This window comes from Sceloporus undulatus, chromosome 4, assembly GCF_019175285.1.
Source record: "Sceloporus undulatus isolate JIND9_A2432 ecotype Alabama chromosome 4, SceUnd_v1.1, whole genome shotgun sequence".
Classification (NCBI taxonomy): Eukaryota; Metazoa; Chordata; class Lepidosauria; order Squamata; family Phrynosomatidae; genus Sceloporus; species Sceloporus undulatus.
In genome coordinates, this window is record NC_056525.1 from 8,571,794 (window position 1) to 8,630,015 (window position 58,222).

General features: G+C 42.0%; 1 protein-coding gene across 6 annotated transcripts; it reads right to left on the reverse strand.

The window, feature by feature from the left end:
- Positions 1 to 25,913: 25,913 nt before the first annotated feature.
- Positions 25,914 to 50,638, reverse strand: NPBWR2 (neuropeptides B and W receptor 2). Of its 6 annotated transcripts, none has more exons than XR_006103269.1 (3): positions 50,301 to 50,638; positions 49,874 to 49,959; positions 25,914 to 26,007 (listed from the first exon to the last, which is right to left on the reverse strand). XR_006103269.1 is itself a non-coding variant. In XM_042461270.1 (3 exons), the coding sequence occupies exon 3, from the start codon at positions 49,485 to 49,487 to the stop codon at positions 48,489 to 48,491; it is 999 nt and encodes a 332-aa protein (XP_042317204.1). In that variant the 5' UTR covers positions 49,488 to 49,522; positions 49,874 to 49,959; positions 50,301 to 50,638; the 3' UTR covers positions 48,152 to 48,488. The 6 variants fall into 6 exon arrangements, 5 of the variants coding, with proteins under 5 accessions (XP_042317204.1, XP_042317203.1, XP_042317202.1 ...); XM_042461270.1 differs by lacking the exon at positions 25,914 to 26,007 and adding an exon at positions 48,152 to 49,522; XM_042461269.1 differs by lacking the exon at positions 25,914 to 26,007 and adding an exon at positions 48,152 to 49,599.
- Positions 50,639 to 58,222: the final 7,584 nt, after the last annotated feature.

The following is a 58,222-nucleotide window of genomic DNA, read 5'->3' on the forward strand; positions in this document are numbered from 1 at the left end:
GCCTGGTGGCCAAGGGGAGCCTCCACACAGCTGTGCCAGAGCAGCCGAAACTGTGGCCGTTCCCAGGTGTATTGGAAATGGCGCAGGAATGTGTGTCGGGGGCTATCGCTTCAATTCAATCTCCCTTATCACTTTACAACCCAAAACATCCTCCGGCAAAACTTACAACTCCCGTGATTCTAAGGCAAACCGCATGCGCACAAGGGCTCTTAGGGTTAGGGTTACGAGCCTTAAAAGCGCCGACAGCTGGCCGCAGCTTCCACAGTGCATTGCATGGATGCTGCAATTAAAGCCTGACTGCATACCGCGATGTTCCCGGACCCTCGACCCATTATGCGACGCCGTGACCCGGAGCTTTTAATTTTTAAACGGGCAACTCATATTGCGGCGTAGCCAATTCTTGACGTATGGTTGTGCCGCAGCTTCAGACTGGCGCTGCGACCGTACGCCCGCAACTCAAAAAGAATTCGGAAAAAAGCAGCCCTTTGTAATTGCCGCTCTTCCGATTGGGGCGGTCATGGCGGCATTCAGGTTAAGGCCGTCTAGATAGGCTCACTCATGAGTCATGAATAACCCTTTTTGCCCGTCTGTATACCTCTATGATTCTATGGCTTCTCGATCTGTCACGTTGGGCAGCCACCAGCTGCTGTTACAAGGATTGGTGAATTGCTGATTAAGAACGATACATTAAGCACCAGCCACAGTATCTAAGAGATTATGCCCTTCAGATTTTTAAAAATAAAACAAACTTGTTTTTTTTTAAAAATAAACCGCATTGTATTCTTAACCATGGCCCTAATCCTATGGTATCCTAGGTAGTTGTCATTTTGTGAGGTATTTCACCTTTTATCTCAAAAGAAGCTCTGGTGCCACAACAACACTACAATTCCCAGGATTCCACAGACTGGGGGGCCATTTGACCATTAAAAGCGTGTCCAACTGTTCATTGATTCTGCTGTGTCAGCAGAAGCCTGAGCAGAAAAAGCTCTCATGAGGATCTTAAAACATTGGGCACGTTATATCACGGTTGTTGTCTAAGGAACATTCTACATGTAGAACCTAATTGCATGTTGGACAGCTACCTTTAAGGCATATTCGGCTCCTTCCTATGCGATTCCTGGGATTTGTCCTTTTACCATAGGGACTTTGCCTTCTTTGCTTAAAGAGTGCTGGTTGCTTCACAAACTACAAACCCCAGGACTATTTAGCATGAGCCATGCCCAGTTAAAATGGTGTAGATTGCCTTACTTTCAAACTTTGATGAAAACATAGGAATCCTTTATGAACCCAAAACGGACTTTGTTTTTATCCATAACTTTTCCCAGGAGGGTTTTCAACAATTGAGAATCAAATTAATTCAACAATTAATGTTTGCAGAGAAGGCATTCTGCTCCAACAGATATTTGATCCAAGCCAAAGTTGATGTCTTATTACACCCTCCCCTACTTTAACTTCATGAAACAAACCCCACATGCGGCATGACTCACAGATTTCACTATGTTAAGAGTTGTGTGTTTAATTTCATATTTATATTAAGGCACGGCATCTCTTTGTGTTTAAATTGACTCATCTGATCTGACCAATTTGGATTGGCTCTACTTTCACGGTCCAAATTTTCTTTGCTTTAGTAAAATGTAGAGTTTATTCTGAGAGATAATAATCTTCCCGAAGATTAAACACAAATGAAATGAAAGGCCTTTGCGCTGAAGCGTTCAGTTTAAGCTGCTGACCGATTTTCTGATGTTGCTTCTATCAAATATTATAGACAGGGACTAGCATTCTTTCCAACTCCCTGTCTTCAAACATTGCTCAGTCAAAGGAGCCAAAGTCCAAAGGCATTGCAAATATTATGTTCGGTGAAGATCCAGGACAGTGTGTACTGCAAATCTCCACAATTGGTGGAACATATAACTTGATTGTGTGTGTAGTCATTGCGTTCAATGGAACCAAGTGCAACGCATGCCAAAAGCAAAGATGGGCATCCCAATGGATATCAAATACATGCCCATCCTGTGCCTGCATGACTCACCCGATCTGCATTCACATTTGCATGTGCCATGTCTTGGATGTGACAAATAATCTTGTCCAACCACTTCACGAGGCAATTCATGCATTCATAAGACAACAGCATGATCTGGCTGGAGACATTATCTGATGAACCCAACGGAGGGCAAAAAGAGGAATGTGGGGGCTGACATTTTTATCCTATAAACCACGTCAGCAAGTGCTCTGGGAAGTCATGTGCGTTAGAGTGAAGAGTCAAAGAAATGGCTAAGTCCAGGTCTAGTCTATCATTCTGTTACTGTAACAAGAGGAAGGGAGAAGCAATGAAAGTTCTTGTTTAGCTGTTCCAAAAAGTCATTGTAACAGCCAAGTACAAAAAACCGTGAATGTCCTGCCTCTGAATTGGGATATGCAAGCATATTACATGCTCCACTGGCGCACTTGAACCTGACCTAGTAATTAACAAGATAATCATAGCACCCTTGTAATTAGCACTACATTTCGTGGACCGACAGGTGAATATGAGTAAGCTAAGAGAAAGTCAATGTAATATCTAGACCTGCTATCAAACCCGAAATACAGTGAGCCCTGTTATCGTGGGTTTGAGGTTTTGGTTTCCAGGAACTCCCCACCTCCCACTGATAACTAATTAAATCCCCTTGTAGAGGGGTAGATTCTCTACATGCAGCACAATTTTATAATCCCACGGCGCATAATTTACCAAAATGGTATACTTTATCTTTTTCGCTCTTCAATTTGTAGTCCCTTATCTAGGATTTTACATCTCTCACAACCACAAAAAGTACACTATTATTTATAAATGACAAAATCCAAGGATCTTGCTTTTGGATCTATATATTAAAACCAACCTATTGCAACGCCATGGATGCTTGATAATCCTATCGCTAAAAAAAACTTTCCCCAGACAGGCTAGGCTCCGAGACCGAGAGGCGCTGTCAATGGCTCTCTCTTCTACAGAGTCTAGCTGGGCTGGGGGAGGGGAGCGTGGGAAAGCCTCTCCAAGGTGGAGAGCATTCTCTGCCTCCACGAAGCTTTCATTCATTTATATTAATGCTTTTTGAATTTATTAATTTGTTTTTTAGTTGTTAGTGTCCTCCATTTACAAAATATGTCCTTACCATTCGGTGGGGGGGGCTTTATCCTACATTGTCCTACCTTTTCCCCATTTTCCCGATTGGAGGGGTAGAACCAGTTATGGCAACCCTACATGTAGAGCCCTTCCAACAGCTGTTGCAGTTCACAAAACCTCTGATGCTTCTTCTACCTGTTGTGGTTGTAAGAAGGAAGGGAAAGGTGACCATTGGTGTGGAAATCTTTCTCTTCTGAATACAAGGTCCACAGGTTTTCTATTTCTCTTCTCTCTTTTTTCCTTCAGTGACAGGATTTGTATTTGGTTCATGTAGGGTTGGGTTCGATCTTTCAGGGTTCATGGACCTTCTTTCTCCAGTCTGCAGATATGAGGCCAGGGAATTCCAGGCGTGACGAGAAACTATCTTGTTGAAATAGGTCTGTGTATTTTCGTCCTGTGTTATGTTGTGTTGGTTTTTTTTAATGTGAATGCATTACTTAGCAACTGTGGCTGATCCTCAGTGTGTAGTGCTTAACAGGTGTTGATCCTTGTAGCTTCACCCTTTTGCCCTGGACAGCCCAAGTTCTTTTTACATGCTGGCTTTCAAACCCCAGGGACCATGGTAGCACTAGGCACATACATTTCTATACCACTTATCAATGCACTTAAGCATTCCCTAAGTAGTTTAAATGGTAATGAATTGACCCCCAACACACACTGCGGTATATTTTAGTGACCTCAGAAGGATGCAAGCTTGAGTCAAGTTTTAGCCCTTGGATGTTATCGAATTCACAACCTTGTGATTGTGAGTGAGTGGCAGCATTACCGGCATTAACCCACTGTGCCCACCAGGGCATCCTAACCTGCAAGATGTAGGTGAGGCAGATTGCTTTTTAAACCATCTATTTGCAGCAAGTAAGTCAAAATAATAACATATCTTTCTGATCTTTCTGAGTCTGTGTCCTGGCTTATAGACATCTGGATAAACCTACAAAGGCCTTCTCCATGGTGAACCGCACTTTCTAGAATATGGTAGAATTCTTTTGGTGCGTGTCATCTTTCGTAAGTGGACTGTGCCTAGGAATTAGATTTGGGACAGTTCCCATAACATGCATGTACAGGGAGGACTGCTGGTTTCTCTACTATGTAGACAGCTGGCAAAAGGACCAATGCAAAGAGGATGCCCACCACTATAATCAATTCTGATGTGCATCGCATATGTCCCATGAGCAGTTAATGTGCTTTGGGCACCATGCACACTGGACACTCTTACTGATGCCCCCTGTTATGTATCTGTACAATTCAGTAAAGTGGTTCTTCGTGCATCTACTAGGTATAGTTCATTACAATGTATATGTAAAGTTACATAATGCCAAAGGCGTTTATATGATTCTGTGAATGCCTGCCGCATTCATATTTTGGAAGGCCAAAATGTTGGGGATCCCCTTGTCGTGGATTCATGTCTCATTCTAGCCTTCTTGACTGACTCTCTGCCAAGTTTGAAAACATTTTGCTCCAGGACTATAATGGTCATTCTTTTAAAATGCTTTAATTACTGTTCCCTTCATATTTTGAATGTTAATATTGTAATTTGTAATTTTTTATTTTGCTGTTTTACCTCAGTTTTTGAGATACTATAATATATAAAAAGCCGTATATTAAACTGATTAAACACAATAATAAGAAGAAAAGACTGTGAAGTTTAGAAAACTGATTAATAAAACTCACCATAAAAGACCATAATAAAAAGCTGATTTTTGAAAGCACAGACAGAATTCAGAACTTACCAATAACAGGCTGAAGGAAAATAAAGATTAATGGTTGTGGTTCATTCTCTTTGCAGAGAGACAAGATTCTCCTGGATTATGTCTTAATTCTGGTGCACAAAAATTCCTTGAGCCACAAAATGCTCCTGAGCAGAACCACAAATGGTATTTTTTATGGGAAACCGCTGAAATGCCCCTTTGGTCTTTTGTACTTTCTGTAACACTGATTATTTCGTAAAAAGAATTTAAAATTTGAGACATGTTACAAATTAATTTCGTGTCATTTCAACAATGCTTTTTGGCCAGTACACAAAAAACCCTTAATAAATAAAAATATAATAATCAATAATAAAATTTATTTAATCCCGCCCTTCCAGATCAGGGAGGCTACAAAAGTTAAAAACAACAACCACCCGGATCAACAGTTACTACATAGCAGTTAAAAGCCTATTAATAAACAAGCAAAAAAAGCCCCATAGCCCAACCTCTTGCAACGGTAAGCGGAGGGAGAGGCCCACCGGATTTTTTATTCGGGGAATTGCCTGTTGCGAAAGGAAGGTTTTAGATCCTTCCTGAACTTGGGCCACAGGTTGGTAGCGAGTGAGCTCGGGGGCAAGGGCGGGTTTTGGGTTGTTCCAAAGGGCTGGTGCCGCGTTGGAAAATTGCCCTCCGTGTTGTGGAGGCTACCTCGCCTCCAGGACTTCAGTAAAGCTGCTGCCCAGCCGGTTCTGAGGTGCGAGGCGGACTGTACGGGGAGAGGCGGTCCTTTAGGTACCTTGGCCCAAGCATTTAGGGCTTTTTATAGGTAAATTCCAACGCCTATATTGAGCTCGGCAGCGGTATGGGCAGCCAATTGGAGATCTTCAGCACCGGGTTATATGGCTTTAGTCCTGGGCACACCAGTGACCAGCCGGGGGCTGCCTATTTGCACCCATTTGCAAGCTTCCGGAGTTGGCTTATAAGGTTGCCCCATGTCGAGTAATGCAACGAAATTCCAGTCCTCGAAGTTACCGAGCATGTAAAACAGTTTCTAGGCCCTCTGGGCCAGGTATGGGCGCAGCTGGGAATCAGCCGAAGCTGATAAAGGTGCTCTGACCGTCGCATTACCTGAGCAGTCAGATGGAAGTGACGAGTCAAGAAGCACCCCATACTGCGCAACGGAGTCCTTTACAGGGAGCGTGCCCCCGTTCGGAACAGGTGGACACCACCGCCATTCCTGGACGGGAGCACCCTCTCACTTAGTACCTCTCATTTTCTCTGGATTCCATTTGAGTCGGTTTCCCTCATCCAGACCTTACTGCCTCATAGACAGGTTAGAGAGGAGGACGAGACGCCACCCAGTCACTTGTATCAGTAGGAGACATAGAGTAAACTGCTTGGGTTCATCAGCGTTAATGATAACCCCGCGCCCCCATGTCTCCGGAGAATCTCTCCCAGCGGTTTCCTGTAAATGTTAAATAGCATGGGAGACAGAATGGCTCCTTGGGGACCCCCAGAGTTTTAAGGGGCCCTCTCATCCCGAGACCGTCTCCCAGCTGCACATCTGGGACCTCCCGGAGCCGGTCGGAACGGAAACACGGAGTGCAGCTGCCCACGATTCCCACCCTGCCAGGGTCCGTCCCAGAAGGATACCATGGTCTATTGGTATCGAAAGCGCTGCATATTGTCCAAGAGCACCAACAGGGGACACGTTCCCCGTCGATGCTGGCCGTCTCAAACCCCGTACCCGCCCGGCAAGTGCCAGTTTGAAATGGGTCAGATAATCCGGTTCGTCCAAGACCGCGAAGTGGATCGCAACCGCCTCTCGATCACTTACCCCAAAAATGGAAGCAGCGAAAACAGGCCGATAATTATTATGAAACCATGGGGTCGAGGGAGGGCTTTTTTAGGCTCGGTTTTACAATGCCAATTTAAGATCCGATGGAAATAGCCCATTCCCTCAAAGAATGTGTTAAATCCGGCCATAACAATAGTGTTACCGCCGGTTCCCCCCTGGGGCCGCTAACCACGAGGACCGGATAACGAGCAGGTTGTTTTCTGAACAATTCCGAGGATCTTGTCCACATCTCTGGGTGGTACTCCCCAACTCAAACTGATCCATGTTTTAAAATAGTCCACTGATGTCTGGGACACTTTACCTAGGTTCTGCTTGTTAATGTCAGCGTTCAGACCCTTCGCTTATACAGAGGTTTTATCCGCAAAAAGTCGTTTTAAAACCAGGTCAAAGCAGCCTCTTAGAAGGTAAAGGATCTGAGTTAGGGCGGGAGGGAGTGAGTTAGCTCCCTGACCACCTGAACAACTCTGCCGGACGCAACTCCGCGGACGCAATACGAGCACCATAGAAACGAGTTCTTTTTTGTTGCTCGTATTGCCTCTCCGTAGTCCTTTAACAGTTGGTTAGGAGAGTCTTGTCATGTAACGAAGGTGTTTCGCCAACGGTATTAGCCGTCGGCAGCAGAACCCGCTTCCTCGCCCGGAGATTTCCCGTATACCAGGGCTTTACATTGGAAAGCAGGCCTGATGAAGGGCGCTTGGGATCGGATCCTGTGTATAGCCTACAAGACCGGTATTCAAATCTCGGTTTTGAGGGCTTCAACCAGGTCGCAGTTTAATTTTCAAAACCGCGAGCCTCTAGGCTTCTTGGAACCCTCTCAGGTTCCATCAGCCTTCGAGGGTGGACCATCCCTAACAGGTTCCACCCACCCCTGGGGGGATCTGGGGGTAGATGGTAGAAGAAAGCCTTGATTTTCACTCTACCAGGAATGATCGTCCCATGACAGGTGGGAAACTAACTCTTTCCCCCACGACTTTCGCCTCAGAACAGAAGACCAAATCGAGAGTATTACCCGCGCAATGCGTCGGACCCTGTCTCCGCTGGGACAGGCCCATGGCGCCATGGTATCCATTGAATCCCGAGCCGCACCGGGTTGCGAACATTAGCTGGCCGTGCGGAGATGTTGAAGTCGCCCAGGACAAGAGCCTGGGCGTCTCCAACTCAGTTTCAGCGCCCAGCTATCGGTCAGCTCGTTAGGGATTTCCGCTAGTGACTGGGTGGCGATACACTAACCGAGTCCCAGCCTGTCCCTAGCCTTTAGGGTCAGGTAAATACACTCGATATAGGAGTTGTTCGGATGTGGTTCCTGGTGAGGGACGCGGGGTGTTTCCTATGTACCAAGGCGACACCCCCCCCCCGCCCACCTAACCTGCGCTTGCCTCACCGAGAACCATTAAGGCAGGCCTGCCTGAGCCCACACAGCATCCCTTCAGGCCCAGCAAGTCTCGGTAATTGCAAGCAGAGGTCACACTTAGAGTCCTCCAGTAGATCCTGGAGGATTGGGGTCTTGTTGTTGACAGGACATTGCTTGCACAGGAGCAGCGACGGCGTTTTTGTGGCAGGTTGGAGTGACCCTCAGGTCCTTCCAGGTTGGGAGGGGGACAGGAAGGCGAGATGATATGATGCATCGATCACGCCTTCCCCTGGACCGGCAGTCCTTCTCCCAACCGCCCTAAACGCATTTGGGTGTTTATAAATACTCCCCTGGAAGTTGTAAAATAAGATAAACCTCCTTACTTACCATAACCAGTTGAAATCTAATTGACGGTTATAAAGAAGGTATGACGCTCTTACGATGCAAATTACAAAACTTTTATCCTACTAATAATAATTAATAATACTAATAATAATAATTTATTTAATATACCGCCTTTCCAATAAGTAAAGCGTTACAAAATTACAAAAAACTACATAAACACCTCAATGCTTAAACAAAAACAAATAAATAAAATACCTTAAACCATTACATAAATACACAAAATAAAATCCTCCCTCATCCCTAACTGAAATACACCCATCATTAAACGTTAAACAAATTTACACAACAAAGCAATATAATAAATCAAATTACATACATAACATTGTACCAAGATAAAAAAGAACAGAGAAAAATATGAATTTAATTACAAAATCTCAATCTAAAGATAACAACATATAACCAATTAACACTAATCATATCTACACTATGGAGATAAAAAAAATAAATACATTAAAAATTTACATAACACACAGGGGAAAATAATCAAACCTATACAAGTAAAATTCCATCCCTCAACTAAAATATAATCATTAGGGCATTTAAACAAAATAGAGGCATTCCCTTTCTGCAGTCTGGATTGGAAGAAGAGGCCTGTGGCCTCAGCTTCTCTTGCCTCAGTCTTCTGCTTGCAGTTTATTCCGCACAGCAGAAGGGCGGGGTGGTGTGGTAAGTGTAGCGTCCAAGGACCCTGCTGGCCTCAGCTTTCTGCTGGAGGCAATTGCCACACTTTGATCTTAGCACTGTAAGGAGACACAAAATCTAATTCCTACTTTCCCTGATATAGGAATTAATAGAATCATGAGGAATTCTAGAAATCATAGAATAATAGATTGGAAGAGACCACAAGGGCATCCAGTCCATCCCCTGCAATGCAGGAATTCAAAAATCCAAATCTTCCCTGACAGCTGGCCATCCAAGCCTCTGTTTAAAGACCCTCCACGGAAGGAGACTCCATTACCACTCTGAGGGCGTGGTAACACCGCTTCCCCACTGTCAGGATAGTGCCTCTTCTTAACTGTTCACTCATTAAAATGTAAGGTGGACTGGAATATTTTTCTGCAGCTTTGCAGTTCAATTGGCGTGGGGTCCACTTGTCCTAATCTCTGGAGCAACAGAAAACATCCTCACTATGACACCTTTCAAATACCTAAAAAAGGAACTATCAATCACTCTTAACCACCCTCTTCTCCAGTTGCTAAACCTTCACAGTCCTCATTCCTCACTAGGGCATTGTTTCCAGAACCTTCCCCTTTTAGTCGCCCTCCTTTGGACACGTCTCCCGTTTCTCCACAATCCTTTGATTGTGGTGCCCAGAACTGACACAGTATTCCAGGTGCGGGCGCTGACCAAAGCAGCATAGATGGCACTATTACTTCTCTTGATCCAGAGATACTACTTCACTTGCTGCAACCTAGAATCATCATGTCCTCTTTAAACAGTGCATACACTGTTTGACTCATGTTTAACTTGTGGTCTACCTAGGTACTCCTCAGATCTCTTCACACATAGACTGTTACTGTTGTGTTTGTTGTTTTTCTTATTCTTTATCTATTTACTGCACCTCAAGTCCGATCTTTGATTCATGGGTATCCCTGCTGGGATGAGATCCATCTCCAAGATTCCCTTTCTCCATCTGTCTACTTGCTCCTGTAAACTCTTCCTTACTAATCCAAGCATCCAGCATGTGGCTTCCTCTTTTTTATTCCCTTCACATCCTCAGCATTATTGTTTTTCTAGATGTTTCTATCTCTTCCCATGATGTGTCCTGAGTTCTGAATGTATCGACACGAAGCCTCGGTTTTGTCCATTTGGCGTCCAGGAGCTTCTGGTGATTGCTCTAAGATCTCCCCCCCCCCCTTTTTTTTTTTTTTTTTTTTTTTTGGTTTCTGGCCATCCACAGGATCCCACACTCTTTCTCCCAGCACCAGATCTCAAAAATACATTTATTTTATTCCTCTCCACTTTCTTCATATCAGCTCTCGCAATCCTTACAGGTACAGGGAATTCAGATGGCTTGTATTTGTATTCGATTTTAAACTTTTGTGCCTGGAGTGTTATATCTTTGCATTGTCCGAATCTTTTCTAGTTCTTTCAAAATGTCTCCCCCTTCTCCTTTTCTTCTGATTTCCTGGCTTGCAGTACCATCTTCTATCGGTATTTGATCCCAGGTATTGGAATTCTTTTACTACTTTATTTCTCATTGTTCTAGGTTGAATTTGTCAAGATTTCCCATTGTCATATTTTTTGTTTTCTTATGTTCAACAATAGACCTGCCTCTTGCATTTTCTCCTGGTATCCTTCTTAGTAGTTGTCCAGGTCTGGGAGGCTTTCTCGCTAGAGTAGTATGGTGTCCCACTGCATCTCTTAGATTTGCTGATTATATTTTCCTCCCTATTTTCCCCCCTCCTTCTTTATTTTGTCACAGCTTGCTTTTCTTTACACCAACTTGACTCTGCATCTAAGTGCACTAGTAGGACTATACAATTTTAAAAATAAGATCCTGAAAGGACTGCCCCTACAACCTCTCTTTTAAGGGACCTCCAAAATGAGCGGCCATTGCCCCTCCAATCAGTCTATTCAACTGTCAAACAGTACTACCAAAGTGATGAAGAGATGTTTTGCTAATGTCCTCTTCCTCCTAGATTTTGAATCTGGGAGTTGTAAAACTCCCAAATACAAAGACATATTAATAAGTCAAGATTATGATTTCAGCATCCTGTTGTTCACTTATTCTGTTAACTACCATGCGAAAATGGTTACTATATAGGCGTTTGCACGAGTGTCGGGTTAGCCCAGAATCCAGCCCTCAGTACCTTTTTGTGACCCTGATATTCAAATTACCTACTTTCAAAAAAGGGATATTTTACGGCAAGCAGCAGTAAAGGGGGCTCTTCCAGACGGAAACTAGCCACAACATATGGCATCATGTGAGACTTTACATGGGGGGACGCCAAAAGTTGCTTGCCCAGAATCTTCAAGAATCATTTACTACTGTTCAGTAGCAGTAATGGTATAGAGAATAAAACTGTATACCTTACAGCTTGTTTGTCTTATCCACAGCTAAAGTAAGTTTCCTTTGGAGATTGGGCATCCTTTGTCTGGGGACATTCATGGCTCTTTACTTCTCACTCCAGGAAAGAAATCGGGGTTAGGCCCTCAACTCTAAATCCTCGACCCTTAGGAGCCATTTCTGGGTATAAAATAACTGGGTGCCACACAGGCCACTCGCAATTTGGCCTAGTATCTCGAGATCTAACCGAAATTTTCCATCTGATTTCAACTCCGCCACCCAGTAAATGGCCCCCACCCCATGTGACCTTGGTGCGCTTATTCGAGCCAGTTCATTCTGGTTTCCCCGCAATTGGAGGCTACGCTTCAGGATTGGTTATAAGATTACATTTTAAGAACAACTCTGCAACTTGCTACAACTTTACCCTTTTTATGCCTCCTCCGTGTGTGTGAGTGACCGAGTGTGTTTGTTGGGATTGTCAATTTCCCTTTTAAATAACACTACATTATTTGGAAATTGCCCCTGGAGTTCTCCTCGGGTTTGTGGAAACCATTAGACACAGGCAAGGTCCTCCACTTTCTGAAACAAGATTGTGTGCCACCGACTCTCCTCTACTGTTGGGCTCTTGTATTATTGTTCTAATTTCCCGTCCCATTTTACTGGGCTATTGCTAGGAAACAAACCAGTGGATTTCCTAGAATCCCCAGAGAGTTGGAAAAGACATCACTGCGCCATCCCGTTCCACTCCATGTGCCCTGCAGCACGACACAAACAAAGCACTCCTGACCAAATGGCCATCCTTGCCACAGACTCCACCACACGCCGAGCAAGTAGTCGTATTTTCAACTGTTAATAGTCTTATTGTTCAGGAAGTTTTTCCTAAAGGCTGAATGGAGATTCAAACTCTGGTCTCCAGGGTTGTAGCCCGCTGCTTAGACCACCACACAATTCTGGGTTTCTAAATAAATACATACTCAAATTTATACATACATATATGCATAAATAAATACCAATAAATGTCTACCAATAGTGTAAGTGACCTGCTGGGATATAACATCCAACAACAGATGGAAGCCTGCATGATTCTCAGCCCTAGGCTGAAACCAGAAAATGCACATCTGTTGCCACAATGCTTTTTGAAGGTCCATTTGAAAGGGAAAAGACATTAGACTGAATTCTGATCCATTTGGCTGCAGGTGGAGGAGCCAGAAGTACAGAGAGCAGCATAACTGAGTTCCACTGATAAGAGGCAAAATGAAATTAACTAGTGGTGTAATTTGCATATGCACAAAAGAGCCAAAATGCAGAACCCCATGTAACCTCTCTCATTACATGGAAAGCTAACCTCATTAATTAGTGGCTGCTGATCTTTCCTGTAGTTAATTAGAAAAAATACACACATATATACAGAACCTGCATACCGTTCAATCCCTATTGGTCTGCATTTCCATTATTTGTATCCAAGTTTGTTCAAAGAAAGTTGAGAAATATCATAAATAGCAGAACGCTGGACTGTTCTTGCTTTCTCTTCATCAATATTCATGTAGCAATGATTAGTAGTAAGAACATTTTTCCCCTCCTACTGTGCCCGGGGCTGATCATTAAATACTGGATATATTCTAGACTTCAAAGTCTGAAATATGCCAGAAGAAGCATGCTTGAGGAAGTTATTACATTTTTACAACCATGGTTTCTCCATTATCAAGCAATCATCCAAGTTGGCTGATGCAGATCCCCTGGTGGCATGTGTGAAAAACCAAAGTTCACTGGTAGAACATATGCTTCACATTTTAGAGATGCCAAGCTCCAATCTCAATATCTGCAGTAAACAGATTTCAAATGTCACATCTTGGGAAGGTTCTCTATCCAAGACTGCAGAGACCCAGAGATGGTCAATGTACACTGCACATGACTGGACCTCTGACACATTATCTGTGAACAAAGAAACAGGTCAGAAGATCACACCATGTTCACATTTCTGCTTTTTGTGACATATGGGTGTTTACACCCTCGAGAGCAGTGTTTTGCAAAGTCTGGACCTCCAGGTGTTTTGGACTCCAGCTCCCAGAAGCCACAGCCATTTTAGCCAGTAGTCTAGGATTCTGTGAACTGAAGTTCAAAACATCTGGAAGACCAGAGTTTAGGAATCGCTGCTCTAGAGCAGGGGTCGGCAACCCACTGAGAGGCCCGCTGCCGTCGTCGGGGGCCTCCAGGAGGGCCACGGCGGCAGCAGGGGGCCTCTGGGAAGCCCAATGCCCTCGCCAAAGCCCTCCAGGAGGGCCCCAGCAGCGGCAGGGGACCTCTGGGAGGTCGGTTACCGTCGCTGGCGCCCACCAAGAGGGTCCCGGTGGTGGCAGGGGGTCTCTGGGAGGCCCGGTGGTGGCAGGGGGTCTCTTGGAGGGCCCCAGCGATGGCAAAAGGGCCGGCAAAGAGGAGGAGCACTGGCAGCCCCCACTGGCTTTTTTGCCGGGCTCTGATGGGGCCTGGGGCCCCATCAGGGGCCGGCAAAGAGGAGGAGGCCTGGCCCACAGAGGGTGGAAGCTCCGCCCCCAGCACACAGCCCCACCCCGGAGGGTGGAAGCTCCACCCCCGGCTTTGCCCCCCCCAGTTGCCTGAGGGACAGCGACCCGGCCCCTGGCTCGAAAAGGTTGCCTACCCCTGCTCTAGAGTAAAGATGGACAAATTGATACCCACATAGAAAATAAATATTTCTCCATAGAAATAATATTATCTACACAATTAATGCTGTTTCCTGTGCAGAAAATTTTGTTTTGAATACACATCAACCACCTGCAAATTTTACACGGAATGAATCCACAATTACAGCATTTTTTGCAAGGAGATAATATTACTTTCTGCACAGCAAATGCTGTTTTTTTTTTAAATTTTCCAATTTGCAAAGTTTCTCTTCAGTCCAGGATGTGTCAACCATATTCCAACTGTTTTCAAACATTATTTCCATCCATAGACACAAAGTGTCAATTTTAATACTGTACTGAACAACATTTTCTTCCCTTTCATAGAATTACAGAGTTGTAAAAGACCAGAGGGACCATCCAGTCCAACCCCATTGCCTTTTGGGGCAATATGGTGGGCCAGTTAAGGATCATCTGAGGAATTGATGTTTCCAGGTTTAAACCTGAAATCTAGGAAAGGCTCCTAGTAATATCGTGAAGATTTAGGCATTTAGTATAAAGAAAATGGAGGGAGGAATTATTCACTTTCCATCACCATACACAGTTCCTCACTAGGATTGCCAAATCTCAGGACCTGGCCTGAGACCAGCCACAGCTGCTCACTGCTTTTCATTCAAACATAGAAATGCAAAACATATTATCCTGCTTGGAAAGTATGAAAGAAAAATTAGCACAAGGGACTGGTTGCAGAGCAAGGAGGAATGAGGGGATTGTTCCTTCTTGCTTACTTAGGCCCCATTCATACTGGCCTAAAAGACATGGAGGGAACTGGGATGATCCAGATGCCCCTCCCCCGAATCGCTCCGTTAGCAAGTGCCCACTACAAATTGAAATCGAATGCATTTTGACAGAAATCGAATGCATTCTGTGTCTGCTGGCGAGGTGGCCGCTGCCAATCAAGATATCGTCATGGTGACGTTTGCAGGGCATCAGGGGAAGTGTCCTCCCTTTTTAAAGAGCCAGGCACAGGGGTTTCAGCGGCTGAAGCAGGGAGAGAGATGCCTCTCTCTCTCTCTCTCTCTTTTTTTATAAACCTGTGGGCTTTTGGGTCAGATCTGCCCCTGTCCCAGGCAGAGGATGGGATTGGCATGCTTTTTTTTTCTTTTAAAAGCAACATTAGCTTTCCCTTTGCTTCCCTTGCTGTATCTGCTCAAGAAGACAAATCATTTGCATATTTGCTCAAAAAAATTGTTAAAAATGTAACATTGATTGTTTGCAACATTTGTAGCTTCTCCCTCTGCAGAAAGCAAGGAGATCCAAGGATATCCAAGTGCAAGCCTGGCTCTATCTGCCTCTGGAATATAAACCATGCGCATGTTCGCTCAAAAAAAATTGTTTGAATTTGAAAAGGGGGGGGGGGTTGCCTGACATGAGCTCCGTTCGTGACCTGATTTTTTCCTCCTGCAAGGGAAGGAATGCCTAGCGACAGAGGGCTTTGGGCAGGGGATGCAGGGAAAAGAGGCTCCTAAAGAATGCCTTCCCTTGCTCCCTTCTTCCCAGGGCTCTTTCCTCCTCCCCCTCCCCTCCGATGAGGGGAGGAAATGCCTTGCCCTTTGCCCACCCTCTGACCTAAATCCCTCCCTCAATTTGCCTCGATCGTGATCGAGGCCAAAGTTCTCATTCCCAGGATCCGGGGTTTTTAAAAAGAAACGGTATTTGTGCCGATTTCAAAAGACCCGCGCTAGGGGCCATTTAACACGGAACGGGTGTGCAAGCTCCGGATTCGCTTGTGTGAGATTCGGGGTGAGTAGAAACTTCACGTGATTGAATCGGTTTCAGAACCGATTTTTTTTGTAATGTGAATGGGCCCTTAGGGAGATGGGACAAGGACCATTTTATTTAGCCTGCTTGTTTGTACCCAGGAGGCAGATACATATAGACCATAGTGGAGGCTGAGTCCTGGTACTACTGTGGCTGAGCAGAAAAGAGGAAGCTAACTAATAAGCAGATTAAAGGAAATACATGATCTTCCTTTTGTCTGTTGCAGGAAAAAAATCAATAAATCCTTGTGAGCTGCTGCTCACCTAGCTGAGCTGGAGATTTCCACACAGCCCTTTCATCTTGCCCAGAGCTGAGCCCATCAAAACTGGGGCATTTGTATCCTTATCTCCTGCCTGGACATAATCCCAAGGAACTGGAGACTCAGGGCCAGGACCTGAGATTTAGCAGTTTTAGGAGTTTATCGCTCATTTTTAAAAACCAGCTCCAGCCTCTTGGGCTGGAGCCAGGATGCGGGATGGAGGCAGGGATTATCGCAGACTAAATTGCCACTGAACTGCTGACTGCCATCAGCCCGGGTCCAAGCTGGGTCCCAGACGTGCTCCGACAGCATGTTTTAGAAGTTGGAAGCTTTCCAATTTCTAAAAAGTGCTGGCGGAGTGTGACCCAACTTGACCCCGGGCTGATGGCGGCTGGTGGTTCAGCGGCGTTTTAGTGAGCGATAATCCCTGGCTCCATCCCACATCCCAGCTCCAATCTGGGAGGCTGGAGCAGGTTTAAAAAGGTGAGCAATAAATTCCACTGTAAGAGATTTTGTGTGGTGAAGGAAAGAGAATAAACCCCACCCTCCACTTTCTGTATCCCACTTCATCCCTCTCATAGAACCTCATCTTCTATTTTCCTATCAGTCAACCACATTTAGAATCCTGTTGGTAAATCCCAACTAGAATAGGCCCATTGAATCAATTGCTGAATGGCAAGTCAACATATAGGCAAACCCAAGTGATTCTAGTATACTGAAAGAAAAAAACTGGTAGCATGAGCTTTCCTAAACTTGAGTCTGCTTCCTCAGATACATGAGGAAGATGCATCTGAGGAAGTAGACTCAAGTCTATGAAAGCTCATGCTAACAGCTTCTTTCTTTCAGTTAGTCTGAAAGATGCAACAAGAGCCCTTTGCATACTAGCTGTCAAGAAAAAAAGCAACATGGGATATACAGTAAGTGAAATAAAACATGTATGTGTGAGTCAGGGTGACTCAGCAGAAGCCAATTGGGAACCACACAGGTGTAAATGGTAATACAATTAACAAGTCCTGAACTGCCAAGGACAGAGATGCGTAGTGAATAATTGGACACACCTGACAATTGTTAAGTGGTCAAGGCTAAGATGATGAAATCATTAATTGTAGGATGAACTAAGAGAACCAATGAGAATGGTGTACACGCCTACTGGGTGGAAACAGACAACAGTGGGTGGTAACTTGCAATGACTATAATAATGACTAAGAATCCCAATGTATTTTGTGGGTTGTAGTAGTGGATTGTAGAGTGGATAGAGTGAGGAGTAGTGTATTATTGTGTTGGATAGTTTTGGAGCTGTATATAGTAGAATAAAGTAGATCTTTTATATAAGGCTACTGAGTTGTCTGGTGTCTTGGGTGAAGCTACAAGAACCAGCTGGATCCTGAAGAGGGGTGAAGACTTCTGTGGAAGCAAGAGTGAGAAGGCTTGGAGAATTTGTCAGGGTCTTCAGCCTATTCTCTGTAACTCTGCTAAGCTATAACCACTGGCCAAAACTGGTCAGTGCGGTGCACAACCAAGTGGTGAGTTCGAGCCAGAGGTGAAGAGCTACAACTCCCATCATCCCTGACAAGGGTTATGGGCCCAGATACTGCAGCACCCAGCATCCACAGAAGCTGAAAAGTTCCAGAGAGTGGAAGAAAGTTTTGTGGAAGACAGATCAGAGCAAGCTGTTTTCGCTGCACTGATAAGCTCCGTGAGTAACTCCTCCTGTGTTTTGATTAAGCCCAAAAGGGGTCAGCTGTGCATACTCAGAAGGACTGTGTCAATTGAGTCACTGCACAAGTTAAGATGGAGATTTTGAAGTTTAGTAAATTGAACAGATCCAACTACCCCACCTGGAAGATTTATGCCCAGTCCCTACTTGTAGAGGAAAGTTTGTGGGACACTGTTGAAGTCGGGTTGCCAGCCGGTGCTAATGCAGCCACGAAAGAGAAAGATAACAAAGCTAAAGCCTGTCTTTATTTAATGTTGGATGAAGACTTAATTAATAACGTTAGAGATAAGGAAACCGCGAGAGATGTGTGGGAAACACTTCAAAGGCTACACACTCCTTCAACTGCCTTTGCAAAGATGCTATGGTCTAAGAGAATTTATAGGCAGAAGATGGCAAAAGGGCAGTGTGTTGTAGAGCATTTGAAAACAATGCAAAACTTGTTTGTGCAGGCTGAGCTAAGAGGTGTGGAAATAAGTAAAGAACAGCAGTGCTACATATTAATTGAATCCCTAGACCCTTCCTGGGGCAACATCACGAATGCTTTGCAAAACTTACCGGCAGAAGAATTAACGAGAGATTTAGTTGTGGCCAGAATTCTGGAAGAGAACCAGAGGAGACTGTCTGAGAGGAATGACACAGCAACTTCCAAAAGTGTGCCAAGTGAGCAAGCCAAGCCTGATGTGCGTGGGCTGGACCAGGCAGCTTCTTCGAGGGAGCAAAGGAAATGTTTCTACTGCAAGAAGATTGGACATCTGCAGAGAAACTGTAAACAATTGGCTGCTGAAAGAAGCAAGCAAGAGAGCAGATGGCATGGCCAGGGGCAGAAGCAATTCAAGCCGCCATTTTTGAAGGACAATAGAAATAATAATAAGGTGTTTGCGACCATGATAAAGGAAAGGCAGAAAGCAAACTCCAAATGGCTTGTAGATTCTGGTGCTTCGACCTCCATGTGTAACAACATTAATTTAATTAGTGATAAGAAGCAACCAAATGTAAATTCGGTGGTTCTAGCTGACGGGAATGAGCTCACAACTGTAAATCAAATGGGAACAGTTTACATTCCAGGGCTGAAGGAAAACTTTAATGATGTTTTGCATGTGAAAGAATTAGAAAACAATTTGTTATCAGTGAGCAGGTTAACAGACAGAGACTACATAGTAACATTTGAAAAGAACTTGTGTAAAATAACTTTGAATGGGGAACTGCATGGAATAGGCTTGAAAAAGGATAAGCTTTATTTCTTAGAGGAAAATGTTGATAAGTATAAGGTACTATAGATAATGTTCCGTTGCACAAAGACTGCATACATGAGCTCCATAGAAAATTTGGCCATGCAAGTTTTAAGTGCTTAAAGAATTTAATAAGCATGTGTCCAGATTTAAAAGTAGCAGAATGTAAAAACCATTTAGACTTTACTGTATGTAACCAAGTGAAGGTCAGAGCTTATCCAGTTGCTAAGAAGTCCAAAAGGATTGCTCAAAGACCTTTTCAATTTGTCCATGCTGATGTAGCCCAAGCAAATTGTTTGTCACTAGGGGGAAGCAAATATTTCCTAGTGATTGTTGATAGGTTTTCAAGGTTTGCATATGTAAGAATACAGTACTGAAAAATAAGTCTGACGCTGGGCAAAGTTTAAAAGCATGGGTAAGGATGATTGAAAGAAAATTTGATAGCAGAGTTGAGACAATTGTTACAGATAGAGGTGGAGAATTTTTAAACAATCAGCTGTACAATTGGTTCCAGAAAGTGGGGATAAGACATGAAACCACAAACCCTGCTTGTCCAAGTGAGGATGGTTTAGCAGAAAGGAAAATCCAGGACATAAAAAGGATTTCTGCTTGTTTGATGGCAGATGCAGGAGTTAAAGACAGCTTCTGGGGTGAAGCAACTCTGACTGCCATACACATAAGTAATAGGTTGTATCATTCAGAGATTGAAGACATTCCCTACAGGGTTTTGTATGGGAGAGTGCCAAATTTCAAATATTTAAGAGTGTTTGGTCAATATGCACATGTGTACATACCTGCATGTTTCAGGAGAAAAGGAGAACCAAAAAGCAAAAGGCTAATGTTCCTAGGTTATTCAGGAAACAGTTATAAGTTTCTTTTGGGAGGAAAAGAAATACAGTACTCCAGGTCTGCAAATTTTGAGAGACATGCTGGCTGGGACAAGCTGCACGCCAACAAAGAAGTGTTTGTGAGGTTAGGTAGCTCAAGTGAGCAGGAAGGACAGACTGAACCAACTTCAGGAAACGGAGGGGTTTCAGTCAAGCCAGAAGCCTCTACTAGCAGTAGTGGTAGTACCTCAGATGGAGAGACACAATCAAGACCAGTAACAACTAGGATGACAGAAGACAAGAGGTTTAGTAGAAAGACAGCATCTTCTAGTGCAGACAGTGATGAAGAAAGAGGCAGAACGACAGAATTCATACCCAGGCGTAGTCACAGAGTTAGAAAGTCACCAGATAGGTTTGTTGTGACGCAGGCAAGAGCTTGTACAGTGGTAGAAGAGCCTGAGAGTTTTGAACAGTTAGAAACTTTTTCTAGAGAGGAACAGGAAAGATGGTGTGAAGCAATGGAAAGTGAGTTTAGTTGCTTGGTGAACAAAAATGTGTTTGAAATTGTTAATAGACCCAAAGATAGGCAAGTGATAGGTTGCAAATGGGTGTATAAAAGAAAGGAAATGCCTGATGGAAACATTAAATACAAAGCAAGATTAGTAGCTAAGGGATTTGCTCAACAGCAATATGAGAACTTTGACAAGACTCCAACAGCAAAGCCAGAAAGTTTAAGAATGGTGTTAGCTGTAGTAGCAAGAAGGAATTTAATAGTAGAGCATTTTGATTTTGAAACGGCTTATCTAAATGCAAACTTAGATGAAGAAATTTTCATGGAACAGCCACAAGGGTTTGAGGAGAATGGAAGTCAGAAAGTCTATAGATTAAAGAAGGCATTGTATGGTTTAAAACAAAGTGCTAGAGCTTGGAATTTTTGTATAAATGATGAGCTAGAGAAGCTAGGATACAAGAGAAGCGTGGCAGATGCTTGTGTTTATACGAAAGGAGACATAGTACTAGTGATTTATGTAGATGACTTGTGCGTGGCAGCAAAGTCAGAACAGGAAATAGAGTCAGTCAAAAGAGAACTATCAGAAAAGTTTGTGTTGAAGGACTTAGGTTTGTTGAAATCTTATTTAGGCATCAATGTTGAGTGGACACAAGAAGGACATTGTTTGTTAAGCCAGAGAAGAAAGATTGAGAATTTGATAGAAAAGTGTGGACTACAGAATGCCAAGATAGTTAAAGCTCCAATGACAACTGATTTCATTTCTGAACCAACAACCAAAGATTTTCAGGACAAGACATTTTTCAGGAGCATAATAGGATCACTACAGTTCATTTCTTTTTTTTTTTTTTTTTTTAAATATAATATTTATTTCATTTTTTGAATATAATACAACTGATTAAATTATTACAGTTATACTTCTTTAGTTCATTTCCGTACATCCTCAATGTTTCTCCCTCTTTACTTCCGACAGTTTCAAAAACAAAACAAAACAAAACAAAACACCAAAGGACATTACAGTATACTTTTAACCACGGAGAAAGAGAGGAGATTTTATGCCTTTCCAGTCATGGTTCTTTTTATATATATTTACCCCTTCATCTGTTCCACACCACCTTATCCCTTTACTGTGTTATCTAATAAAGGTTCTTATTGAATCCGATCCACACCAACTTCAGTTGGGGCTATAGGGATTTTTTGTGTTTTTTTTCCCCTTCTTCCTTTACTTTCCTTTTTCCCTTTTCCCCTCCCTCTTTTTCCCCCCCCAAATACACAAATTCTAATCTTTTATTTATTTATTTTGCTCTTTGTTCCATTTTTCTGTTAATTTTCCCCATTTTTTTTCAAACTCTTGTTCTGTTCTTCCTGCGATATACATAGTCATTCTATCCATTTCCTTAAATTCATATACTTTATTTTTCCATTCTGCTATATTGGGTATAGTTTTCCCTTTCCAGTGCCTCGCAAATACCATGCGTGCTGCCGTAATCTGATAAAGTAATGTACTGGTCAGATTTTTATTTAATTTTGTGTTACATGTTTCTGTCATATTTAATAAAAATAGTTCAGGACTTAGGGGTATTATTATTTCGTTCACTTCCTGTATTTCCTTATGTATTTGCTTCCAGAAATTTTGTGTTTCCTTACATTTCCACCATACATGATACATTGTTCCCACTTTTTCTCTGCATTTCCAACAGTGTCCATCTACATTCTTTTTCATTTTTGCTAGTCTGGAGGGGGTTAGATACCACCTATAAAATATTTTAAAATAGTTTTCTTTTAAAGTATTTCCTTTTGTAAATTTTTGGGTTGTCCTCCATGAGTTCTGCCATGTATCTAGTGGTATGGTTTTTCCTAAATTTTCCATCCATTTTACCATTGTTTCTTTTACCGTTTCTTCCTTTTGATCAATTTCTAAAAGCCTATTGTAGATCTTCTTGATTGATCCTTTCTCTTTCCCCATTATAATTTTATCGAATTCTGTTTTTTCCTGTCTCTATACCTTTGTTCTTTATATCCTTATTAGTTTCTATTTTTAACTGTTCGTATTGTAACCAGTTGATTTTTCCCCCCTCACGTACTAGAGCCTCTATATTTTTCAATTCCGTCTTCCCTTTTATATTAGTTATACAGTCTTCGTATTTTACCCATTTGTGGTTTTCCGGGAACTCTTCTTTATGAAAGGCTTCTTGTGTTGACGTCCACGATGGGAGTTTAGTGTAAAAAAAATCCTTATACTTTTTCCAGGTTTTAAGTATTACCTTCCTGGTGTTGTGGATGTTAAACCTTCTGTCTGTTTGCTCGTATAAAAGAAGTGCATGCCAACCTGTTTTCATATCAGTTGCCTCTAATTCTAATTGTTTTTTATTTTCTAGTGTTATCCACTCTTTAGCCCATAGGAGGGCGCAAGCATTAAAGTATAGTTCTAGATTAGGTAAACCTAGTCCTCCCATTTCTTTTTTCCCTTGCATCACTTTTGCTTTTATTCTGGATTTCCTCCCACGCCATATAAATTTAGCTATATCTTTATCCCATTGTACAAAAGGTGCTTTATTCGTTATTATTGGGAGTGTCTGAAATAGAAATAACATTTTAGGTAACACGTTCATCTGGATTACCGCTATTCTTCCCAAAAGTGACAAAAAATTTATTGGACCAATTATTCAATTCTGCTTTGATTTTACCCCACACAATCTCATAGTTATTTTTATACAGATCACTGTTGGAATTAGTAATTGTTATTCCCAGGTATTTAGTTTTGTCTATGATTTCAAATTCCGTTACTGTTTTTAATCTTATAATTTCTTTTGGGCTTATATTTTTGGTTATTATTCCACTTTTGCTTTTATTTGTTTTGATTCCTGCCTGATTTCCAAATTCTTCTAAGATTTCTTCCACTTTTTTAATACTTTTTACAGGGTCATCTAGAAAGATTACTAAATCGTCTGCGTATGCAGACTACAGTTCATTTCTTGCCACACTAGACCAGACATTTTGTTTGCCGTCAACACTTTATCTAGAAGAGTTTGCAATCCTAAGGTTGAGGATTGGACAGCTGTGAAACATTTGTTGAGATACTTGAAAGGAACTTTAGACAAGAAGTTAGTCATCAGAAGCAGTAACGCAGATTTAGATTGTTTTGTAGATAGTTCATTTGCATCAGAATTAGGAGACAAGAAGTCAGTAACAGGAATGATAATCAAATACAGTGAGAGTCCCATAGTTTGGAGAGTTATAACCACTGGCCAAAACTGGTCAGCGCGGTGCACAACCAGGTGGTGAGTTCGAGCCAGAGGTGAAGAGCTACAACTCCCATCATCCCTGACACTAGCTTCTAGACTAACATGGCCATCTCTTTGAATTCTACCACCAATTGTTTCTAGTGAGAACTAACAATAAGACTTAGGCCCCCATTATTGTCATCTAGTTTTTGTTTTAGACAAGGGAATGCTTTGCCAAATGTTAGAAGCCTTTCTCTAGGGTCAGGGGCCATTTAATTCCTACACTTTCCCAGCAGGTTGCACTGGTGCAATTTGGCATTACAGAAGTGATACAACATCATTTCCAGCTGCTACTCTGGAGAATTTTCTTCTCCTTTTGTGCCATGTCTTTTTAGATTGTAAGCCTGAGGGCAGGGAACCATCTAGTTAAAAATAATAATTGTAAGCCGCTCTGAGAGCCTTTAGGGTTGAAGGGTGAGTATAAATACCAGAAATAAATAAATAAATAAATAAATAAATAAATAAATAAATAAATAATTTTCAGCAATATTTTTGTTTTGGGGCTTTTGGGTGGGAGGTTTGCAATCTCGGATCAGTTAGGAGAATTAAACTGCTACATGTTGCGGCAGCTTTGGGGTGTTTTTCAGGCAAAAAAAAAAAATCACCCCAAATAATCTCTAAGAAATTAAACGTTTGAATGGTTCTGAGGGCTTTAGAGATTTCAGGTGTATTCAGGGGCTACACATAGGGCTCTCAAGGACCTACCCCAGCCATAGGGAACCTCTTGTACTGTGTACATTTAAAGACTTTCCCTGCTGGCCCCTGTTTCTTCATTAAATCTGTATTGCCATAATTGGCTGAAGCTAACCCATTTTGCTGCAATAATTCGGTTGTGAATATTAAATGAGAATGATCTGGCAGCCACTGCAAAGAACATTTTGAAAAAGAAAGAAAGAGATAAAAAGCAGAAGATACTCTATCAAAGTCCTCTGGGAGAAATCAGCTGACAACAAGGCTTGATCAGATGCATCAGCAGTTGAAGCAGAAAAATAGGGCAAAGACCAAGACACAAATCTTTGTTGCATTGTTCTCAAGTTCTCCTTCAAGTGCTCTTTTATGAAGCGGAAATTGAAACAAAGCCATTGCATCTAGTGGAAGGAACATAAAGCCACAACTGCAGTAATGTACACTGCATGCAGAAACTGTTCAGCAAAGGAAAAAGATCTTGCTCTGGTTTCAGCTGCCATTGCTCTGTCCTCTGAAGGAGAGAAGAGGCAGGCAGAGTTCCACCATGTCTAGGACCAGCAGCAGATGAAGGGCTCTTCCTCCATCCCAACTGCCACTGCCCTGTCTCAAAGGGAGACAAAAAGCAGGCACAACTCCATCATGCCTATGCCCAGAAGCAGATGAAAGACCCTGCCTCCATTCCAATGGCCACTGCCCTGGCTCAGAGCGAAAGGAGAGGATACAGGCAGAGCTCCATCATGCCTAGGCCCAGAAGCAGATGAAATGCCTCTCCTCCATCCCAATTACCATTGCCCTGGCCTTGGAGGGAGAGAAAAGGGTGTCACTGGTCCACCACGCCTAAACCCAGCAGCAGATGAAAGGCCCTGCCTCCATTCCAACTACTCCTGCCCTGGCCTCAGAGAGAGAGAAGAACTGGCAGGCAGAGCCCAGCAACAGATGAAAGGCCATCTCTTTGAATTCTATCACCAACTGCCTCCATCCCAATTGCCAATGTCCTGGCCTCAGAGGGAGAAAAGAACCAGTAGTATCTGATAGACTTAATCCCTTCTCCCACTGCCATTCTCTTTTTGTTATGTTATCCTGTCTTATTTGGATTGTGGGCAGGGAACACAAGTATAATGTGCATTTCAGTTGGCCAATAAAGGTATCACTGTTTGGTGGATTATTAATTAATTAATTAATTAATTAATTATATAGTGTTGTAGATTTGCACAGTGCTGTACATAAAACAATAAATATATAAGAATAAGCCTACCTATGGCGTACAATCTAAGAAATTTTTGTTTGAATTTGTCAGATTAATGGTTTGTAAGACACTCTGCAAACCTGGCTGAAGAGTGGAGTAAAAATTCTATAAATAAATAAATAGGCAAGCTAAACATTGGTATCAAGTGATCCAATAAAACTCAGTAGTAAAGAAAATTGGGTCAGATAAAGGGAAGGACTTCTTTGCACACCTTAGCGTTAACCTATGGAATTTCTTGACAGAAGATGTGATGATAGCCCTGTTTCAAGAGGGTTGGAGGATCTTGTTTACTGTTTCTGATGCTCTTTTTGAAGAACTTCTAAGAGTTCCCTAAAACACAGAAAGACAGTTTGAGAATGATGACCACATTTGAAAATCAATATTTGTCTGATATTTCCTTTGGATTTTTAGAGCATCAGTTACATAATATGGAATGATAAACCATGCTTGAGAGCTGACAACTTAGAAGAATCCACTTTTGAAGTTGCTAAAAATCAAATCTATCAAGAGCATGTATTTAGCATTCTCTTCATTGTCCTTCAGACAGTAACTGAAAGCTGATTTACATTTCCAGCAGCCTTTACGCACTTGGCAGCTGAATTTAGTGACTCTCTTTTCTAAAATACATTTCTTTTCATCTATGTTTTTTTGCATGATAATTGTTCCCTATATTTTCTGTCCCACCCCTCCTCTCTAAACAAATAATAGAACAATCATAGAATCACAGAGCTGGAAGAGACCACAAAGACTATCCAGTCCCACTCTCTTCCATGCAGGAAGATACAATTAAAGCACTCCGAACAGATGACTATCCAACCTTTGTTTTGAAACCTCCAATGAAGGAGACTCCACCACACAAGGTAGAGTTTTCCATTGTCAAACAGCTTTTACTGTCAGGAAGTTCTTCCTAACATTTATGTGTAATCTCTTTTCTTGCAGTTTTAATCCATTGCTCAGTGTTCGAGGAGATTATCAAATGGAGGAAAATCAAGGAAGAAAAAGGCATACTCCCAACAAAGTTGTGCATTCACACTGAAGATATTCAGATGACATCCCCCTTATCCAGGACTTAACTCATGAAGATCCAAGAATGCTCCAGCAACAAACCATTCCCAGTACCTCCCCATGAATGGTTCGTTGGTAGAGCATTCCTGGGTCTTCATAGGTTAGGTCCTGCATAAATGCAATGTGTCTGAAAGTCTTCAGCACGATCATGCAACTTTTCTGAGAGTATGCCTTTTACTTCCAGCTCCCCCCCCCGCCCCCATCTGATAACCTCCCTAGTCTCTGGAGCAACAGAAAACAAGCTTGCTCCATCCACAATATGACATCCTTTCAAATATTTAAACACGGCTATCATGTCACCTCTTAAATTTCTCTTCTCCATGCTAAACATGCCCAGCTCCCTAAACCACTCCTCACAGGTTATGGTCGCCCTCCTCTGGATATGCTCCAGTGGGTCAATCTCCCCCTTGAATTGTGTTGCCCAGAACTGGACACAGGATTCCAGGTGACATCTGGGCAAAGTAGTAATAGTAGTACTATTATTTCCTTCTGTCTAAATGCTATACTTCTACTGATGAAGTCTAGAATCACATTGACTTTTTAAGCCGCTAAATCACACTGCTAACTCATGTACAATTTGTGTTCTACTAAGACTTCGAGATCCTTTCCCCATGTACTGTTGTCAAGCCAGATGCCACCCATCCTGCCTTCTGCACATTACATTTGTTTTCCTGCCTAAGTGTAGTACATTACATTTTTCTCTGATGAAATTCAGTTTAGTGCCAGATAAAGGTCATTTTGAATTCCGATGCTATCCTCTGGGGTATTAGCCACCTCATCCATTTTGGTGACATCTGCAAATTTGATAAGCATGCTCTCTATTCCAACACCTAAGTCATCTCTAAAGATGTTAAATAGCACTGGACCCCTGAAGGAATTCTTGTCTTGTGAGTCTGAGCAAGTGTGATTGTATTGGAGGACTTGGCTGTAGACTATGGATCTAGTGGTGTGTTCAGGGTGGAAACTGGAGGCATGTAAGTACAGTGGGTTTGTAATATAGTGTGGTGTTTAGATGTCCATTTTATAGCTGTATTGTGGTATCCAGAAAGTGAACTTGTTCTGTAGATAGTTCCAGGCTGAGACTGATGGTAGGGTGGACCTTGTTGAAACTCTGGTGGAATGTCTTGAGTGAACCTTCTCCATGGGTCCCAATTATGAAGATATTGTCAGTGAACCTCAGGTAGATGTTTCTGGATGCAGGAGTTAAGGAAGCATTGTTCTAGTTCAGCCATGATGATATTGGCATATTGTGGTGCCATGTGCATGCCCATGGCACTGCCATTAATTTGAAGGTATATGTTGTTATCAAAGGTGAAGTAATTTTGTGTGAGAACAAACTGGACAGATCTTGTTGGCTAGGGCTGTAAATTCCCCTCTTGAATGATATTCCTATTGGCTTGTAGTCCATCTTTGTGCAGGATGTTGGGATGTACAGGGATTTCACATCCATAGTGGCTAATATGGTGTTTCCTGGAAGATTGTGGATGGATTGTATCTTCTGTAGTAAGTCTGTGGTGTCCTTCACATAGCTGGAGGTGTTGGTGGCATATGGTTTAAGGGGTGTCATACTGAGGAAGAGTAAACTTGTTTTCTGCTGCTCCAGAGAACAGGACCCAGAACAATGGATGCAAGCTACAGGAAACAAAATTCCACCTTGACATTAGGAGGAACTTCCTGACAATAAGGGCGGTTCGACAGTTCCTTGGAGTGTAGTGGAATCTCCCTCCCTGGAGGTCTTTAAACAGAGGCTGGATGGCCATCTGTTGGGGATGCTTTGATTGAGAGTTCCTGCATGACAGGGGGTTGGACTGGATGGCCCTTGTGGTCTCTTTCAATTCTATGATTCTATCATTTTATTTGGGCACTGAGTGCGAGTGTTCCAATGCTCGAGATAGGCCATCCAGGTTTGCCCTATTTATGTATTTTAGGTAATAGGTAGAATGTGCCTGTTTGGGGTTCCTGGGGTGTGTCAATAAGATTTGGTTTTGCGCCTGCATGGGAAATTCCCTGAGCAGCAGGTATGATTCCTTCTGGTATTCCTCTGTTGGATCACTAGATAGGATTCTGTAAAATGTGGTGTTGGATAGTTGCCTCTCAGTCTCCTGTGTGTAGGCATATCTGTCCGTGATGACTACCGCTCCTCCTTTGTTACAAACGGGCCCAAAAGGACAGGCTGAGGCTGCCTTTTGTTGCTGCGCAGCAGCGCCACAGCAACCAAATTGCATGGCGCTGCTGGGTAGCAAAAAAGAGTGCTAAAAATGGCTCCTTTTTGCACGACCATAAGCAGCCTGTGGCGGCGTCAACACATCACTGCTGCACTGCTCCATTTGGATGCAGTGCAACAGTGACGTAATCACTATGTGTGCCATCTATATGGCGCTGTGCAGTGATGATGCCCTGGTCACGTGCTAGGGTTGTGGGGTGTGTGGGCGCTCCGCCCTGAGGCAACCCTAGCACGTGACGAGGGCGCAGTTTAGGGCCCGTTTGTACCGGGCCAATATTAAGGTTGTTGTTTATACTGTGTAGGGCATCTTGTGACTGAGATACTGCTGTAAATTGCATCTCTTATTGATTTTTTCTTTCTGGGCACAGCTGCAGAAACATTCTATGCAGAAGTCTAGTTCTGTGCACCGACCATCAGGAGAAGTCCATGTGGAGTTCTTCTTTATATGAGTCTGAGATATATTATTGTAGTTTTTATAATTGTATTGAGGAGACAGAGGTGATCCTTGTGTGCTGTTCTCCTGACTGGTGTCATAGTCCTTGAAGTACTCTTTGTGGCGAAAGAAGGTCTCTAAATCACCATAGAAATGTATCAGAAGGTAATCCCCTTGACAAAACAGACTTCTCTCCCTGACTCAGGTTGTGCCTTGATAAATTTATAATATTGCTGTCTGGAATCATGCCTCTCCTGTTGTTGAAACTGTCAGCATGAGCTTTCATAGACTCCAGTCTACTTCCTCAGATGCATTTGGTGGAATGGAAGCAGGAACAGACAGATACATACCACTGGTGTGTGAGAATGTCAGTTCAAATTACAAATCCTTTGTGTATGGAAATGAAGCGACAAGTCCAGTTTTAAAGTATTTTTAATTTGAATTGATGTCCTCACATGCGAATGGCATATATGTCTGTCCCTGACTTCCACTTCACCAAATGCATCTGAGGAAGTAGACTGGAGCCTATGAAAGCTCATGCTGACAATGTCTTTCTTTCAGTTAGTCTCAAAGGTGCCACAAGATCTCTCTACATACTGATTCCACAGGCTGACTTTTAGATATCATGACATTCTGTTCTAATTTCTGCATTCTTAGGAATACATAAAGACACTAACATGACCATACCTAAGGCAATAATTAACAGAAATTAGAGCTGCATTTTTTTCTTATTGTCTAAATTCTACAGAAAATTTCAAAATATATTCCAAGCTTCAGTATGCCAATTAATGTTAAATTTCAGAGTCCTTTATGAGGTGAAATTTTCCCCAAGCCCTTTAACAAGATCCAAATGGTGGCATTAAAAGACAAGCCCAGCATCTTTGATCTTTCCTCTGCAGCTTTATTCACATAGAGCAAATGTCAGAAAGAGACTCCCTGAAAGATGAATTCTCATTAATCTGACATTTTGCTTTAAATTAACTCCTACTCTGTCCTTCAGGTCAGAAGAGGAGGGGAACTGTGACATATTTTTACTCCCTCTCACTATCATTATTCAGTTTAAGTTCAAAGAATAGCCTGTTCTTCCCTGAAGGAAAGAGTTGGCGTAACTAGATTCAAGAACCAACATTTAACAGAAGACACTGCATTTTGTGAACATTTTACATGTGGTTTTCTGAGCAAAATTTTGTGCATTCTGTCTTACTGAAGTACATCATACATTGGCCTACAAGTGCTATGGCCAGAATCTTTTTTGATGTCTTTCGCTGTTGTTATTTGCTGTAAAGTCATGTTCAACTTATGAATGAGAACTTCCAGGATCCCCATTCCTCAACTGCCTTGATGAGCTCTTGCAAATTCAGAACTGTGGTTTCCTTGATTGAATCAATCTCCTGTATTGTGAGCTTCCTCTTTTCCGATTACTTTCCACTTTATTGAGCATCTTTTCCAGGAAATCTCATGCTACATCTAAAGCATGACAGTCTTGGTTTAGTCATCTTGGCTTCTAGTAAGATTTCAGACCTGATTTGCTTTAAGATCTATTTGTTTACCTTTTCTAGCACTACATTTCATGTGTGTTGATTGTTTTCACAGACCAGCTTTCACAACTGTACATAGAAATTTGAAATACTGTGGCGTAGGTGATTCTGACTTTGATATTGAATTATGAGTCTTTATACTTGAGCATCTTGTCTAGTTAATTCATAGCTGCCCTTCCAAGTATTCTTCTTCTGTTTTTTTGACTACACTATCCATTTTGGTTAACAACTGAGCAAAACAATAGAAAATCTTTAACTATTGACTGTTAACTGTAACTGTATTTAGTTCTTTGCTATTGGTTTTAAATCAATGTGAATAATATATGGTCATTATTTTTGTTTTCTTAATATCCATTGTAACCCTGGTTCTTGAACTTTCTTCCTTAATTTTCATAAGTACAGTAGTCATTACAAGTCTTTGTTTTCTGCAAGTAATATGGCATCATCAGCATGTCTTAAATTGTTGCTGCTCCTTCCCCCAATTTTTGCACCTTCCTCTTCTGAGTTTAATTCTGTTTTCCATGAAATATGTTCTGCTTATAAATTAAACAGATAGGGTGATGAAATAAATAGGGTTGGTCTCTCACACATGCATAAATTCCCTTATGGAAACAGGTAAAAAAAAAAAAAAGGTCTGATTTTTTTGTCAGGGGTGGGTATTACAAGGGAGGAGAATGAAAAGAGATTCATGAGAACAAGTAACACAGATTAATGTATCCTTTTCCAACCTGGTGCTATTCCAAAGTGTTGGACTACAGTACCCATTACCACTAACTGACCACTGCTGGCTTCAGATGAAAGGAACAAGTCCAGCACATCTCAAGGGTACCAGATGGGAAATGCTGGACTAATGGCCTGATGGGGAAATTACATTTTGGATCCAAAGGTTGCAAATGTTCCAAAATAGCCAAAGAGATAGACCAATGTTCAGTGAATGCATACACCCCCAACATGGGTCAATCCAATTGGCAGCCAGGTGATCACTTAAATAATGATTCAAGTTGATGAGTCTTCTGAGTAAACTGAGTAAGAATGAGAGTGATTAATCCAGTGGCCAATCAATTAATCAACCAACGCTAACCATACTAACAGATCTCTCCTCCAGTGAAGGAGAATACTGAATAGTGAGTCAGCTGCAGATAGCAGCTTTTGGAAACTGGGACAACAGCACTCCTTGGTGCACAAAACATGTTATTACAACATGTTGCAGCAAATTTGGAACTAAAGATGAAGCCTGGAATCGTGCATCAGGAGACATATCTGGCACATAGCTCTAATACATCTTCTGATGCTATCCCACAAAAACAAATCTTTTAAGATACGTGTCATAGAATCATAGAATCGTAGAGTTAGAAGAAACCACAAGGGCCATCCAGTCCAACCCCCTGCCATGCAGGAACCCTATTTTCTTGTGGCTGGTTGTGTTGCAACAGTCATCTCCCTAGGGGATTCCTTTTTTGAGCTGGGGGGGGGGGGTTACATTTTATTTGCTCAGTTCATTGAGAACAAAACCAGCAAATACTTATATCTCTAGCATACAGTCCATAGGCCACAGTTTGCCCACCCAGCTAGGTTACTTTGGACAAGTCACACTATCTCAGCCTCAGAGGATGACAATGGCAAACCCGTTCTGAAGAAACCTGCCAAGAGAACCCCATGATAGCTTTGTCTTAAGGTCACCATAAGTCAGAAATGACTTGAAGGCACACAACAACAACAAACTGGACAAGAAGCTATGAAGGCTTTCAGCAGTTCAATTATTTGCTCAGTTGTTTAAAGGAGGAGGAAGGATGTGGTGGATGTGGCAGTGCCTTTAAAACTAACTGTTTTTTGTTTTAGTATGAGTGTTCATGGATACATATCCACTTCTTTGGATGCGGTACTGAGTGGTATTAATGCCTCAGGTATAAAAGATATTTACAGAATTGTGGGAATGGGATGGAATATTATAGTGTCCAGAAAGAAGTAAACCTTGCTTCTTGCCTTAAATCTTCAAAGAGCTGGGTGAAGTGATGCAGATCTTTCAGATCTTTACAGGCATCAGTTAGTATTGGTGAGTGAAAGCAATAAATCTGCCTACCAAAAGTCAGTTTCCCTGGGTTCAGACCTATCTCTGAGAAGATTTATTTTGTTATATGTGCGGTAGCAAGGACTCTGTATTAATATATGCAGTGTGCCCTGAAGCCATTCTCTTTGTTTATACCTCTGGTAATGGATTGGAATTTGTGGATATAATTCAGTTCTGATATTTCACTTTCTAGTCTTCCTTTGTAATTTCCTTGTTCAAGGATGGCAACCTGTAAATCCCTTCCTGTATAACCAAGCAGGTTGAAATGTTCTGTAACAAGGAGAATGCTGAATGAATCTTGGGGTGCATCTACAATGTAGAATTAATGCAGTTTGACACCATTTTAAGTGTTGTAGCTCCATCCTATTAATCATGTGATTTGTAGTTTTATATGTCTTTAGCTTTCTCTGCCAAAGAGTGCTGGTGCCTCTTACAACTACATATCCCAGGATTCTGTAAGATGGAGCCATTGCAGTTGAGTGGTGACAAATTGCCCTTCTTTCTACACGTTGGTGTAGGAATTTTCTATTGCTTCGGGCAACTCACAATGTGTTTGGTAATACTCTATACGGCCCTAAATGGCTGGGCCCAGGTGGTTACTTGGAGGACAACCTATCCCATTTTTTTTTTTTTAAATTCGCCTTCACACACTAAGGGTCAGCTGGAAGAACCTTGTTGAGGGTTCCGACTGCGAAATACTGCCGTCGACCTCGCAACGGGCTTTTCTATTTCGGCACCCAAAAATTGTAAATACCTCCCGATGAGCTCTGCTCCTCACCCCTCCCTCGACCTCTTTAAAAGCAACTTACGCGCTTTTTCTTCCATCAACTTTTCCACCCATTTGCTTGTGATATCATTTGATTCCCCCCCCCCCCCCCCACCCCCTATGTATTTTGCATCATGGATACATCGCTCAGCTGGCTTGATTGGTTTAACTAGTTTTTTAAACTTGTCTTATTTGTAATTTTTTTTATACAGTTTTTTATTCGTTATGTACTCCATTGTGATTTTGTTGTATTGATGTTGTATGTTGTTTCTTTGTTTTGTTGACGCTTTGATCTAATCTGGAAAGCGGTTATTATCGAAATAAATATAACATATTCTTATTATTATATATTATTATATTCCTTATTATAATATATACACAGCGGTGACTGGCGGTTGGTTGCTCAGGCAAAAATATTATTTGAATTATTAAAATTCCCCTAAAGCACATGTATTTGTTGGTGGCCCTCTGGGGACTCCAGCTTTTTAGGTAACAAAGGCACTGACAAATAGTTATACGCCACTAATGAATTTGCATCTGCATGTGCAGAACTGCAGAACTCTACTTACACTTTGAACTGAAATTATTCCACAAACCAAAAAGTATAGTCACATGTGTAAGTCAATTTGCACCCACACAAGTCATCAAAAGGACACCAGCCTTCCTGTTTTTCAAAACCAAAAAATGGACTTCTAGCCACATCTTTTTTTCACTTTTTGGTATTTTTGGCAGTCCATGGATCCTCTGCAGAGTCAAAGGTGCAGAAGACTGTACCCCCAGACCCACTGTAGTTGCCCATTCATACTATAACTCAAGGGCAAGGGACCAGGGATGAATTCCCTTCCAGACTCCCCATAGGCCCATACCCCCAGAAAAAAATCCAAAACTGTGTGTGGTGTGTGGTGGAGTCTCCCTCTTTGGAGGTGTTTGAACAGAAGCTGGATGCCTATTTGTCAGGAGTGCTTTGATTGGATAGCCCTTGGGGGTCTCTTCCATTTCTATGATTCTATATGTGATCCAGAATGACTTCATGATTTCCCATTTCTTTATGCTTTTAAGGCTACATTCTCATGGTATGAACTTGGAAATTTTCCACCAGATGGTGCTCTTGCTAAATAATTCAAAACATGGTTTGTTTTTTTCTCCCTGCTAAGCATTCATTGGATTGGCCTGTTTGGTGTCAGAATGATGAAGATGGATGTTGAGACTCTGGAAGCTATAGTCACTACATTCACCTGTCTCTCTTAATCTCTGCTTGAGATATATGACTTCTCTCTTATCATTAGATATGATTCACCCTGACAGGACTGAGATGAACAACCCCGACTGGTTCTGGATCCAATTTAAGTTTACCCTGATCCTATATCAGGGTTATGTCATATAAATTTCTATTTGTGGAGTTATGCATTAATTGTGCAACATAATCCTAGTTTTGGGTTGACAACTGAATCAAGACACCAAATCTGCCATAGATGCCAAAGATGCCAGCCATAGATGCTGGCGAAACGTCAGGAAGAAAATCTTCTAGAACATGGTCACATATCCCGAAAAACCCACAAAATCTATGGATGCCAGCCATGAAAGCCTTTGACTTCACAAATCTGGGCACTGTATAAAAGCCAAATGCATGTAGATGTGATGGACACCCACAAACAATGTGAAAGGTACATCCATGCACAAAACACAATGGATCTCAATGAATAATGGCATCACATGCACAAATGCACTTCTGAAATCTTGGAGTCATAGAATCATAGAGTTGGAAGAGACCACTAGGGCCATCCAGTCCAACCCCCTGCCATACAGGAACTCTCAATCAAAGCATCCATGACAGATGACCATCCGGCCTCTGTTTAAAGGCCTCCAAGGAAAGAGACTCCACCACAATCTCCACTGAGGAAGTGTGTTCCACTGTCAAACAGCCCTTACTTTCAGGAAGTTCCTCCTAATGTTGAGGTGGAATCTCTTTTCACATAGCTTGCATCCATTGTTCCCGGTACTATTCTCCGGAGCAGCAGAAAACAAGTTTGCTCCATCCCAATATTACATCCTTTCAAATACTTGAACAGGGCTATCATATCACCTCTTAACCTTCTCTTCTTCAGGCTAAACATACCCAGTTCCCTTTGTCGTTCCTCATAGGGTATGGTTTTCAGACCCTTCACCATTTTAGTCGCCCTCCTTTGGACACGCTCCAGCTTGTCAGTATCCTTTTTGAATTATGGTGCCTAGAATTGGACACAGTATTCCAAGTGAGGCCTGACCAAAGCAGAACAGAGTAGCAATATTACTTCCCTTGAACTAGACATTATATGCTATTGATGTAGCCTAAAACCGCATTGGCCTTTTTAGCTGCCACATCACGCTGTTGATTCATGTTCGACCTGTGGTCTACTAGGACTCCTAGATCCCTTTCACATGTAGTCTCATAGAATATATATGGGTGTGCTAACTACTTCCTCATCTCAGCCCCTTTTGCATTTCCTCTTACACCACAAGACAAAGGAGAAGCCAGCTCTTCCTGCCTGTCTCTTGCCATGCTATCAGCCAACTTCGTTGTTCATCCACCCTGGGGTTGTTCTCATGGAATCACTGTTTTTGGGGCTCTCCAGACCACCTCAAAGGGGTGAGCTGGAAGTGCCCAGTTTTCCTCCAGAGGGATGCTGAACCACTCAAACCATGTGGTGTCCCTCCATACCAAAAATAACCCAGAAAAACTGAGTTCTTCTTGGCGCACAGGGATGCTGTCATCCATGATGCAAAAGCGGCACCTGGAGGTGCGTATGCAGCACCGCGCCATATGGATAGCACCACGTAAAGATGGTACAGTCCATACATTCTAGGATTCTGGAGCGTGCGGATGCATGCTCTGGAACCCTAGAATTGGCCCCAGGCCACCACAAAATGGCAGTCTGTACCGGACCAGTGTTACCCTAAATTTAAAGCCATCAACCAGTCTGAAATCCCATTGTCAATTCCTGGGAAGAATATAAGGTTTTTATTACCTTGCAAGATAGCATACCCCTTGAGGCTAGGATCTCAGATACAAATATTGGTCTGAAATCCTAGCCTCCCCTTGGACACAGCATACTTATATTTAGTCCTCAGTCTGTGTTTTGTGTATCAGCTGTGTCGCCCTCAGACCTTCAGTCTGAGCCACTTCCACTTTCTGTGGTCCACTCTTTGGACAAATAACTCTCACTCCTCTATGTCCCATAAATTCCACTATCCAATTTCCATATTTCTATTTCAATTAGCTCTGAATGCTGTATCTGTTTGAATTACTAGTATGTGTCTGATTGCACTGTTGTATATTTCTAAATAAAACCTTCTCCATTCACCCTTGGAGTCCTTCTCGGTGAGTACTGGCATAAACAGATGGCAACTATCCTAAAGTTACCCAGCCTCTTGCAAGCCTAAGCTAATTCCCCCAACATTTAAAGAGGAGCTAACATATTTGGTGGGAACCTCTCAGTTCTTCATCTTTCTTTGGGTAACAGGGCTAGTACCGAAAAGAAGTTTGTAGGCTGAGATCGGTGCTTTGTTTTCTATTTTGTATTAAAGTAGTACTACTCAAGAAGTACTATTGATGTAGTTCTACTTCAAGGGAAGTAATAGTGTCATTCTATTCTGCTTTGGTCCTACCTCACCTAGAATCCTGCATCCAGATCTGGGCACCACAGTTCAAGAAGAATATAGACGAGGTGGAACACATCCAGAGAAGGGTGACCAAGAAGATTAAGGACTGGAACCCAAGCCTTATGAGGAATAACTTTGGGAGTTAGGTATGTTTAGCCCAGAAATGACTCAGATAACCATATTTAGGTATCTGAAGAGATGTCATGTAGAAGGTGAAATTTTCTCATTTTCTGGTGCTCCAGAGACTAAATGGGCATGGAGTTACTTATGTAGTAAAATATTCATATAATGTATATATTTATTTTGCTGATAAATTAAAGCATACAAGATTAAGTATAAAGATTTCCAAATAAGGGAAAGAGTTACAGAGTAAGTCTGAGTTCAAGAACCTTCTTAATTTATTATTTTAAGGTTCCAAGGGCCTTATGTCTCATTTTAAGTTTAATGAATTTTATACCTCCTATTCAAAGTTGTTGGACCTTATGCTTTGATAAATTGATAAACTTGTGTTCTATTTGACATGAATATATTATTGCTTCCTTTATGTAAAACTTGCTTATAACAGGACAATCAAAATTTAAGAGATGTGATGCCTTATAATGTGATTGATTTTAACCTGTAGCCAGGACAAGAGGCTGCCATAAGAACAGAATATGGAAAAACAGAATAGTTCCACACTGGCAACTTATATGCAGAAAATATCATACACACAGCAGGCTAAGACTCAGACTCAGGAGGAGTGAAGATAGGGGAAAGGAACATTAACGAACAAAGATATGCAGACAAAACAATACTACTAGCAGAAACCAACAAGGACTTGGAGCAATTACTGAAGAAGGTTAAGGAGGAAAGCATGGTAGGTTTAATGCTGAACCTTAAGAACTGACCATGGAAGATTTACAAGAATTCATCCTAGATAGTGAGAAAATTGAAATAGGCAAAAAGTTCCCATACCTTGGATCAAATATTCACCGGAGCGGAGACTGCAGAAAAGAAATCAGGAGTGGGAAGGGAAGCTATGAAAGAACTGGACAAGATCCTAAAGTGCAAAGATACAACTTTGAACACTAACATGAGGATAATTCAAATAATTGTATTCCAATGTATAGAAGTGAGAGCTGGACAGTGAAAAAAGCTCATTGGGAGAAAACCAACTCATTTGAGATGTGATGCTGAAGGAGAGTGCTGAGGACACTGTGGACAACCAAGAAGATAAACAATGGGTTCTAGATCAGATCAAGCCTGGAAGGCAGGATGTTAAAATTAAGACTGTTGTATTTTGAAGAGACGTGAGTATTTAGAAAAGACAACAATGCTGGGAAAGGTAGAAGACAGCAGAAAGAAAGGAAGACCACACATCGGATAGTTAGACTCAATCAGGGAGGCCATGGATCTGGACCTACACAACCTGTGCAGAGAGGTCAAGGACAGGGGGTCTTAGAGATGTCTCATCTACTGGGCTGTTGTGAGTTGAGGTCAACCTGAAGACTTTTAACAACAGCAAAATTATAATTGTATGATTATTTGCCTTGACTGTTGTTTCAATTAGATTATTGGTTATTCTTATAAACTTTTTGAAATATAAGTTCATTGCCCTCCAGTTTCATATTTATGACATTATTATATAGTTTGTTATTTGTTAGAGTAAAAAAAATTGGCATTTTTGTACACAGATAAGTGTTTATTATATTGTTCAGCACCAGACTTCCCTATGGTTCCTTAAAGGGTATAAAATTAACAACCAAAGAACAATAACAATGTAAATTATTCTGTCAGGAAGGCATTTCCTCTGTTTGGACAAGGGTCTAAGAAAGATGGCGGGGAAGGTCTGTCTGTGGTCTCTTCTACTTCCAGTGGCCTCAGTGGGGAAGATGACTAAACAGATGGAACAAAGTTCTGCAGATCCTTCATTCCAGGGCTGTGTACTGTGGTGGCTGGTGAATTTTTGGGTACTCTAGATCTGATGATTTTGGTGGTGTCTGTAGTCAAGAACCAGCCAGCCAGCCAACTGAGATAAGAGGTTTCACATAAACTTTAAAGGGCAGGTTATAAATATCTGGAGGTGTGCCACCAATCTTTATTTCATGGTGTGAATATGAGCAGGGAAGGAGGCGACATGTTAAACATAATCTGTCTGGAAATGATGCAGGGACCAACAAGGAGCACCATGTTCTCTGGGAAAGTCTCAGTGCCAAATATTTTTATGCATGATTTATATGGGACATTGTGCATTTCCATAAGACACGTTTAAACTAAAGACAGAGGAACATTCTTGACCTTCAGAACAGTGCTATTAAAAAAAATCAGCACTTAGAGGTCTTAGAGGTTCTTGACTCAGAGCAGAACATGTTAGAAATCAATGCTATGTCAAGTTTAAATGTGAATTGTGTTACCTTTGAACAACAGTAACAGGAGCTGCAGCAGAAGCAGCAGCAACAGCAATGTAACTGGTAGGAGTTAAGAACACGTGGCATTAAGATATAAATATCAAAAAACTGCTGTTGGGCAGTTCTTTATTCTTTCACTCTGTCTTTGTGCAACTCACTGGAGCATCGTGATATATCTACAAACATTTTTATTTCTGAGAGGCAAAAAATCAAAGTGATAGAAATTTGCAGGAGGTTATTGTCACCTGCTGAATCCCCTTAATCTCAGTTGCTAGAGCCACAAGTAGGGTTCTCTTCTTCTGAAGTCTCATCCAATTCTCAGAAACTGGTGGGATATGTCACTCTGGAATCCATTTAATCAGTTAGTTAATAAACTAATTATGATCCTACTTTTCTCCTGACATGATACCCAAGCCTGCTTACAAATAGTCTAAGATAAAGCTAAAAACACAATACAGTTGCACAAGTTAACATATGAAAATGCATTCATTTTAAACTTTGTCAAACTATTTTTAACAGCTAATATTAAGAATACATCCCGCATCCCTCATAAAAAGGCTCCTCACAACCACTACACAGAAAGGCCATTGCTTACTAGCTTACTAGGTCCGGCCTAGACTCCCATGGAAGGGAATTTTAGAAGCTGGGAGCAGACACTAAAAAGGCTGTCTCTTGTGTCCTTAGCCAATGAGCCTAAGGATGCATCTATATTCTAGAAATAATGCAGTTTGATGCCACTTTAAGTGTTGTAGCTCCTTCCTATGGAACCCTGAGATATGTAGTTTTACTCTTCTCTGCCAAAAAGTGCTAGTGCTTCTTATAAACTACAAATCCCAGGATTCTGTGCCATGGCAGTTCAAGTGATGTCAAACTACAGTACAGTATTTCTACAGTGTAGATTCACCCTTAGACCAAGAGAAAGCCTTGCCACAAAGGTCTTAAGACTCTGGTAGTTTCATAGAAGAAATGTATTAGAATGTTTCAGGTTTCCCGTTCTAGGAATAAAATAAAATAAAATAAAAATCAATCATTTTTAATGTGGAGGACATGAGGCCTCTTCCAGAGATTGAAAAAAGTTTTTGAACCACAGCTCCTTGAATTTTCTAGTAATGTCCCCCTTCACTTTAGGAGGGGCGGTGACTGCCACACAGACTCAGGGAGCAAAATCTCTTGGGTCAGCCCAAGGCTGGACAGACCTTTTTTTGCATTCAAGGATCAGGCTCTGTGTGCCTACTACCCTCTCACATGTTTTCAGTCCCTGTCTTCCAAGGTTTGTAAGTGGGTTGTTCCCACTAGCATCAGTTTTTGCACACCCGGATTGGGATTTTGCACACCCAACCCGGGGCAAATCACCCTCAGCATGGGTTTTCCAATATCAGGTTTTTCCCTGTTTCTTTTTGGAAAATCCGGTTCTTCCATGCTGCTGGCCAATGGGAACTTGTCCCTGGTCATGATCGAGTGATTTAGGGGGAGTGATAAAGGTCAGAGGGTGGGCAGTGGGAGGAACATGCCTCCCCTCTCGCACCAGTCACTTTGCAAACAGCTTTTTTAAAAAATATTTTTCATTTTCTGATGGAATATGCGGATGCTTGTGCTAACATTTGCTAACTGCAGCCAAAATAAAAGTTTTGTTCAGATGTCACCAGGGTGTGTGTGTGTGTATGTGTGTGTGTATTAGGCAAATTGATAGAATATGCAAATGCTTGTGCTAACACTTGCTAACTGCAGCCAAAGTAAAGGTTTTGCTCGGATGTTGCTGGGGCCAAGTGTGTGTGTGTGTGTGTGTGTGTGTGTGTGTGTAGGCAAATTGATAGAATATGTGAATGCTTGTGCTAACTGCAGCCAAAATAAAAATTTTGCTCAGATGTTGGCATTTTTTAAAAATTAAATTTGACATATTGATAGAATATGCAAATGTTGCCGCTAGATTTTTTTTTTAACAAAAAGGAGGGGGGAAAGCACCCATGCCGTTGACGAATGACTTCAACAGATACCAGACATGTCACCACTGACGACAGTGCAAGTGAATATGCAAATCATTTGATTGACAACAATGAACAATAAGGAGGCTCTATCTTAAATTGTTAATTTCGAAGTGCAAACATCAAGTGGAGTTAATTGCACTGGGGAGGCTTGATCAGGGTAAAGGGTAATGGGAACATCTATTCTGGACAGATTCGGTATTGGCTTATCAAATCTGCCCAGATTTACCCAGGGCAAAAGCGCCAGTGTGAGAGGAGCCTTAGTAAACATGGATAAGTATGCATTGATTGTGTATTCCTGCATGGCAGGGGGTTGGACTGGGTGTCCCTTGTGGACTCTTCCAACTCTAGGATTCTATGAGTTTTAAGATCCCCAGTAGAGACTATTCTGTTTGCCCCCTTCCCTATTTTCACAAGCCTGTGTGATGAAGACACATGAGAGGACCTTCTCTTTAGCTACTCTCAGACTGTGGAATTCTCTTCAAAATGGGGGCCAGATTGGCATCCTTTTGTTCCATCAGCAGGTAAAGGCACTTTAATGGAAAGAGGTATTTGGCATTTGACAAAATATTGCAGTAGATCCTTTTAATGATATGTCTGTGTGTCATATACCATGGGATCCAGTGTGGTTTGAGTATTGCACTATGACTCTGGAGGGACTCTAGTGCCCTCTGGGAAACATAGCTTATTTCTTGGTAAAGCCTTTAAAAATGGATGTTTGTATTTTAACCTATATAACCAGTACTATGTGATTTCTCTATTATAGAATTCAATAAATTGGAGAAAAATTGGTTTGTTGAATGCTGGGGAACCTTGACAAGGAGAACATTGGATAAGCAAGAATTTCTAGAGTTTAGGACTTATTTTGTGTGGAAAATGCATATCGTATAGAATATCACATTTTCAGCACAAAACATGAGTTTCCTCCTTTAAAATGTAGCATTCTCCCTAGGAAACTTACATTTTTGGCAGAAAATACCATTATTATTATTTTTTTGCTTTAAAATGAATGGTTTTTTTTGTGTGTGTGCAAAGAATAAGTTACAATGTTTGAACAGGTTTTTAAAAAGTGTGTACTTTTCAATGACATTCTTTTAGTGAGAGAAAAACGGTCAAATTACATATTCTTCCCTATGAAAATGAAATTTATAAAGATTTCCCCGCAAGACTTCGCTAAGAGAGATACTGTGGTGTAGAGGTTTAAGTGTTGGATTAGAATAGTGGGAGACTGATGGAAACCCACAGGGTGACTTTGGGAAAGTCACACTGTCCCACCATTCAGAAGAGAGCCTTGGCCAAGCCCCTCTGATCAAATCTTGCTGAGAAACCCCTGTGATAGGTTTCCCTAGGATCACCATAAGTTGGAAGCAACCTGAAGACAGGAAAAAATACCAATAACTGCACTGTTGGTAACCCAAAGGTTTTTGATGAGTGAAGCATTCCAGTGCACATGCAATTAGTCAGATGTCACAACTCTTTGGAAGAGACCCTACACGGATCATGATAATAGCTGTTCCTCAAACAGCTCAAAACATGATGCCATGTTCCCACAATCTTCCTTCTCATCCTTCACCACAGGGAGATGTATGGTCAGTGATTTTCCTGCATGGCAGGGGGTTGGACAGCATGGCCCTTGTGTTCTCTTCCAACTCTATGATTTTATGGTTCTATGATCCTCAAGTTACTTAATGGGACTATGCCTCAGAAGGTGGTGGGCTTTTCTTTTTTGGAGATCTAACAGAGGTTGGATGGGCATCTTGAGGAGTGCTGCAGTTGTGTGTTCCTGCATGGCAGGGGTTGGATCAGCTGGATCTTGCATTCCTTTCCAACTCTAAGAGTCTGAGTCTTCAAGACACAAGACATGTTGTTGATGGCTTTAAAAAGCATAAGGCACATTCATGTGCTGCTTCTATACTGGTGAAAGAAATTGGCCATGCCTTGCATTTTCCTTATCTGTGGAGACCCCACAATGACCCTGTTATGTCCACACACTCAAAACATTTTGAAGCAGCATCACCACAACCAGACATATGCTCCCACCTGGCAAATTTGCTGGTTTCCCCCTTCCTAGGGTGCATCAACCTAGGAACCAATAGCTTTTATGGTTTGCCTGTCAATCTAATGGTCACTGTGCACTCTGATGGGATGCCTCTCCATCCAATCCCTCTTCCCCCTTTGCTGCCTCTGTGAGTGAAGAAGGGAATTGTAAGTGTACACACATGTACACACACACACACACATGCATATAAATTTATATGTAAATTTATATATGTGTGTAAATTTACAGTGCTTCATAAATAAAGGTTAATAATAATAATAATAATAATAATAATAATAATGGAGAGAAAAAAAGAAAATAAAAGTGCATTTAATTTATCTTTTATTTATGACTATGTCCAGCCATGAGAGCAGTGGTGAGGTCCCTTCCTCTTCCTCCCCTCTGCCCAAGTGTCCAGTGACTGTAGTGCATGCATTCTTTCTTTCCCCTTGATCATTCACTCATGTGGAGATCTCACACTATCTCTCCACCATGCATATATTCTAGATCTCTGCAGGAGCAAGAGAACAAATGATGGAGGAATTTGGGGGGGGGGGGGGTTCATTCACTCTCTGCATGACCAGGAGGGAATCTGTATGCTCCTGTCACTGAAGTCAAAACACGGATGACACAACACTAATAGGGTGGGGGGAGTGGGGGGAGAGAAGAGTACAAACAGTAAAATAAGTAGAACACTTTTGTGAAGTGGGGAGGGAGGAAGAGGTAGGGATCCTGCAAACACCACTGGATATCAAAGACCCACTCTATCACTTGAACACTCTCTACTTCTATTTTTGTGTGTGTGTGCTTTAAATGAAGTTGTTCCTGAGAGCCTACATTTTTGGTTTCAAGTCCAGGGATGGTCAAGCACAGAATCTAGAGCACAGAACATATTATCTAGACCCATTTCAAACCGGCTTTAGGACAGGCTTTGGGGTTGAGACTGCCATGGTTGCCTTGACCGACGATCTGCGTCTGAGCATTGACAGGGGGAGTGTGACCCTGTTGGTGCTCTTAGACCTCTCAGCAGCTTTCGATACTATAGATCACGGCATCCTCTTAGACCGCCTGAGGGGGTTAGGTATCGGGGGCACTGCTTTGCAGTGGTTCCGGTCCTTCCTCTCGTGCAGGTCTCAGAGGGTGCTACTCGGGGACTGTAGCTCCAGTAAGAGGTACCTCATTTGTGGGGTTCCTCAGGGGGCTATTTTGTCCCCGATGTTATTTAACATCTATATGAAGCCGCTGGGTGAGATAATACGGAGTCATGTATGCTGATGACACCCAAATCTATTTCTCCGTATCTCGTTCGTCGGCCTCGAATTCCGATGGCATCTCTTCTCTCAATGAATGTCTTCAGGCGGTAATGGGCTGGATGAGAAAAAACAGATTGAAACTGAATCCAGACAAGACGGAGGTGCTCATGGTAGCAGCCCCGAAACCAAGAATTGGGTTGCAACCTCCAGTCCTGGATGGGGTCACACTCTCCTCCAGTGACTGTGTTCGCAGTCTGGGGGTGCTCCTTGACTCGTCGCTCCTGATGACAAATCAGGTAAATGCGATGGTCAGGAGTGCCTGTTATCAGCTTCGGCTGATACGCCAGCTGCGCCCTTTTCTGGAAGTAAGGAATCTCGAGACGGTTGTGCACGCGCTGGTAACCTCACGCCTTGACTTCTGTAATGCACTCTACATGGGGCTACCCCTGTGCTTGACTCGGAAATTACAGCTGGTTCAAAACATGGCAGCCAGGCTTGTCTCAGGAACATCTAGGAGGGACCACATTACTCTGGTTTTGAGGTCCCTCCACTGGCTGCCTATCAGCTTCCGGGCCCAGTACAAGGTGTTGGTTATCACCTTTAAAGCCCTAAATGGCTTGGGTCCAAGCTATCTCAGGGACCGCCTCCTCCCGTACAATCCTCCCCGCGCTCTCCGGTCCTCTGGGAGGAACTTACTGCAGCCTTTAAAAACTAGGCTTGTGGCGACCTCCCAGAGGGCGTTCTCTGCTGTTGCCCCCAAACTCTGGAACGACCTGCCAGATGAGATCCGTCAGATAACATCATTAGACAGCTTTAAAAAAGCGGTCAAGACGGATCTCTTCCGGCAGGCCTTTCCAGATTAACCATCCCGGCCCAGGTTCCCTGATTCCCTCATTCCTCCCGTGGCCCCATCTTAGTGATGGTTGAGGATCAACAGAGGGATATCAGCATTTTTTAGTTTTTAATTGTTGTTTTTATGCTTTGATGTTGTGTTTTTAATATGTCATACTGTTTAATACTGTCTTAAGGGGGGGAGGGATAAAGTGTTTTTAATTGTTATATTTTATATTTTACTGTTGTCAACCTCCCGGATTGGTTTCCCATAGGGCGGTATACAAATAAATATTATTATTATTATTATATGTGGCGTTACCTTTAAAAAGTGTTCAGAAATAGGTGTTTTAGCTGAAAACCTTTAGACAGTATCCCTCTCCAATACTCTTATGGTTGAACATTCAGTGAAGTAAGAAAACATGGTGACGGACAGAAGGCTTGCTAGATCCAATCAATCCCACCCACCAAATACTTTTCCCACTCTCACACCAACATCACTATGGAATGCAGCCCACGTGCAATGAGTGAATATCTAGATTTTCCATTCAAATCTAGATCCATTTTTTTCTGGATTAAACTCCTGAGGCTCTGAAAAGGCCTGTATTCTGCCTGTATTGTGCTCTATGTCATCTGGATAGTCTACTGTGTAAATAGAGTGAGACTGCTTTATTTGGCCATATAGACAAGCCCATGGAGGATCTATCCAGCCATAAAATCTAAATGGACATGCAAAGAAAACCTATATATAATTAAGAGACACTCACTGAAATGCTCTAGGACCTGCTACATGATGTGACTTTAAGCATATCTAGCTAAATAGCAGAAGCACTAAGAAACCTCTTTACTGAATGATGAAGATGCATAATGGAAAACCATCAAGACCTCACAAAGTGCACCAGTGCAAAATGTGCAAAGGTTGCAATGTGCATTGCACACCAATGTTCATCAGGTGCTTTGCTGATTGTGCTATGTAGTAACATAACAGTAGTCCTCTACTAGAACCAGAAATTATGTAATTATCACTTCCTTAACCAGCTTCAAAACGGAGCTGAAGACCATCCTGTTCAGAGAAGCGTTCCCAGGCATTGCATAATTGTCACTTGCTATTTGATGTTCTTTTGTTGTCTGTTTTATTGAATCATTTCCTGTATTGCTATGTATTTTATATGTATTATCTTACTAGACAGGCCCCTTCCCCACCACCACTCCCTTCTCCTTCTGTGTCGTGTCTTTTTAGATTGTAAGCTTGAGGGCAGGGAACCGTCCAATTAAAAAGATTGTATGTACAGCGCTGTGTAAATTTACAGCGCTTTATAAATAAAGGTTAATAATAATAATAATAATAATAATAATAATAATAATAATAATAACAATAACTGCACAGTCCTAATTCCTGAAGACACAAGTCTGCTTATCAAAATCTAAGGCCTGAACAGGTGTTGCTGCTGGGAATTACCATCAGCACAATGTCTTTGCAACAGCTTTCAACAACGTTTAGCTGACCACTGTTAGAAACAGATTTCTGAGCTTCTTCTTATGACTGAGAAGACTTTCTCATTTTATTACTCAGATGTTGTTCTAGGGCTGGCTGGTCTCTTTCCAAACAATTTTCTTTTCTTTCTCTGTATCATACCTCCTGCTTTAATATAACTCTAATAATTTCTAAGACATTTTCTAGGTGTACACAGTTTACCATTGTTTGAAATATATGAAGACAAAAATAAGATTAGAAAGTAATCCCTCCCTCAGTTTCTGCTGTTACTGTAGTTTAATCAGACAGAAGGGATGGGGAAATAATTACATTTTAATAACTGGCTTTTGAAAATATTTTTGTTAACTTCAGTTCATGCAAAAGGCCTAGGGTTACATTTTGGAGTATAATATATTATTCGAGTTTGATATATTGTGCATTGACTTCCCATTCATTTCCAGGAACCATGGTAGTTGCTGATCATTAACTGGAAAAGCCAAAACAGGTAGGCCATAATGACCTTTTCATTTGCAAAAGGTTTTGGCTTGACTTGAATACTTCTCCCCTGTATTGTTGTGTTCTGTTTGGCTGTTTATAAAATCTCTCTGCTTTTTTTAGTATGGTTTTGCCATATGTTTTTAGCTGTTGTTGTAAAGCACTTCAAGAGGCCCTTTGTGGGCTGGAAGGCAGGGTATGCATTTTTCTTTTTCTTTTTTTATAATAGGTTGTACAAATAAATAGAATCTCAACCCCAGCCACACAGAGACTTCCTCACCTCTGTTTTCATGCTTTTTATTCAGTCAGTTATTTTATTATTCTCCACCAGGGGGAAGATGTAGACTAGGACACACAAAAAGACATTTCTGCAGGTTCAAGTTCTTTCTTGCTTTCCTTTTCAGCAACAAATATTAAGCAACATATATTAGCCATTCTAATGACGTAAAAGGAATCACAAATTATTAAAATTATTAAAAAGACGGGTTAACCACTTGCAAACAAAAATAAAATTAAACAATATACAGCAGTAAAGTTCATTCAGCACACACACATACACACACACACACACACACATGCAAAGGTCTCTTTAAGCAAAATTTGGGAATCACACATATTTTAAGCAGCTCTACATTCCAACATCTTCCGGAAACTTTTCTGAAAGCTGTCATCCAGGAAGGCATACAAGAATGGATTTAAGCAAGAGTTGGCATAGCTCAGGCTGGTGATGAAGTAGGAGATGCCTATGACCACTGGAGTCTGGGGCACATCCGTGGTCAAAGCCACAATGGTGGCCAGATGAAATGGTGTCCAGCAGAAAAGGCATACAGCTAAAACAATGAAAACCATGATGGTGACTTTCTTTTTGGCTTTGTCAAGAGCTTTAGCATTTGAGTTCAAACGGGTGTTCCTCAGTTTGTATAACATCATAATATAAAGGATGCAGAAGGTTGACACAGGGATGGCAAAGCCCAAGATGAGAGTGTAGATCCTGCTAGCTTTGAACCAAAACCTCTCAGGTGTGGGGAAATTGAGCCCACAGCTTGTGATGTTTAAGCCATCTTTGTAGACATTGGCAAAGACAAAAAAAGGGGAGACAATGATAGTCACAAGGAACCAAATGCCAACACTGATAATGCGGGCTGCCCGGTAGGTACGATGAGGCATCCGTTTAGACCTGATGGTAGCCAGGACCACTAAGTATCTATCTATGCTCATCACAGTCAGGAAATAGATGCTGGAGAATATATTGTAGTGGTCAATGGACAGGATGACCTTGCAAAGGATCTCCCCAAAGGGCCAGTAATGGAGGAGATGTTCAGCAATGTTAATGGGCAAGACCAGCGTAAACAAGTCATCTGCTATGGCTAAGTTAAGGATGAACATGTTGGTTACTGTCTTCATCTTTGGAGCTTTTAGGATCACATAGATGACGGCCGTGTTGCCTGTCAGACCCATGGCACAGATCACCGAGTAAATCACAGGGATGATCACATAGAAGTCTGGAGACTGTTCATAGGATGTGAAGTTATTGTTTGTAGCATTGTTGATGCAGCAGGATTTGCTTGTTCCATAGAAAGTGATGTTCAGTTCTCCTTCCTCAGACAAATTTGCCATATCTCCTCAGTCTATGGATTTTTCTTCAGATTATACTGCAGGTTAACAAAGATGAAAAAAGCCCAGCCATGGTATAATGATATTCCAAAATAACTGGTGGCACTGAAAAGGTCTAGTAGAAAAACACAATAGGAAGACCTTTATCAAACTTCTTGGATCAGTTAGGGTTAAAAAGTGTCAGCACCCACATAAAAATGTTCACCAGATGTCTGGAGCAAAAGAAGACTAGAAAATTAAAATGTTAATGTTAATAATACACAGGGCAATGGATTCAAATACAGGAAAAGATATTCTATATACTCATTCCTTGCCTTCTTTGTTGCATCACAAATGGAGAGAAGACTATTTTTTATTCAGTCATAGCATCTAACTTTCCATAGACCTACCTGATGACAATGAAGAGACTGATAGCCCATCCATGCCAGCCAAAAATTCATTTGCACTTAAGGGATGCAGTCACTGCCAAAAAACCCTGCAGAAAAAGAACAGGACAGAAAAGGATAGTAAGAATAGAATATACTCGGGGTTTTTTTTTTAAATAAAAAAAACAAACACCAAGCCTGACTAACCCTTATTCCTCAAATGCATTTTAAGCTTAGTTGATGTATTCACAAATCAATTCCAAACATGAAAATGTTCCCAATCTATCTGATGTATGCCCCCTTAATCACCAAACTTACATGCCTGTGTGACATCGGAAAGCAAACTTCCCAAATGAAAAGAATACTAAAGGGAGGGGAGGGGGGGAGAAGAGACTTTTCGTTAAGTTTCATTCTTACCTTTTGTGGTGTTTTAGAGTCACTCCTCTCTTACCTGATAACATTCCTTGACATGCAGCGAACAGAAGATGAAGATCCTCTCACTGCCATCCAAGCTTTGCAGGGAGCAGAGAAATGAAGAGCCCCATTAGACTCCAGGGGCAAAGTTGCTGTGATTTTCCTCCTCCCATCCTTCTATTTTATGGACTGCCACAATGAAGCCCGTTCAGCCAGGTTAGGGGGTCCTACTTCGTCACTTTTCAGACTTTCCATCCCCACTAGTTCTTCTGCGTGCTCCTCATCAATCTAGCATTGTGTTTGCCTTCTTTGACTCCAGCGTCAGCTTCCTGGCTGGTTTGCACTGTTCAGACTCTCCTCTTTAAAGCTGCTGAGGTTTGCTCAGCTGATGCTGTATATTCCTGCTACACACACACACACACACACACACACTCACACACGCATGTATGCCTCTCTGTGTATAAATAAACGACAAATGAGCTGGTATCATACTGGGCAATGATTAGTTACATCTGCTTTCATCTGCTTAACTAACAACTACCCTAGTGGCACTACAGAACTCCAGATGGATAGAATCTGCTTCTTCCTTTTCTATTTTTTAATAAAAAAACAAGGAGAAACAGTCAGTTGCTCATTTTTAAAGCAAGGAATGCTCAGTCTTACGTGTGGCAGCAATGTCTGACTCCTATCTCCCCCTTTTAAAGGACATTTGCCCAGATGTAGCATTTTGGCAATTAAGGAAAAGTACAGCTTCACGCACACCAATACACCCACACCATCACTGGGGGGAAGATTTCTCCACAAAAGCACACATTTCTGTGTCCAGCCCCCATCCATCAAGGACAAATGGGAAAGATTCAGGCCCTTGGGCCAAAAGGTAGAGCTGTCCGTAGGGTCAAACATAGCTTGGAGAGGGGACCACATTTGTACTTCATGACTTCATGTATTAACATATTGGGAAGGCAATGTGTGCCATCTAACTTTGTCAAGTAGAAGGTCATGAATCTCCCTCTGTTTTTCCTCACCACAATCCACCAGTGTTTGCCCATTTTCCTCAGATAAAATAAATGATCTAAGTTGTATATAATGTAGCCTGAAGTGATGGGGTATCTATTTATCTATATTTCGAAGAGAGTCAGTATGGTGTACTGGTTTAAAGTGGTTGGACTAGGACTCTGGGAAACTAGGGATTGAGTCCTGTTTCAGCCATAAAAACCCACTGGTTGACCTTGGAGAGGTCACACATGCTTTCAGCCCCAGTTAAAGGCAATGTCAAACCTTCTTTGAAGAATCCTTGCTCAAAAACCCCTGATACGGTTGCCAGAAGTCCTGCAAGGCACATAACAACAACTGTTAGGCACATAACAACAATAATGTATGGATTTACAAGTATTTCTAGTACATGACTCAGTCTCATGTGGTCCACAGGTTTATTTAAAATCTACAATCTACAATCAGATTATTATTTCTCAATAATCTTTGAGAACTCCTGGAGAACAGGAGAAGTCCCAGCAGACTGGAGGAGGGCAAACATTGTCCCCATCTTCAAAAAGGGGGAAAAAAAAGAGGATCCCAACAATTATCATCCAGTTAGTCTGACATCAATACCAGGAAAGATTCTAGAGCAGAAGTTCCTCCTAATGTTGAAGTGGAATCTCTTTTCCTGCAGTTTTCATCCATTGTTCTGCATTCTAGTCTCTGGAGCAGCAGAAAACAAGCTGGCTCCCTCCTCAATATGACATTCCTTCAAATATTTAAACAAGGTTATCATATCACCTCTTAACCTTCTCTTCTCCAGGCTAAACATCCCCAGCTCCCTAAGCCATTCCTCATAGGGCTTCATGGTTTCCAGACCCTTCACCATTTTAGTCGCCCTCCTTTGGACACGCTCCAGTTTCTCAATGTCCTTTTTGAATTGTGCTGGCCAGAACTGGACACAATATTCAAGATGGGGCCTGACCAAAGCAGAATACAGTGGCACTATTATTTCTCTTGAACTAGACATTATATGCTATTGATGTAGCCTAAAATTGCATTGGCCTTTTTAGCTGCCACATCACACTGTTGATTCATGTTCAACCTGTGGTCTATTAGGACTCCTAGATCCCTTTCACACGTAGTCTCATAGAATATATATGGGTATGGATATGAAGGAGCACTGTAATGCTGTAGCACCACAGCTATTGCATCCTTTCCAGGGTGCAAAAAAGGAGCCGCTTTTCATGTCTCCTTCTTGCGTCCTGGAAAGGACAGATCACGAGTGTAGTGTGCAGCTGCTGTAGCCCCAATCTGGCTGTAAAAGGGGCAGGCATAGGCCGCCTCTTTGGGGTGGTCTGCACAGCCTCTCAGTGGACCACACGCTGAACATGAGTCAATAGTATGATGCAGCAGGTGAGAAAGCCAATGCAATTCAAGGCTGCATCAATAGGACTAAAATCTGTAGATAAAAGGAAGTAATATTATCACTTTATTATACTTTGGTAAGGCCTCACCTGGAATATTACGTCCAGTTCTGTGGACCACAGTTCAAAAAATGTGTTGACAAGTTGGAATATGTCCAGAGGAGAACCAAAATAGTGAAAGACCTGGAAGCCATGCCCTATGAGGAGCAGCTTAGGGAGCTGGGTATATTGGAGCCTGGAGAAGAGATGGTTAAGAGGTGACATGATAGCCATGTTTAAATATTTGAAAGGATCCCATGTAGAGAATGGAGCATGCTTTTCCCCCTGCTGCTCCAGAAACTAGGATTTTGAAGGTTTTTAAAGAGATATTGGATGCCCATCTGTTGGCATACTTTGATTGTGTATTCCTGCATGGCAGAATGGGGTTGGACTGGATGGCCCTTGTGGTCTCTTCCAACTCTCTGATTCTATGATTCTATGAAAATCCAATATAAAATGGGTTGGCCATTTTTGGCCAATGCAGAACATATGTACTCAGTTCAAGGTTCTAGAAGTAGAATAGTATGTGTGGTGCAATTTTACATGTGCATGGAAATGCACATTATGCATTTAGAAGGTACATTGGGCATTGGGCATGTAGGCTCTCAAATGTAGTGTGCCAAATTATTGTGAGAGACATCCCTTACTTGCACTTAGACAGGGCAGGAGAGTCCTAAGCTGAAGTCTGTGAATTCCTCTGAAGGAAAAACTAATTGTACAAACTGTTCTGATGGATTGTCAGTCTCTTAGCTCTGCATGTGATCCCAGCTTTGAAAAATGTCAATATGCAAAGTGTGTAGATTACTCCTGACTGCCCGTATTCACTCAAAGGATGGTAGGCACTGACGCATTAAGAAATCAATTGACCCGTCCATTCATGATGCCTCCTTAGTACCAAGCTGTGAGCGAGGAAACTACCAACATCTATTTCAGACACCCTGAGAGTCTGGAGTCAAATCTCATCACTTACCTGTTCAGCCGATGGGTAATTAAATCAACCACCGACATCTGCCTTCACTTTTAACACATTTCGTAAATATAACTGCCTACCCTGACTCTCATCTTCATGCAAACCTCCTTATTTCTATTTTCACCTCAGTTCTTCTCTAAGGTGGATAATAGATGTAATGACAGCAGGGAGTTAGGAGTTTCTTTCTTAAGAACACTGGAGCAAAGTCCTAGGCCTCAAGTTAATTTAGAGAAACAGGTAGAAATATCCTGCAAAAGCCAAAAGTCAATGATGTGTTTAAGATTAATTCAAGCCCTCTTAGTCTCTGAGAAATCTTTAGAGATCTCTCCTGATAGCTGATACAGATAAGTATCAAGACAATGTGTGAGGTTCTGGGGAAAAATGGATGGACAGATCCAGAATGGCAAAGGGGAAGAAAGGGATCAGAACTCCTTTTGAATCCCTTTTGGTGGTGCTATTTGAACTTGCCTTATAGCTGTGAAGTGGTCAAGAGTGTCATGTGTATTTTTACAAATCTCTACGGTATTCCAGCTACCCATGCTTCTTGTTTTGGGGAGAAAAAAATCTAGGCTTTAATTGAAGTTACATGGATTTGTAACTGGTTGACCGGCCGAACCCAAAGGGTGCTCAACAATGGCTCCTTTTCATCCTGGAGAGAAGTGACCAGTGGGGTCCCACAGAGCTCTGTCCTGGGCCCAGTGCTATTCAACATCTTTATCAATGACCTGGATGACAGAATTGGGAGCATACTTATCAAATTTGCAGATGACACCAAATTAGGAGGAATAGCTAATACTCCAGAGGACAGCATCAAAATTCAAAATGACCTGAATAGACTAGAAAGCTGGGCCAAAGCTAACAAAATGAAATTCAACACAGAGAAATGTAAGGTACTGCACTTAGAGCGAAAAAATGAAATGCACAGATATAGGTTGGGAGACACATTGCTGAATGAAAGTACATGCAAAAGGGATCTAGGAGTCCAAGTAGATGATAAGTTGAACATGAGTCAACAGTGCGATGCGGCAGCTAAAAAGGCCAATACAATTTTAGGCTGCATCAATAAAAGTATAGTGTCTAGATCAAGAGAAGTAATTGTGCCATTATATTCTGCTCTGGTCAGGCCCCACCTGGAATATTGTGTCCAATTCTGGGCACCACAATTCAAAAAGGACATTGAGAAACTGGAGCGTGTCCAAAGGAGGGCGACTAAAATGGTGAAAGGTTTGGAAACCTTGCCCTATGAGAAGCGACTCAGAGAGCTGGGGATGTTTAGCCTGGAGAAGAGAAGATTAGGTGATTATTGTAGCCCTGTTAAATATGTGAAAGGAGTCATATGAGAGGGAGCAAGCTTGTTTTCTGCTGCTCCAGAGAACAGGACCCGGAACAATGGATGCAATACAGGAAAGAGATTCCATCTGAACATTAGGAGGAACTTCCTGACAGTAAGGGCTGTTCGACAGTGGAACACACTCCCTCAGAGTGTAGTGGAGTCTTCTTCCTTGGAGGTCTTTAAACAGAGGCTGGATGGCCATCTGTTGGGGATGCTTTGATTTGGATTTCCTGCATGGCAGGGAGTGGACTGGATGGCCCTTGCGGTCTCTTCCAACTCTATGATTCTATGATTCTATGATTATGAAGTGTAGCAAAATGGTGGCTGCAGATGACAGGAGAGAATGAACAGTAAAAGACAGGACACCCACATACCCAGTCACAAAACAAGCACAAAAATGTTATATTCCACCCTTTTTTGGAGATAATTTCTTTTCCTCAAGTAGTTAAAAAATGGAAGAAATTTTCAGCTCAGGACTCGTAAAGCAACACCCTTTCTTCCCCATTGCCATTCTGGATATGCCCATCCATTTCCCCCAGAACATCACACATTGTCTTCCTACTTCTATGTTTAAAACCAGGCAGGAAATCAAATCAGGGTTATAAATTTCCAATAAATTAAGTTTTGTTAGATGAAGCTTTAGATTTGATTTATAAGGTCTAATTCAGTCAATTTTGTATTCTGTAGTTTTCTTCTTAACTGGCAGCTAAACCCAGTAGTCCAGCACAAACACTATACCAGCGTGAGAATATGAAAGAAAAAATATACAACCCTCAAAAAAAGACTGAGGCTAATATAAGTTTAGAGTAACAAATCTTTTCTGTGAAGACTTTTTTTGTTCCCAAAACCGACTTATTATTGATGAATTTTCTACTTGTTAAGTTAAAATTGGTAACAGCAGGGATTTGCTTCAATGGCTTCTGGCCACGGCTCCAGTATGTCTGTGGTTGACAGCCCCCAGTCTGTGGCTTCTTGCTTCCTTTCCTCCGCTGAATCAGGAACCCGGTGGACCCCTCAAACCCATTTACAGTGGGGTATTTGCTGGTTGAGAACTTAATCACAACTGGCAAGTCCGTGGCCCGATCAGCTGGGATTCCGCCCAAAAACCCATACAATCTGCATACTCCCTGCCATTATTACTGGAAGTTCAAATAACCCCACCAAAAGTCACTTTGGCACTAGCTCTGTTGATATGGAGCCTCCTGTTCAGGTTAAACAGCTGTGGGAATGTATGCTGTTATACTTCAAAGGACTTTGATAAGAACAACTGCATTTCAAAAGTGGGGAGAGTTTGTAAATCTCTAGGTTGATACTACAAACCTGCACTTAAATGGTAATGCCTACATGATAAATTAGGACAAGAAGCAACTTTTAGAACAGAAATGGGGAAACAAATGGTTCCCAGTTGGTAAGGGCACCAGGCAAGGCTGTATGCAGAAAATACACATGAAAAGCAGTTTAGATTTAGAAAAAAGGAGGAGTAAAGATAGGAAGAAGGAACATCAACAATATGTATGCAGATGGCACCAATACTAGCGAAAACATCATGGACATGGAACAATTACTAAAGAGGTCAAGGCAGAAATTGCAAAGGTAGGTTGTTGCTAACATAAAAGTCTCCTCCCCTCGAAAAAATGACCATGGAGGATTTACAAAAATTCAACCTAGACAAAGGAGAAATTGAAATAGTTAAAAGATTTCCTATACCTTGGATCAAACATTGATCAGAACGGAGTCACAAAACCAAAAGAAGATTAGGAATGGAAAGGGCAACCATGAAAGAACTACACATATCTTAAAGAGTAAATACAATTGAACACTAAAGTTAGAAATGTCCAATCCACTGGAATCTCCATTACCATGTATGGAGAGCAGTCAGTGTGAGAAAGCAAAAAGGAAAATAAAAAATAATTTGAGGTGTGGTGCTGGAGAAGATAGGCACATGATTCAGCCTTAACAATATAATTCCCAGCATTTCCCAGCCTGCTAGCCATTGTGGTGGACTGAAGAGTCCTGAGAAATGTCCATGTTCTGCTCTCACCATTCCTCCTAGCAGGTATGCATTGTGGTTCAAAGATGTGGCAGGTGCACAAATGACTTTCCACTGAGCATCAATGCTCAGTGTACATCAAAAGTGCAGTTTTACCCATGAGACTAGGTTTCCACTATCCCATTTTCTTCTTGCAGCATAGTAGACTGGGCTTTTGCCAGCTAGCAAACCAGCATGGTAAGAGTATTTTCTAAGCATGGCGTGAAAGAGAGAAATCTATATGTCTTCTGCTGATTAGACCAAGCATCCTTTGGGTAATTAAGAGGTGAGAGAATCTTGAGCTTAATAGACCTAGGCGATGTCAAGGAGTCAAGTTAATTTGAGAGTAAGGCGCGATCAATAGACTCTTCTTGCTAGACTGACGCACAACTGATTCCCCAGATTAGTTGTAACCACAGCTGGATAGATGGGTAATTGGAGGAATAGCCAACCTTCACTACAAGGGTAAAGAAGGGAGCACCTAATGGACTGCCTCTGGAAAAGCACATTAAATTATGCAGAGCTGGTGGCTGCATAAATCAAGTAGTCAAAGGGCTTGTCTACACAGGGGAGAAAGGCTGGTGCTGGCTATCCTCACAATATATGGCTATTTCTGGGAGATGCTATGGTTTCTGGCCCTTAACCCAACTTTGCTCCAAAATAAGAAAATGGGGGGGGGGGAGCCTGGTGTTTCCCAGATACCCCAGAATGACCTCAGGTTCTTTCGGTCGTGGATCAGGCCCAATTTAGCCCAATCTATAGTACATGCCAAGAGCCATATCTTCTTGCCCTCCCCACTCTGGCCGGCTTTTGGAGTCTCCACTGCTGCTTCCTATGGGCAGAGCTCCATGTGGAGCTTGCCCAGTGTACCATCGCTTCTGCTGAGGACAGAAAGAGGCAACCAGACATGTGACCAGCAAGGAAAGTTGCTCTAGCTCTACCCCATTCTCTTGATCGCAGGGGCACCCTATTCTGTTTCTCAGCAGAAGCAGCTACACACAGGCAGGCTTTACACAAAATTCTTGCCAATGAGGAAGCAGCAGTGGTGGCCTCAAAATAGGAAGCTACGGCTGCTTCCTGTAAACAGGAGCTCCTGCAGAGCTTGCCCAGTGTACCATCACTTCGCTGTCGAATGGAGTGCATTGATCACATATCCAGGTGCCCTGTTCTGAGCTAACAGAAGTAT

What these genes read in the sequence shown, in the direction of transcription:
- NPBWR2 (XM_042461270.1), bottom strand. Translation starts at nt 49,487, where the DNA reads ATGGCAAATTTGTCTGAGGAAGGAGAACTGAACATCACTTTCTATGGA.